Source organism: Anabrus simplex, chromosome 8 (genome assembly GCF_040414725.1).
Source record: "Anabrus simplex isolate iqAnaSimp1 chromosome 8, ASM4041472v1, whole genome shotgun sequence".
Lineage (NCBI taxonomy): Eukaryota > Metazoa > Arthropoda > Insecta > Orthoptera > Tettigoniidae > Anabrus > Anabrus simplex.
The window spans coordinates 240,510,650-240,582,738 of record NC_090272.1 but is presented as its reverse complement, the minus strand read 5'-3'; positions in this window follow the sequence as shown (position 1 = coordinate 240,582,738).

The window sequence follows — 72,089 nt, the reverse complement described above, 5'->3', positions numbered from 1 at the left end:
TTTGAAATAGTACATTTAATTTCAATTATGCATTGCAGCAGGTTCGTATGTTTACATTCATGTCCTTCCATGTGCACGTGTCTTGACTATGCCGAATAATAATAATAATAATAATAATAATAATAATAATAATAATAATAATAATAATAATAATAATAATAATAATAATAATAATAATAATAAATGTTTTCCTGCATTTCAGTGCAGACGGAACTCCATCGGAACTCACCAAATGCTCCGTCATTCGCAGTGAACATTTTGTTGGAGGAAAGCCAAGTAATATTGAAAATCATCCATCATATATACCATCTGTGCTTCATGAGAGCCATAAGAAGAAACCGAAAAGAGAATGTGATGTATCCCGGTTTTAAGAGCGAGTAAACGAATGACATGTTCAAATATACATACGTCTTCTAATCAGGAAACTCATGAATCTATTGTGTAAAATGAGTGTGAAAAACTACATAAGTCGATGCAAGCAGCGTTTGAGATTGTAGCAACGACTTTCGAATTCACTTGTGTTTTTAGTGGGAATGATGTAGGCACACAGTGCTAGTCAATCACAGTACCTCCAAATTTTTCGGAAAAGGTGGTTAAAAGTTGTGGTCCCAACACCTCCTTGGACATATGCAGAGGATTTTATGGATACCAGAGCATAAAAAATGAGGCACAGTTTAATTTGAAAAATTCAGTTTTTTACTGTCGCTCTTTGTTTCTAAAGTGTATGTAAATATAAGTAATAACAATGTTTGTTTACTCTTTTTAATGAAAATGAAATTTGACTTTTGCTGCCTCGGCAGTCATATTTGGTGTACATCGGACTACTACTGCGTGAATATTTTTTACTGCTCTGGGAGTAGTCAAGAAACGCACTACTAATTTTATTTTGTGGCCTAGCAAACTTCCCTGCATAATACTTTGCCTAGCGCTTTTAAAACATTTTATCCTGACGCACGAGTTATAATAGATTGTACAGAAATGAAATCAGAAACGTCAGCAAGAACAGATGAGAGATGTTACATGTATTCTTCGTACAAGTCATGTTACACATTTAAATTTTTATTAGCTGTGGCCCCAAACGGAACTATGGTTTTTGTTTCCCCTTGTTATGGTGGAAGAACTAATGATACTTTTATTGTTAACAATTCAGGCTTCCTAAATCTTTTGAATGAAGGGGACGTTATATTAGCCGACAAAGGATTCCCAGGTATTAAAACACAGTCACATCATTCTTTACTTGTTATGCCGCCTTTTCTTCACAATGGGAGATTTACAGAAGATGAAGTGTTACAAACTCAGAGTGTAGCAAGTGTGCGAATTCATGTTGACAGATGCATACACAGGGTGACCGTTTTCAAAATCTTGAAAAATATTCCTCAAGATCTGTTTCCGTATATCAGCGACATTGTTTACGTAGCTTGTGTGCTAGCAATAATAAAGAACGTAGAACTGTAACCCCTGCACATAATCCACTCGTATAAATCTTTCTTATCAGAACTTCGCTTAGCAACATGACGTGTTATCCACTTAATCTAACTGAATTCCTGTTTATTTGCTTACCGGATGCTGCCTGTCAATAGTTTGTCAAAAGCACAGTCAATTTCACCGGAAATCTCACTCGCGAAATTTGACATTTCACAGATTCATAGATATGAGGTAGTTACAATATTGTTCATCATTTCGTCCTGTGACAACAATATCAGGTTTGAATATATTTTTATATGTACAGCATTACAACTTCCATAGAATTACTTCATATTTATCTTGACGACACGATGCAACGATATTTTTTGCCGTAACTATGAAGCAGATCTTCCAGCGGAACGCACTCTCGGAACTCCGCCAGAGCGCTCTGTTACTAGTACCGTGCACGCTCTCTTAAGAGAATTTCGTTGTGCACATATACTGAGTCGTCGGAGGTCATTGTTAATATCTTGTATTGTTTCATCTAAGTCAAGTCTTGCAGGGTCGATAAATCTGAAGATCGTCAGCAGAGAGGTGGTATGTGTTATTTCCTGTCAGAGATGGTATGTCATTGATATAAATACAGAAAAGTAAGGGCCCTAGAATACTGCCCTGTGGGGCAAATCGGCTTGATGTTGAGAGACTTTATATTGTGTGTTTTCATGGGATACAGGAGCTTGGATTTCGTGGTCATTTTGAAGGGGAAGACACAATCAACAGAAGAAATTACCCAGTGTTGTTAGATCTTATTTCAAAACAGGAACAGTACATTCGAGATCATATCCAGTCCACGTCGGGCTTTTAATAATAATAATAATAATAATAATAATAATAATAATAATAATAATAATCATAATAATAATAATAATAATAATAATAGTCTTTGCTTTACGTCCCATTAACTACTTTCTTTTACAGTTTCCGGAGACGGTGAGGTGCCGGAATTTAGTCCCGCGGGAGTTATTTTGGGTGCCAGTAAACACGAGGCTGACATATCTGATGTCACCGCACTGAGCCAGGATTGAACCTGCCAAGTTGCGGTCAGAAGACCAGCGCCTCAACGTCCGAGCCACTCAGCCCGGAACGTTAGGCTTTAAAGGCTCATCAAGCGAAATACAGAATGAATTAATTGAGTCTGTAAGTACCGTAATTAAGGAGACGATCAAAACAGATTTAGTTTCTTGTGATTTCATTGGTATTCAGGCGGATGAGACCTTAGATGTAACAAATAGATCTCAAGTCGGTGTAATATTCCGGTTCTACTCAAAACAGGATGCCACAGAAAGATTTATAGGCTTTTATGATGTTTCGATTGATAAGACTGCATTGCGCTTATCAGAATTAACTGTCGATATTTGTGAGGAGTAATTGATAAAATCGTATGTCAAACATATGACTTGTGCTCCACAATGGCAGGAAAGCATGGGGGTGTTCAGCATTACGTCAAAAAAGTTTGCCGACGGGCAATATTTCTACACTGCTACTGTATGCCCACCAATTAAACCTTTTTCCTATTCATTGCTCCAAAACAATAAAATCAGTCAGGCTCTTCATTCATAAGCTGACAGCGTTTCGTTCGTATTTTATTAGATCCTCAGACGGAGCCCATCTTCTGGAACCCAAAGGATTCAGACTTCCACAAACATGTAATACCCGTTGTAGCTTTCATTCCAGAGCAGTCCACACATCATCTTCACAATGTAAAGAGACTCTGGGATGGGTTTAAAGAAATTGTTGAGGAATGCGAAAACAGGTTTGTACCATTAAGGGTGGTAAGGAATGGTAAAGACCCACCTTATTATAATAGAGAAATAAAGAGACTAAGAAGGAGGTGCAGACTGGAAAGAAATAGTTAGAAATGGCTGTGGAAGTAAGGAGAAATTGAAGGAACTTACTAGAAAATTGAATCTAGCAAAGAAGGCAGCTAAGGATAACATGATGGCAAGCATAATTGGCAGTCATACGAATTTTAGTGAAAAATGGAAGGGTATGTATAGGAATTTTAAGGCAGAAACAGGTTCCAAGAAGGACATTCTAGGAATAATTAATGAACAAGGGGAGTGTGTATGTGATGATCTTCAAAAGGCAGAAGTATTCAGTCAGCAGTATGTAAAGATTGTTGGTTACAAGGATGATGTCGAGATAGAGGAGGAGACTAAGGCCAAAGAAGTAATAAAATTTGCGTATGATAACAATGACATTTACAATAAGATACAAAAGTTGAAAACTAGAAAAGCGGCTGGAATTGATCAGATTTCTGGGGATATACTAAAGACAATGGGTTGGGATATAGCACCATATCTGAAGTACTTATTTGATTATTGTTTGGTCGGAGGAGCTATACCAGATGAATGGAGAGTTGCTATTGTAGCCCTGGTGTATAAAGGAAAGGGTGATAGACATAAAGCTGAAAATTACAGGCCAGTAAGTTTGATATGCATTGTATGTAAGCTTTGGGAAGGCATTCTTTCTGATTATATTAGACATGTTTGTGAAATTAATAACTGGTTCGATAGAAGGCAATTCGGTTTTAGGAAGTGTTATTCCACTGAAGCTCAACTTGTAGGATTCCAGCAAGATATAGCAGATATTTTGGATTCTGGAGGTCAAATGGACTGTATCGCGATTGACCTGTCTAAAGCATTTGATAGGGTGGATCATGGGAGACTACTGGCAAAAATGAGTGCAATTGGACTAGGCAAAAGAGTGACTGAATGGATTGCTATATTTCTAGAAAATAGATCTCAGAGAATTAGAGTAGGCAAAGCTTTATCTGACCCTGTAATAATTAAGAGGGGAATTTCTCAAGGCAGTATTATTGGACCTTTATGTTTTCTTATATATATAAATGATATGAGTAAAGGAGTGGAATCGGAGGTAAGGCTTTTTGCGGATGATGTTTTTGAGTGATAAATAAGTTACAAGATTGTGAGCAACTGCAACGTGACCTCGAAAATGTTGTGAGATGGACAGCAGGCAATGGTATGATGATAAACGGGGTTAAAAGTCAGGTTGTGAGTTTCACAAATAGGAAAAGTCCTCTCAGTTTTAATTACTGACTGACACTGACTGACAGAGCAAATGCAACACCAAGAAGGAGTGGTTCGAAAGGGATGAAAGTTGGGGAAAAAACAGAGACGGCACGGACGAATAATTGATGTTTATTTCAAACCGATATGCAGGTTACACAATGCGCACGGCATCGACTCAGTAGGATGTAGGACCACCGCGAGCGGCGATGCACGCAGAAACACGTCGAGGTACAGAGTCAATAAGAGTGCGGATGGTGTCCTGAGGGATGGTTCTCTATTCTCTGTCAACCATTTGCCACAGTTGGTCGTCCGTACGAGGCTGGGGCAGAGTTTGCAAACGGCGTCCAATGAGATCCCACACGTGTTCGATTGGTGAGAGATCCGGAGAGTACGCTGGCCACGGAAGCATCTGTACACCTCGTAGAGCCTGTTGGGAGATGCGAGCAGTGTGTGGGCGGGCATTATCCTGCTGAAACAGAGCATTGGGCAGCCCCTGAAGGTACGGGAGTGCCACCGGCCGCAGCACATGCTGCACGTAGCGGTGGGCATTTAACGTGCCTTTGAATACGCACTAGAGGTGACGTGGAATCATACGCAATAGCGCCCCAAACCATGATGTCGCGTTGTCTAGCGGTAGGGCGCTCCACAGTTACTGCCGGATTTGACCTTTCTCCACGCCGACGCCACACTCGTCTGCGGTGACTATCACTGACAGAACAGAAGCGTGACTCATCGGAGAACACGACGTTCCGCCATTCCCTCATCCAAGTCGCTCTAGCCCGGCACCATGCCAGGCGTGCACGTCTATGCTGTGGAGTCAATGGTAGTCTTCTGAGCGGATGCCGGGAGTGCAGGCCTCCTTCAACCAATCGACGGGAAATTGTTCTGGTCGATATTGGAACAGCCAGGGTGTCTTGCACATGCTGAAGAATGGCGGTTGACGTGGCGTGCGGGGCTGCCACCGCTTGGCGGCGGATGCGCCGATCCTCGCGTGCTGACGTCACTCGGGCTGCGCCTGGACCCCTCGCACGTACCACATGTCCCTGCGCCAACCATCTTCGCCACAGGCGCTGCACCGTGGACACATCCCTATGGGTATCGGCTGCGATTTGACGAAGCGACCAACCTGCCCTTCTCAGCCCGATCACCATACCCCTCGTAAAGTCGTCTGTCTGCTGGAAATGCCTCCGTTGACGGCGGCCTGGCATTCTTAGCTATACACGTGTCCTGTGGCACACTACAACACGTTCTACAATGACTGTCGGCTGAGAAATCACGGTACGAAGTGGGCCATTCGCCAACGCCGTGTCCCATTTATCATTCGCTACGTGCGCAGCACAGCGGCGCATTTCACATCATGAGCATACCTCAGTGACGTCAGTCTACCCTGCAATTGGCATAAAGTTCTGACCACTCCTTCTTGGTGTTGCATTAGCTCTGTCAGTCAGTGTATAAGGAAAGATCTTCATTGGGGTAATCACATAAATGAGATTGTAAATAAAGGGTACAGATCTGTGCACATCGTTATGAGGGTGTTTAGGGGTTGTAGTAAAGATGTAAAGGAGAGTGCATATAAGTCTCTGGTAAGACCCCAACTAGAGTATGGTTCCAGTGTATGGGACCCTCACCAGGATTACCTGATTCAAGAACTGGAAAAAATCCAAAGGAAAGCAGCTCGATTTGTTCTGGGTGATTTCCGACAAAAGAGTTGCGTTACAAAAATCTTGCAATGTTTGGGTTGGGAAGAATTGAGAGAAAGAAGAAGAGCTGCTCGACTAAGTAGTATGTTCCGAGCTGTCAGCGGAGAGATGGCGTGGAATGACATTAGTAGACGAATAAGTTTGAATGGCGTTTATAAAAGTAGGAAAGATCACAATATGAAGATAAAGTTGGAATTCAAGAGGACGAACTGGGGCAAATATTCATTTATAGGAAGGGGAGTTAGGGATTGGAATAACTTACCAAGGGAGATGTTCAATAAATTTCCAATTTTTTGAAATTATTTAGGAAAAGGCTAGGAAAACAACAGATAGGAAATCTGCCACCTGGGCGACTGCCCTAAATGCAGGTCAGTATTGATTGATTGATTGATATTATCTATGATGATTTAAGACAGGTTTGTGAAGATATTGCACAGAATAATGAGAGTTGGGACAGTGAGTCGTACAATTCTACTTTTGGGATCCTTAACGTACTCAGGAAAGTCCAATTCATTTATTGCTCTCTCTCTCTCTCTCTCTCTATAGGGATTTTTTATTTTTATTTATACAGACATCTTCTTGTTCGACTGCAACATAAAACAACATTTGATGTAATTCTGTGCGATACAGAAATTAGGAAAACCACTGCTATCCTCAAGGACATGCGATCAGAAAACACGGTACCCTCTTACGTTGAAAATGTCGTAAAAAAGATATTGAGATGACATTCCAAACGCTTGACACTTTAGTTATGCAAATCAAAATACGGTTTGACGATTTTGAAACCAATCAGTTTGATGAATTGTTGGCTCCAACTCGCTTCATAGTTTACAAAGAGAGCTTCCCTGCTTTTAATCTGAACAATCTCATGAACATGTAACCCTTTTTTAAATAAAGAAATACTGGAAAATGAATTGATAAACATTTATTCCGATATAGAAAAATATTTGTCCCCTCAACACCTTTTACATTATATTGTCCTCAATGACCTCGAACCAGTGGATGTCGAAGTGTCAACATTGATTCGCTTAGTATTAACATTTCCTGTGACCACGACTTCCTCTGAAAGGACTATGAGTACTCTGAAGAGGATAAAAACATGCTTGCATAATGCAACGAGCAATGAAAGACTCAGCAGTCTTAGAACAATTTCTATCAAGAAAGAGCCTATGAAGAAATCGATGAGTGATGAACTATTGGAAGACCGTGTGATTGACCATTTTGAAACCAAGAAAACTCGACGTTTGGACTCTATAAGAAACTTTAATATTGCCTGCCTACCCATTCATTAACTAATAGCTTCGCCACTGTTCTTTTCTGACCCCGACGGTATTACGTGACGAAGCCTTGGGAGTCTCATTTTCACGCCCTTCGTTTCCCGTGTATTTCTTTCCCCAATATCTTCATTTGTCAAAGTGTCGGGCTCCTTCAATTTTCTCTCGTTGGTTAGTGTTGATAGAGGGTTGTGCGTCCTCTTGAAACAATAACCACCACCACCTCGCTCTGGCTTCGCCTTGAACAACTTTACCATGCTGAATTCATCGACAGCTATCGTCGTTAACACCTGCAGAACTCTTACGGCACTTCGATTAGAATCCTCCGTCGTAGAACGTAAATAGAGGGGGGTGGTGGTGATTATTTTTTAAGAGAAAGTACAACCAAGCGACCATCCTCCACATAACATCAATCAGAGAGAAAAAATGGAAGGGGTTCAACACTTCGAAAAATGAAGGTTTCGGCTAAAGAAAGACAAGGGCCACGTGAAAATTAAAGACTCCCTAGGCCTCGATACCTAATACCGGTGGATCGGAAAAAAACAAGAGTTGACCAAGGGAGGTCTGATAAGATAGATGAAAGTGAGGAGCCTGAAACAACTAAATGGAAGCAATGCCAGGACTCAGATAATTGCCCCGTGGGCGCCAACCTTTGTTCCGAAGTTAAGAGCCACTGGGCCCCTTTTAGTCACCTCTTACAACAGGCAGGGGATTCCGTGGGTGTTATTCTATCACCCCCCACCACAGGGGGAGCATAAGTAGACATTTTCTTCAATTCTGTGAGGATTTAATACATAACTTGTCTTGTAGATATTAGAGTAATCTGGGCACGCAAATTCCACTCTGCATATCATTTGTACAATTATCCTTTAAATATTTAAGTAGCTTCATTTCCTCAGAGAATACCATAAAACAAGAAATCGGCAACAGAATACAAACAACTTCCCAATTCTGTAACTCCGTTCGTCAAATGAACCTCTTTGGGTTGTCATTTTTGTCTGGCAGCGTATAAAATCTCTCTTGACATTACATCTCCGCCGACGAATACCATATTCAGTACACGCGCACTTCTACGTGCTTGAGGCTTGGAGAGAGATTACCACCCCTCAAGCACAGACGTTGATGTTTCTTTCAAAAACTTGCTTGGTTAAGTAAGGAATTTTCTCCAGTGGTCCTCAGAATAATTTTCTATGTGGTCAATTCGGTTACTGACGTCCCAATTCTCCCGATTTGAGCGGGAAACTCCCGATTTTTCATTGTTCCTCCCGATCGCTGGGACCGATCTCCCGATTTTCATAGCAGTATCAGTAATTTTCGTATTATTTTAAACTCCCGCGGATTTCCTCGTTCTATCGATATATGGCTGAGTATGGCTAGTCGACAGTAGTTCTAATAATGAAACCAGATGGCAGTACGGGGCACGATGGCTAGTCATGTGCTCCTCTTTTGTCTATAATACAGTCATTCTCTTTGCAAGCGAGCCAAGCGAGTAACATTCTTTTTGGAGTAAGTTAACCTCAGAAGTAACACACCATAGTCGTTCTACCCGGGCCAAGACCTGCAGAAGTGCTCGTGTTGTGTCTTAATATTTGTTTTGGCCGAAACGTCAATAAAAATTGATGCAGTTTTTAAAAGTGCTTAGAGGGAAGAGTTTCCGCATTTGAGTGAAGCCAGAAAGGGATCAACGTTCACATTACGTACTATATTTAGGTGTGATTTTTCAGTTACGCATGGCGGGAAGTGCGATATACTCAAGCTTATGCAAACGAAAAACAAATGCGAGTGTCCAGTTTGTAGAAAGAAACCAGAAACTGAACTTTTCATGTAAAAACCAAGATGTACTGTAAATCCTGTGACGAATGCCGAGGCGTTATTTACGTCATTTAAAGTAGAACATAACCTGCCTGTAAATTGTGCTGATCACGTGGGACCTTTGTTTCGCTAAATGTTTCTTGATTCAGAAATCGCTAAACGATATGGGTGCGCTAGAACGAAAACAGCGGCTATCAACAGAAATGTGCATGGAAGAAAGGGCGAAAATTGTATTACATTTGCAGGTGAATGCATTTTCTCTTGCTACTGATGGTAGCAATAAAAGCGACTTGAAAATGTATCCCATTGTTGTAACATTTTTTAGGCCTGAACTCAATGAAATTCAGAGTTGTCTACTCTCTGAGTCTAATTTAGAAGGGGATGCTACTGGAGCTAACATTGCCAATCTTTTGCTCTGAACTTTGCGGGAATTCTGCATTCCAGTAAAAGCTCGAGTAATGGTGTGGCAGGATGTTTGAAGAGGGAAAATGTAGGCTGCTCTTGTCACCTAATTAATCTTGCTGCAGGGAAGGGTGCGGCGTGCTTGCCCATAAATGTATGAAAGTATAATTGATATATTTTATTATCTGGAAAGGAGTGCAACGAGGAAAGAAAAATTCAGAGAATTTCAGGCTTTACACAACAAAGAGATCAGGAACATTCTGAAGCCTACCCGACGGTTTTCACTAAGAAGGTGTTTAGATAGGATTTTGCTGCAGTGGGACCCTTTGGTTACTTTATTCAGGAGCGAAATTGTGAGTAAGGATTCTCAGATGGGAACTTTGAAGACTTACTAAATTCCTAAGCACAGTTTAAGTGAAGATGTGTCTTGTTTGTCTGAAAAGGTGAAATATTGTCATAACATTTCACTTCAGTCCTCAGTTAAAAGGAAAACCCAGTGATCAGTTTCAAAACAAATATCTACTGATGACACCAAGAGTGCATTGTCACGTGAAGAACGACTGTTTATGTTCCTTTCATCAAATTTACATAAATCGTTTTGCCTTTTTCTCTCAAGTTGTATGGATATCTTTGAGAATCCAAACGTAGCTCTTCAGTCAAGTATGCCACACATCCACTTATTGAGGTCAGTTTAGGAGGAACTATTGAAGAATGTGATGGCAAGGTTTGTGAAAGCACACGTTATTAAAAGCTTCTCCTCTCTCCTTGATGTAGATTATCATACTCCGGCAAATCAAAAGGATGATTGTGATCTGATGATGGAGAACTCTGCGTTTGTTTTAGTGAACACCTTGAAGTCTGAGGAAAAGTGCATATTCTTTAAGTCTGTTAGAAAGTGTTTCTCTTCATTGTGTGACTACATGGTATACAAATTTCCATTCAAAGATGAAGTTTTAATTAACGCAGAAGTTGCAAATATTTCTGCTATAAGCAAGGCATCATTTTCGAGCCTTAGATTTTTCATTAACAAGTGTCCGAACATTTTGACTAGTGAACGGAACATTTGGATAAAGATATTGATATTCTACACTCCCAGTTCTGTAACTTTCAGCTCGAAGAAACAGACCTGGCAAAAGGAAGAATTGATGTTCAATGGGCATTGGGAGGTCACATAAAATCAGCTGATGGTGTACTTAAATATGGCAGACTCTCTAAGGTGATGCTTGCTATTTTATCAATTCCACATAGCAATATTTTTTTGCTAGGGGCTTTACGTCGCACCGACACAGATAGGTCTTATGGCAACGATGGCATAGGAAAGGCCTAGGAGATGGAAGGAAGCGGCTGTGGCCTCAATTAAAGTTCAGCCCCAGCATTTGCCTGGTGTGAAAATGGGAAACCACAGAAAACCATGTTCAGGGCTCCCGACAGTGGGATTCGAACCCACTATCTCCCGGATGCAAGCTCATAGCACATAGCAATGCAGAATGTGAAAGGATTTTTAGCAGAGTCACAAAGACAAAAACACAGTTCAGATCCTTGCTGTCTGAACAAACTTTGGAGAGACTTTTAACCTTGAAATCAGTTCAGCAAGGCAAGTGCTTTGAGCAAAAATTTAGTTCCGAGTTTCTGAAGAGGGCTAAGTCAGCTACTGCTGAGTTCAACAACAATTGGTCGTAATGTGATCACCATGTTGAAGGATGAGAAGTCACATGTCCTAGAGTTCATGTATGCCCAGTATTTAGTATTCACATATAAATGATGAAAAATATAGATATGTAGGCCAAATAGAATTGTTAATGTATTGAATTATAATGAATTAGTACATGTTCTGCCATCAGTGATGTGTCGTAATACGTTGCGATTCGCTGCCAAATTTCTCCTGATTTTTCCCTTTTGAAAATTGGCATGTCTGTCGGTTATGCTTGAAAAATCCAGAGGAGTTATACACATGGCAGCAGCGGTATTATAAACGCAAGTGTCCGGTGTTTACTTTATGTTTGATTCCTAAAGAAGTCTAAGTCTCTGGGATCTGGAGTCTATATGCTTATATACTGTCTACATAACTCCGAAATACAAACTTCCTTGAGCTTGCTATTACTTTTCTGTGTGAACTCCCCAGCTAGATAAATTATTTGCTCAGTAGTCTGACTGTATAGTACGATAACAAATCAGTTTGTCTGTGAGCTTGGAACAATATTGACCTCGGCGGTGAGTTGTTGGCTGTGTTCCCCATGCCTTATACTAAGAACTGTCAACAGTCAATGCATCCAAAAGTCTGAGTACTTATTAATAATTTAGAAGTGCGTGCAGTTTTCGAGCAACGAATATAACTGTTATACAAGAGACATAAATCAATATACAAGATGTACCAAACTTAATAGCGCACACTGAAACGGTTGTAAGTACACGATACTAGATGCAAAACACGTCTTATAAACATGGATCCGCAAAAGAGCTGTTTGCGTTGTGCTTACCAGCCACCACTGACTTGATTGTGCAGTCGCTTAAGTGAGGCCTGTATCCAGTATTCGGGAGATAGTGGTTTCGAGCCCCACTGTCGCTAGCCCTGAAGATGGTTTTCCGTGGTTTCCCATTTTCATACCAGGCAAGTGCTGGGGATGTACCTTAATTAAGACCACGGCAGCTTCATTCCCACTCCTAGCCCTTTCCTGTCCCATCGTCGCCATAAGACCTATCGGTGTCTCGCTGCGACGTAAAGCCACTCGTAAAAATATTGATTGTGCATAAACGACAACCTAGTTAGGAAAAGGTACCAATAAAACGTTAAGAAAATTTCTTAGATACTTTGGTAGAACAACAGTTGTTTTTAACGAACAAGAAAACAGTCTTACTTAGAATGTTACAATGACTGTACACTGTACTTACTCGTAGTTAAAGAAAGTATCGTCCTTGTATCCAGATGCACGAAATGCAGGAAGATGACGTCGCAGAAACCGAAGGTAATTGAGTTCGTTCGGAAAATGTACGCCCCAATGATACGATCACACATTACGTCGCTGTTGTGGTGCTTACAAGAATTTCAAAAGAATCCAGGCGTTTTTGAAAGAATGGGGCGACGAGGCACAGGTCTGTATCCAGGCATACGGACGACACTTTGAAAACTTCCTTGAACATCGAATAAGTACACTGTACAGTCATTGTAGCATACTCTTGCTTCTAGTATCGTGTGCTTACAGCTGACACCTCTGTATACATAACGAGAACTCAAGCATTCAATTTTCGTATAAAACTGTAGTTTTAATACAAGTATGATTATATTTGATGTTATTTTAATATCATTTCTTTCTTAGTCCGTTTACCATCCACCTGTATCGCCTAGAACGTGAGACTTCGGGTCGGCGATACAACTGAAGTGAGGACCAGTACCCCTACCAGGCGGCCTTACCTGGACGGGGGCGTTGTGAGGGGATGGAAGGGGGAGGGAAGGAGTCGGCCATGGCCTTAAGTTAGGTACCATCCCGGCATTTGCCTGCAGAAGTGGGAAACAAAGGAAAACCACTTCGAGGATGGCGGATGGAGCCTCCCCCACCCTTCTGTACTCAGTTGAGCTTCTGAGGCTGAGTGGACCCGTTCTAGCCCTTGTTCCACTTTTCAAATTTCGTGGCAGAGCCGGGAATCGAACCAGGGCCTCTTGGGGTGGCAGTTAATCACACTAACCCAACGAGATGGATCTTTATTTTATTTATGTTATGAATGTATGTGCAATAAGTTGTTCATCGAATTCGCTCATGAACCCTAAATTATTGTACTTGTATTGTTTTGATGTTACAAAGTTGTAATATTGGTGTGAATCAATTTGTTATATACATATTTATTGAGAAATTCAGACAAAGTTTAACTATATCAAATAAAAACAAATTAAAATTGAACATGTAATATTTAACACCAAGGGATAAATAACTCTAAATAATTAAAGACTAATAACGCAATTTATAGTTTACAGCATTACATCACTAGAAATACAAAAATCAACGGGAATGTAAATACGAATTCAGTAACCATTATAATATTGGCACTTAGTGCACCCTCATGTGTCGTGAAAATTAAATTACCTTTAAAATAATTATTGCAATTACTAGACATACTCAAAAGATGATGACATAAGGCATTATGTAAATGATGAAATCCTCGAGATCATAATAAAGTTCACGATTTAAACTTAAATAATTTACGAAATGAACACTCTTATGAAAAGTAAAAGGTTCTTGTAAGAGGATAATTGGTAAAATATGTTAAATGAAGATAGAAGGAGAAGGTGCTGAACAATGCAATGTTTATTATTATCATTATTATAATTGTTACCGTGTTTTGGTGGATCAGCAGAGGTGAAAGAAGGTGCGGGCTAGAATGGGTCTAACTACAAGTCCGAAAGATGAATTTAAAATTTAAATAAAGGTTTTATTTTCAACTGATAACAAGATTTCACAATTTTCATTAGGTGAAATAACAAAGAAAAATCACTCAAAAGGGGAAGCCTTTTCTCGGTTATTGATGGTTTTTTTTTTTGGAGAGAATTGAGGCCAACGCTATAACGATTGATGTGAGAATGATTGTGAATGATGAAACAATAAATATAATTCAGATTATTTATTTTGAATTAATCAATCTTTTTGATTGGAAGTCAAATGTACTTATATACTAAATAAATAATGAATTATCTTCCCCATCAATAGATAGAAATATATAAGAAACGAAAGCACAAGTTAAGGGGTTTTTACAATTCTGGGCTACGAGCCCTCAAGTTTAACAATTTCTGAGCTCTCAGCTCACAACCACAAATTACCAAAAGGCAGAAAACCCCTAATTACATGGAGCATTTGCTCCCACCTCGTAATGTCAAGCCTCCTAGAGGCACCTTTCAAAATACCAGAAAGAGCTGACCCGCTCTCAATCTTTCAAGCCTATCAAAAGGCCATAAACGGACTTTACTACAAACTGCCCTCAAGGCACACTTACAAAGAAACAGGGGTATTTTGTACCCATTCTACCGGGCCTTAGTGGACAAATACTAGGTTAATAAAAACGGCCCAAAACGCAAAAGGAATGGAGGCGTGAATTAGCACTCCTAAATACACATTTTAAAACCTAAGTGGCGCTAGGCCGATACACAGGGGCTATTCCTACACTATATAGGTGACTTGTTTAAGAACATTTTAACACATTAGGAAAGATTAGAAAATCAGTTACGAAAACATAGTCATCTCAAGTCGAAATGAAGGGGAGCTCGAGAGGGTAAAGCACTCTCTATCCCCGATTTACATTTAAAGTTATATGAAGATTTTATAAAGACCGGAAAGATTTTACATGTTTCAATGGATTGTTTACATTTTAAAGGTTTCGGACCTGCCCCGAGGGTTAAACTGCTGAGCTAGCAAGAAATAAAGATGTTAAATGGCCATTACCTTGTTAGAGAACGGCTGCCTGAAGAAAGAGGCGCTTTCCGCCCCCTGCTACATATCCACACACTGAGCTAGATGTTGTTCGAGTGGCTAAGAACCATGAAAATCAGCAGTTTTTAAACCCTCGTGGAAGCTTCGAGACCTTTCATGAATAATAAAGACACACCCACTCAACTTTATTGGGTAGCTAAAAGTTATACATCAACATCGAAGAAGAAAGACACTATTGGTCAAAAATTAATTAAAGAAATTCGGGATTGGCTGAGTTCAAAACTGGCGGAAAGAAAGATTAATATTGCCAACCCAAAAAAATGGAAGAACAAAATTTAGTAAAGACAAACTTTCGAATACAAAATTTCTTCAAAAAGTTCCTTCCCTTCGCACCAGCGTGCATGACCATAGCTTTTAGTAGGGACATCTGTCAGAGGAGGTCCACACTTCTTGATCAACCAAAAAAAAAAAAAAAAAAAAAAAAAAAAAAAAATCGAAATACACACAGTGGCATCTTCTGAGGAACTGTTGGATTAATTCAGTTGTTAAAGTTCAGAGTTTCTCCGGTAGAAAGTAATTTAAGGCGGAAAATTCAAATGTGCGGCGTATAGGTGTACCAACCGGTACAATAATAATAATAATAATAATAATAATAATAATAAAATGCGCATTTATTGATGGGGTGACAGTTCCGCAAGTATGTGGCTCTTATCACGTCAGACGATAATCTATTTATCTTTTCTCCTCAATGTTTTATTTAGGACGAGTCACACTCCTTGACTGAATGGTCAGCGTTGAGGCCTTCCGTACAGGGATCCCGGGTTCGATTCGTTCGTTTGTTTCTCTGGGCATCCTCAGATTTTTGTTGTACTTCTTCCTGTTTGTAAATGACAAACTAAGTTTGTATATCCAAGCGAAACCAAGTAACGAACTGCCACTGATTTATGTAGCCTGTACCGGTAAAGAAAAGATGCCATTAATCGGCTCAATAGCTTAGGATCGCAAGAAGATTTAATTATAACAAACGAAGACTGTAATCGCTTGGAACAACCGATGCCCGAATCGATTCACCGGATTTCAAGCTAATATCCATAGACTACGTCTCTGCCACCCTGTTCGCTTTGAGGAATAGCGAAACACAGGCCATTAATTACAGCCAGACGTAACCCATAATCCTACGAGAAAGGGCAGCATTAGCTGCGCCTACGGGTCTCTCGCAAGCTGTAACTGTAGTCACTCCTTCTCTTCGTAGTAGTTACTTGGATCATTGTAGAGGAAATCTTGATTTTACCCTCCTCACCGTCAGATTTTCAATTTGCCGTTCCATTTAAATGTCTGCAAAATAAGACAGGTTATTTGCAACACTATTTTAACTAGAGTTCTTTTACACACTTTATCATTTATCCTCTTCGTCTAGGGGACATAGAATGTACCCATGCTAAACCCTGCCTGTCGTAAGTGCAACTGATACTCAGGGACACACAATATGTTAGCGTTGATTGACCATCACGGGTCTCCTAGCTGAGTCTGCCATTGTTTCTACATATTTTTTCATAATAGGTTTTTTCAAGATTTGACACAATGTATTTCTAACAGTTTCTCATGATTGTAGAAAATTATACTAAAAATTGTGAACAATGTATAGATGCAAATTTGTGCGAATTTTGGAGCCAGTCAGATATAAATTAATCAGGATGGAGCATGTCGAAGTGTACAAAATGTTACTTTCGAGAAAGAGTAAAGCTGGAGTAGGCAAGTGTGATGTAAATGTACAGCAGGATCTTTAAAATATCCGCACATGCCCATGCTCCAATCTTTGGAGTGTCTACTACTACCAACTACTTTTTGGTCATCTTTGGTCCAAAATCTCTGCAGGGTGTCCAATTAAACAACAGACTGAATGTCTTTTTCCCGCGGTAGTTTGTGTGGGTGACAAGGAATTTCTTCTTACGTTCAGCACGGTATTTTGCATGATAGGCGCTGCTTCTTCGTGTGCATCTACCCAGACTTGTCATTTTTGTGAAGCGAAGCCAGAAAATTTGAGCAACGAAACAGTCTCTCAAAAAATATGTAGGATTTTGGACTGTCGCCACATCATTTTTGGATTCGATTTTTGGGATGGATCCTTCATATTTCATGCAGATGAGAGATCAAAATTTGGCAAGTTAGATGAGCTGAAAATAAAATTAAAGTAGATGCACAAAATAAGCGTGTACAAAAACAATTCCGGAATGAAATCGACTTTTTGCTAGACATGCATGAACAGCAAGCAGGGAACACAAATGATAGAAACACAAATAGAACTTGTTTTCGCAATGCAGAATTCTATGCTGGAATAACCGGGCTTAATTTAAAGATGAGTTAGTTTCATGTAATATTGGAACTTTGAAATTGCGGTTTCGCGATAGATGTATACAAATTTGAAGAGTACTCAGAGCAAATTTTGGACTTATACTTACAGGAGAATTCTTGGTACTTCGCGCCTGTTAGCGTCCATAAGAGTTTCTTCTTTGGAAGGGACATCAAGGACTCAAGTGTTCTCCCTGCAGGGCAGCATTCAGAGGAGGCCAAACACAAAGATTGCAGAAAATACAGGAAGACATCTCGGAATGATACCAACACAGACTTGATGCACAGGTTTCTTATTACTTCAGATCAATAAATCACTAATCCCCGAATCCCACCTACAACTAAACATGGAGAAATGACGTTGTAGGGTTTGGATTCATTGACAGACTAGGTCTTCGCGATTGCCGGGTTTCATCAGGCCATTCGGATAAGAGTGATCATTCGAACGTTCCTCATTACCTGATGTTTCATTCCAGGCTTGTGCATATGTTACGTACACATGTTTTGTGACCCTCTTAGACTGATTCTGATGGTTCGGTCGAGTTTCGATGTTCTGCTTTCTCCTCTCTAAGCACCTTCTGAATAACTTTGGGAGTAGCTTTTTTTGTGCTGTCTAGAATCAAGAGTTTCTTATTTCTCGTCTTGATGTTAAGTGTAGGTCCTTCATTATCACGGATAGTACACCGTCATTATGTGTTTAGCGAGTTGACTTCAGTGTTGAAAATGTAAAAGTGATGTGCCTATTGTACCTTTGTACAATCGCACTTACACTCTGTGTATTTACTTATCAGTTTTATTCCTAAGAAGTTTTAAATACACCCGAGGTTCCCAAACTTCACACCGTGAAGACGCAGACGCAGCCATCATCTGATAACACATTCTTCTAATTATTTCGTACATTGACGACATAGTTTCCATATCCGACAGATTTTGTATTACAATGAAGAATATCAAAATGAAATGGACTACACAAATGTACAGAATGAACCGCAGGTATGTAATATTGCTTTTACATTTATAAAATGTCACTGTATCTTTTAGTGATGTTTCACTTGATATTGTGCTGCAATTTGGGAAAATATGCATTCAAAAGTACAGCAATACATTTTTATTAAATGGCAACACTTATTTGTTTCTACATTATTTTAGCTCTACTCTTAAGTTTGTATCTGTATGTCTAATACTTTTATTTTTCCCCGTTCAATCTTGTGAATTAAAAGGTTGCTATCGGTTTTGAGCCGGCTCTGTGGGGTAGGGGTAGTCTGCCTGCATCTTACCAGGAGGTCCTGGGTTCGATTTCCGGCTAGCTCAGGTATTTTTACCTGGATCTGAGGGCTGGTTCGAGGTCCACACAGCCATCGTGATAACAATTGAGGAGCTATTTGACGGTTAGATAGCGGCCACGGTCTAGAAAGCCAAGAATAACGGCCGAGATGATTCGTCGTGCAGACCACACGACACCTCGTAAACTGTAAGCCTTCGGGCTGGGCAGCGGTCGCTTGGTAGGCCATGGCCTTTCGGGGCTGTTGTACCATGGGGCGGGAGGGAGGGGTTATCGGTTTTGACCAGAATAACCTTAGTCAGAAAATGTAAATGGATTTTAAAACGAACTGTTCGGATATAGAGTCCAAGAATTCTGTTGCATAAGCAACCGGACGTCAATAGGTTTATCTATTTTCCTTAAAAATAAAATATTATTCTATACAATATTAGTTATTTCAGCGAATATCGCTGAAAAAGGAAATAATATAACTAGAGTTAGTTTCTAAAGGAATCGGCAAGAGGTGTGTGACTTTTTATTCAGGTAAATTTAAACATAGCTGTCCACAGTGCCAAAAAATGTAAAGAAGTACAAATACAAAGGAAATGTCAAAATAAGACAAAATCCTGAATGCTAAAATCTGCTTTGAGTGAAGAAAGAGTCCTTAAAAAGTTATTATCCACCCAGGAAGATCTATATCCATCCATAGGGCAAAAGTAGGAGGTTTGTAATTTAATGAAATCCGTCAAATGCCATCCATATATGATTCGACTGTCAATGGAGTTAGACTCGACAGAAGAAATGAATTCTGTGAAACTTAAATCGAGCTTGCAAACGAAAATCCAGAATTAGCAAGACACCTAATATACTGCAAAACAGTGTCATTCTGACTTGTTTCCTGATATGGATGAAGTGCTCCAAGAAGAAATCTAGTGTTAACAAGATAGTGCCCCTGTACGATTTGGAAGATGCGTGATTCCCTTGTAATATTTCGTGCTCGAGAGATTGGGAGAAGTGTACTTATTGAGTGGCCACCCAGATCTCTAGACCTCTCTACACCAGAACAATATTAATGGGGCTACGTGTATTCCTGAGTATTCCTCAACAGACACACTGAGGTGCACCCGGTCAGCACACGTACTGTCTCTACGACAGACAGGGCCACAACAAATTGCCGGTGAATGATGCTATGAAACTAAGAAAACCTGTTAGTAATTAAATTTTGATCAATCAATCAATCAATCAATCAATCAATCAATCAATCAATCAATCAATCAATCAATCAATCAATCAATCAATCAATCAATCAATCAATCAATCAATCAATCAATCAATCAATCAATCAATCAATCAATCAATCAATCAATCAATCAATCAATCAATCAATCAATCAATCAATCAATCAATCAATCAATCAATCGCTACTGATCTGCATTTACGACAGTTGCCCAGGTGGCAGATTCCCTATCTGTTGTTTTCCTAGACTTTTCTGAAATGATTGCAAAGAAATTCGAAATTTATTGAACATCTCCCTTGGTAAGTTAATCCAATCCCTAACTCCCCTTCCTATAAACGAATATTTGCCCCAATTTGTCCTCTTGAATTCCAACTTTATCTTCATCATGTCATATTTCCTACTTTCAAAGACACCACTCAAACTTATTCGTCTACTGATGTCCTCCCACGCGATCTCTCCACTGACAGCTCGGAACATACCACTTAGTCGAACAGCTCGTCTTCTTTCTCCCAAGTCTTCCCAGCACAAACTTTGCAACATTTTTGTAACGCTAGTCTTTGTCGGAAACCACCCAGAACAAATCGAGCTGCTTTTCTTGGGATTTTTTTTCCAGTTCTTGAATCAAGTAATCCTGGTGAGGGTCCCATACACTGGAAACATACTCTAGTTGGGGTCTTACCAGAGACTTATAAGCCCTCTCCTTTACATACTTACTACAACCGCTAAACACCCTCAAAACCATGTGCAGAGATCTGTACCCGTTATTTACAATTCCATTTATATCATTACCCGAATGAAGATTTTTCCTTATATTAATACCTAGGTACTTACAATGATTCCCGTTAGGAACTTTTACCCCATCAATGCAGTAACTGAGAGGACTTTTCCTATTTGTGAAATTCACAACCTGACTTGTAATCCTGTATATCATCACACCATTGCATACTGTCCATCTCACAGCATTATCGAGGTCATTTTGTACTTGCTTACAATCTTGTAACTTACCGTATTTATTACTCTATACAGAATAACATCATCCGCAAAAACATTATCTCTTATTCCACTTCTTTGCTCATATCATGTATATATATATATAAGGAAAAATAAGGTCCAATAATACTGCCTTGAAGAATTCTCCCTTAATTATTACAGGGTGAGATAAAGGTTCGTTTACTCTAATTCTCTGAGTTCTATTTTCTAGAAATATAGCCACCTATTCAGTCACACTTTTGTCAAGTCCAATTTCACTCATTGTTGCCAGTAGTCTCCCATGATCTACCTATCAAATTCTTTAGTCAGGTCAATCAATAATACAAACCATTTGGCCTCCTGAATCCAGGATATCTGCTATATCTTGCTGGAATCCTGCAAGTTGAGCTTCGGTTGAATAACCTTTCCTAAACACAAAGTGCCGTCTGTCGAACCAGTTATTAATTTTGCAAGTATGTCTAATTCAATCGGAAAGAATACTTTCCCAAAGCTTACATGCAATATATGTCAAACTGCTTGGCCTGTAATTTTCATCTATATGTCTATCACCCTTTCCTTTATACACAGGGGTTAGTATAGCAACTCTCCGTTCATTTGGTATAGCTCCTTCATACAAACAATAAAAATATAAGTAGGGCCTACTTCAGATATGGTGCTATATCCCAACCCATTGTCTTTAGTATATCCCCAGAAATCTTATCAATTCCAGCTGATTTTCTCAGAGAGTTAAATGGCGGTTAATATCTGAAAACAAATATATTCACTTTTTTTGCTAATGGCTTTACGCCGCACCGACACAGATATGTGACGATACAAATATTCATTCCTTCCTCCGAAACGGTTTAACATACGAAGACAAAATTCCAGTTCCAAATCCTAGGTGTGAAATAGGAAATATTTTTTAACGTTTCAACCCTAAAGTGTTAAATGCGGTTAGCTCATCCCTCCAAAACCGTTTGACGTACAAAGTTGTAATTTACGAGATGGGTGTTCTTTTATGTCCTAAGTGTAAAATATCGTAAACTTCAAAATATTTCTCCCCTAAGGGGTTTGTATGGTGGTTGACTCTCAAAAACACAATGTCCATTCTTCCGAAACCGTCTCAGGCACGAACTTTTTTTAATGAAGGGTGGTCTTCTATATCCTTGATGTTAATACATATTTTAAAAAAATTCACCCCTTAAAAAGTATTCAATCCTCCATTAAAGTTCGACGTACAAAATCAAAATTTCACAGGTTGGTCTATTTTACATCCCAGATTTTAAACAAGATACGGTTTAAAACATTCAAATTGTCCCGTATGGGGTTCAAATGAGTATTAGATCAGAAAATAAATGATGATGATGATGATGATGATGATGATGCTTGTTGTTTAAAGAGGCCTAACATTTAGGTCATCGGTCCCTAATGGTACGAAATGAGACGAAATGAAATGACAAATTAAAAGCCCAAAAACATCCACTGACCACAATTCAAAACGTGAGGACGAAGAATGAATGGATGTATGGATATGAATTTAAAACGATCAGTGGAACCGACCCACAGTGCCTTACATGCATAGAAGCTGGCGTAGAATAATAGTATTACTGACCAAGGGAGTGCTTCTATAGCACAATAATGAATCGATGATATTTGTAGTCGAAAGGAGTCCCCTCAGAATGGTACTTATAGCTAGGAAAGTAGAACCATGGCATTTGTCATTTTGCGGTACTAATCACGAGTAGCGTAGACTCGCGGTATTCCACACATTATGGTACTACTCACAGGTAATGAAATTCGCACATGTATTACAGACCTACTGTGTTTCGCACATTGCGGCGCCATTTATAGGCAACGCAAACCTATGGTGTTCATCACATAAGGGTACTAACCACAGGGACTCGTACTACCCCGCGGTGTTCCTCATATAGTGGGCACTAATCATAGGCAAGCCAGAACCATAGTTTCCCTCATCCCATGGTGTCGTTCATATATTGCTACTAATCACAAACCTATTTGGTACCCAACATAGTGGTACTACGCACAAGTAAAAGCGACCCATGGTGTTCCCCGCGTGGTGGTACTAATCATAAGTAGTTCCATGGTTCTAATTTGATCATCCCTTGGTCCCCCTTTTAGTCGATCTTACGGCAAGCAGGGGATACCGTGGGTGAATTCTTCGTCTGTGTCCCCCACCCACAGGGGATTGTGTGTTTGGTCTGTGAGAGATATATTATTTCCCTCAAGTCCGCCGATAAGCCGCTTAGGACTCCCCTATCCGCCACCTGGGAAGCGCCTCTCCCCCTGCTATGTCAGCGTAGTATGTTCGTGGCAGAAAATAAATAATCGTTCCGGAAGAAGCGTTTGACGTACGAACTAAGGGTGCATTTTACAGGCTTAGCTGACACTGGACTCCCAAAATGTAAACCTTTGAATAATAATTTTCAGTTTAAAACCGTAGCGAAGTACGGTATCTTGCTAGTAACTTATATTTCTGAAAATATTTCTAATTCGTGAAATTATACGGTGTCTCTGATCCGATATTATAGAGGCCTGCACGGTTAGTGTCTTTCTGTATGACAGTGCGGATAATTTATAAATAATGAAGTTTATTGTGTTCACATTTGCTTGTCGTTAGGCACAGTGGTATGAGAGAATGGTGATATACAAAAAGACTTAGGACCGCAAAACCGTAAATCTGCCCTAAGCCTAAGTGGCTCATGCCCGCAATTAAGTGCCGGGATATCCCAGGACAGGTTCGGCTCGCCAGGTGCAGGTCTTACTATTTGACTTCCTTAGGTGACCTGCGCGTCATGATGAGGATGGAATGACGATGAAGACAACACATACACCCAGCCCCCGTGCCATTGGAATTAACCAATGAAGGTTAAAATCTCCGACCCGGCCGAGAATCGAACCCGGGACCCTCTGTACCGAAGGCCAGTACGCTGAACGTTCAGCCAACGAGTCGGACAGGCCCTCCCCTCAAGTACCATTTCACTTAGCGTGAATACCATTATTTATAGCCTGGACTGTAGTGCGCCAATCCCCGTCTGAACATACCGGTCATCAGTCCCTCTTGTCTAATTCTTCAAGAGATCTTCACCATTTTCCTTGTCGACATCGACCGATGACCATGCGGTTTTCACACCTTAAAACAATCATGCCGAAAACCATTGCCAGTGAACACCACTGAACCATATTTCCATGTTAGCAGTGCTCGGCGTTGATATGGACTAAGCAATAGAAGTCTAAATTCATGAGTTCTATTATCATAGTCGGTACGGTAAAACTGTATAAGACATACATGATCGGAAATTGTTTTCCCTCCTTGTTATGTAGTACAGCACTTTTCGACAGGACCAATACCCATTATTTGCATGTCATCTCCTCCCCAGAGAGTAATTCGTATGTGTACCAAGTTTGCTTGAGCATACACGCATACATCCATAATCTTGGTCAGATTGGACATTTCGGTTGGGGCTAAACTATGACTTAAACGGCATCCAGATTGTCACAGTTCCTCTCGGGGGCCTTGAAAACTATGGATTCGACATATCTGCGCGCTAGGGGTGTCTTTCCCCCACAGTCGTTATTTTTTCAGATAGTAAGTCGTATGTGTACCAAGTTTGGTTTAGAACTATGCTGGAACATGTACTTTCATCCGTAATCTCGATCATTTTGGACATATTCTTTTCAGCCCCTTCTCACCGTCGTGCCAGTGGGGCTGATCTTGGACTTAAATTATATCTGGAGTGTGACTATTCACCTCAGTGACCCCAAACACTATGGAGTCTACATTAATATAGGTCGTTTTTTAAATATTTTTACACTTCACCCCCTTTCCATCCCCGGCCAAAGGAGTCCTATGGGTGTCTTACACAAAAGCATATTTTTTCCAGATAGTAAGTCATATGCGTACCAATTTTGATAAGCAACTATGCCCAAACGTACACGCATAATCTCGCTGCTGTGGAATCCTGGAGCTGACGTTGTCATGGCCATTTCTTTATCCGATTCTTAGAGCGGGGGAAGCGTAGTGCCAATAGCTCCGTAGCGGTTGGATTTAGGGTTTTAAAACACGGTTCTCGGTCCCGTAGGCCTTACTGAGTTTTGTTCTTTGCGTCAAGGGGCTTAAAATGAGCTTTGTCTCGTCCTCGAACGACAAATTGAATATTTCGCCTATATAACCCTATGTTAATGTGCCAAAGGGCCTAAATCTAGGGAATGGACAGGGATGTTAAAAATTCTTGTAGATGGGGTTACCCCGCAGCGTCCTAAGAGTTAAGTATACAAAATTTGATTCAAATTGGTGGAACGGTATCCATTTGTATAAGGTACAGACAGACAGACAGACATTCTGCTTTGTATATATTATCATATATTATATAATAATATAGATATAGATTGCTTATGTAGAAACACAGGGCGGTAGTGTATAACGTTAACGGTTAGACTACAGTGGTGGATGTAATAATAATAATAATAATAATAATAATAATAATAATAATAATAATAATAATAATAATAATAATAATAATAATAATAATACCGGGCGAGTTGGCCGTGCGCGTAGGGGCGCGCGGCTGTGAGCTTGCATCCGGGAGATAGTAGGTTCGAATCCCAGTATAGGCAGCCCTGAAGATGGTTTTCCGTGGTTTCCCATTTTCACACCAGGCAAATGCTGGGGCTGTACCTTAATTAAGGCCACGGTCGCTTCCTTCCAACTCCTAGGCCTCTCCTATCCCATCGTCGCCATAAGACCTATCTATGTCGGTGCGACGTAAAGCCCCTAGCATAATAATAATAATAATAATAATAATAATAATAATAATAATAATAATAATAATACCGGGAGGTACACCTCAACACCGCTCATTCAAAATAAGCGTCTCTATCGACCAAAAGGTGAAACTGATGCTACATGACCTTGGAACTTTAATCGGAAGATGTCACTACTGAAATATTAAGTAATTGTGTTATCGTGAAGTTTCCTAAACTCATAATTTCTCCGTGTTTTGTTTTGCTATACATAAAAAAGTTTGGACATTTTTCCACAGATGTCACTACCAAAAAACTATGATCATGCACTCTGGTGCAAGGTAAAGGAAGTTTTTATTTGTTTTTTAATGTAATTCTAGGTTTGCAACACTTCTTTTCTGTCCGCCAGTTTTGAATCTGGCCAATCATAAATTTTTGTAATGAATTTTCAACCAATCCCGCATTTCTTGTTCACTTTGAATTTGCCAATAAAAATTGAGAGGGTGTGGTCGGATTAGTTTTGAATTCTTCGAACCTTCCCTTAGGGTATATAAACTGCGGCTTTTCTGGCTCCCTTGTCAATTGATCGCCGTATTTCTAAGTGTGTGTGTTAAGACAGGAGGCGGGGCGCCTCTTTCTTCGGCCGGAAGAACATCTACAAGGTAATGGCCACGTAAATTCTTTCTTTCTTGCTGTCTCCGCAAATTTATCCGAGGGGAAGGTCCGAATCTTGAACTATGTAACAAACTTTCTAAAATGTAAATCTTCTTTCGGCTAATGTAAAATTTTCATAAAGTCTTCAGCTGTAAATCGGGGATAGAGAGTGAGTTACCCTCTCGAGCTCCCCTTCATCTTGGTTTGAGGTGACTACGTTTTCGTAACTGTTTTCTTCCTGTAACGTATTAAAGTTATTTCCATACGAGCCACCTCAGTAGTTTGGGAATAGCCCCTCTTTCAAAGGCCGAGAGCCCTGTAGGTTTTAATTATTTATTATCTGGGAGCGCGATGTACGACTCCATTCAGTTTGTGTTCGGGCTGTTTATTTAACATGTTCTTTTTCGCAAAGGCTCTGTAGGTTGGGTACTAGATACCCCTGTATAAAACTATTTCAATTTGTAAGTTGTGCCTTGAGATGCCAGAGATTGTAAGATTTTGATGTTGCCTTCAGCAGGCTGGAAGAAACTGAGAGCCTGTTAGCTCTTTTCAAAGTGTTGTAATAGTGAAGGGTGCCTCTGGAAGGCTAGACATTGTAATGTAGGGAGCAGGTGCTCTTGAATTAGGGGATTTCTGCCCTTGACTAAATTATTTCTCATTTTGAATTGTAAACTTGAGCTGGTAGTTCAGAAATGGTAAAACTAGGGGCTTGAAGCCCAAAATTGTTAAAGTTCTGGATCTTGGATTTTTCCAAGTCTCGTTTCAAGATTGGCATTGTTCCTGATTTTTCATTGTGATTTCACCTAGTGGAAATTTGTTAAAATGTGTTTTAAATATTGAAAGAAATATAACCTTTGTTAAAATTTTAATTCATTTTTTGGTATTGTAGTTAGACCCATTCAAACCCCCACCTTCTTTCACCATCTCTGCGTTCCACAGATACCTAGGAATAATAATAATAATAATAATAATAATAATAATAATAATAATAATAATAATAATAATAATAATAACAATAATGACAATAAAGCAAAACCATGGAAGATTGGTTGCTACACATAACTTGGCAGTTGTAGGTTAAGTGAATGCCTCTTCGCTTTCTGATGGACATTTGGTCCTAGTAAGGTAGACCGCAGTATTTGCTCCAAGTAAGATTTTAAAATTAGCTTTCTACATCATGAGTCGATGCTCTGTCCTTGATGTTGTATGAAAAAGTAAGGACAGTAAACAGACGCGCACAACTGGAACGATGAATGAAGCGAGATGATCATAGTTTTTCTACTGTCTGTGTAAAGAAAATGTTAAAAATACCTATACACCCTGTACGCAGTGAACTGACTTAGTCCGCAACGAGATTTATACATTTGCATACTTACGTTGTCCCAAAAATGCCTTTTTAAGTCTTATATTAAATATATTAGTTAATCCTGTTTGTTTGTTTGTTTGTTTGTTTGTTTGTTTGTTTGTCTGTGTGTCTGTGTGTGCGCGTGATAGAAAATAGTTATTTACACGAACTATTTAATCATACCTTCGATTTCGTTTAGAAGTATTTACGTTTGCGACTATTGGTGAAGGAATTAGATTTCACACTCATAGGATGTCTGTCTAGGAAGCTCTTCCTTCCGCTGGTAGTAAAACAACAACAATAAACCATGAACCTCCCTCGTGCAGTTTACGAGCAATTGCCCTGCTGAAGCCAACCTGTCCTGAATCGAGATTGCTGCTTGAATACGTGCCCATGAAACTGGCTGATTGTGATTAGAGCACGCTATCCCCACTAATTGTCAAATTGTAAAATGGAAGTTCGAAGATAAGGACATAATTAAGACTTATTCATGAGATTTCTTATTCATAATATTGAAGCGCGGTTACTATTATTAGTGACTTACTGTCGATGTTTGAACATTGATATTAAAATACCGATTTTAGACGTGTGGGAAGCTGCAAAGCTCGGATCAAAGTCGCCTTTATGAATGTATCGGAACGTCGCCAATCTGTCTATGGTCTATGGTCCAAGCCAGAAGACGAACTTAATTGTAAAGTAATTAATATTATTAAGATAATTTGAGAGCGTATCCCGCTCTTTGGCCTAATGATCTACTGTTCAGAGGACCACGTGTTTTATCTCCACCTCTGGTTAATTCCTCTGACTTGGGAACAGAATATTTGAAATACACACCACCACAGAAACTCGCACTGACGAATATCGTGTGTTTGGCGTCACGCAGGGCACACGGTCAACCCTCGGTAACAGGGGGAAGAGTGGCTTAGCTGGGTTGAAGTATTGGATTCCAAGAGAAGTTTTATTGATACTCTCTTGTAAAATACAAATAGAGGCTTCACTGACAAAGAGTCCAATATACTGTACGTGCTGCAGTATCTGACACGATTTTTATAATAATTCTTCATTCAGCGTACGTCTTGGCCTTGCCATGTGCGGTAGTTGATATTAGTCACAGAAACAGTCAATGGAGAACATCAAGTGCGGGGATAAATCAATAACAGAAAGACAGATGTCACCAATTGTACATGTAGGTACTGATCTGAAAGCCGTGTGGTAGGTAACATCCTGGTTCGTGATGAAGTGGAAAGTGCTCTGCCAATGTGTTATTTCAACTAGGATTTGAATGGTGTAAAATTTGCTTGGGTTATGTGAACGAATGGTATCTATCAAATTTCATTACAAATTTTGTCTTAAATGGAAGATAATAATTGCTTTCACGCAACTCAACAGTAAAATTAGCGGTAAATTAATACATACAATTTTTACTGGATAAATGCACGTACGCTATAGGCCTAGACATGACTCTTCCTCGGCATTCCGCGTCATCGCGCAGTCTTTTGTTTCCTTCTTGAGGATTAGGGCTAACACCGACGAATGGGAGTGTTATGTCTGTGAATTCCCAATATCTTTGTCCATCATCACTAACGAGGGCAGTTCAAACCGAAAAATGGAGGTGGAAAGTGTCGAGGATATAAAAGACTTTCGTACCGGGTGAGTCAATAAATCAATACTGATTTGCATTTAGGGCAGTCGCCCAGGTGGCAGATTCCCTCTCTCTTGTTTTCCTAGCCTTTTCTTAAATGTTTTCAAAGAAATTGGAAATTTATTGAACATCTCCCTTGGTAAGTTATTCCAATCCCTAACTCCCCTTCCTATAAACGAATATTTGCCCCAGTTTGTCCTCTTGAATTCCAACTTTACCTTCGTATTGTGATCTTTTCTACTTTATAAGACACCACTAAAACTTATTCGTCTACTGATGTCCTCCCCCGCTATCTCTCCACTGACAGCTCGGAACATACCACTTAGACGAGCAGCTCTCCTTCTTTCTCTCAATTCTTCCCAGCCCAAACTTTGCAACATTTTTGTAACGCTACTCTTTTGTCGGAAATCACCCAGAACAAATCGAGCTGCTTTCCTTTGTTTTTTTCTCAATTCTTGAATAAAGTACTCGAAGTGAGGTTCCCATACACTGGAACCATACTCTAGATGGTGTCTTACCAGAGACTTATATTCCCTCTTCTTTAAATCTTTACTACAACCCCTAAACACCCTCATAACCATGTGCAGAGATCTGTACCCTTTATTTACAATCCCATTTATGTGAATACCCCAATGAAGATTTTTGCTTATATTAACACCTAGATACTTACAATGATCCCCAAAAGGAACTTTCACCCCATCAACGCAGTAATTAAAATTGAGAGGACTTTTCCTATTTGTGAAACTCACAACCTGACTTTTAACCCCGTTTATCAACATACCGTTGCCTGCTGTCCATCTCACAACATTATCGAGGTCACGTTGCAGTTGCTCACAACCTTGTAACTTATTTATTACTCTATACTGAATAACATCATCTGCAAAAAGCCTTACCTCTGATTCCACTTCTTTACTCGTATCATTTTTATATATAAGAACATATAAAGGTCCAATAATACTGCCCTGAGGAATTCCCCTCTTAATTATTACAGGGTCAGTTAAAGGTTCGTCTACTCTAATTCTCTGAGATCTATTTTCTAGAAATATAGCAACCCATTCAGTCATTCTTTTGTCTAGCCCAATTGCACTCATTTTTGCCAGTAGTCTCCCATGATCCACCCTATCAAATGCTTTAGATAGGTCAATCGCAATATAGTCCATTTGACCTCCTGAATTCCAGATATCTGCTATATCTTGCTGGAATCCTACAAGTTGAACTTCAGTGGAATAACCTCTTCTAAAACCGAACTGCCTTCTATCGAACCAGTTATTAATTTCACAAACATGTATAATATAATCAGAAAGAATGCCTTCCCAAAGCTTACATGCAACGCATGTCAAACTTACTGGCCTGTATTTTTCAGCTTTATGTCTATCACCCTTTCCTTTGTACACAGGGGCTACTATAGCAACTCGCCTTTCATTTGGTATAGCTCCTTCAAGCAAACAATCAAATAAGTACTTCAGATATGGTACTATATCCCAACCCATTGTCTTTAGTATATACGCCGAAATCTTATCAATTCCAGCCGCTTCTCTAGTTTTGAACTTTTGTATTTTATTGTAAATGTCATTGTTATCATATGTAAATTTTAATACTTCTTTAGGATTAGTCACATCCTCTATCTGAACATTATCCTTGTAACCAAGAATCTTTGCATACTGCTGACTGAATACTTCTGGCTTTTGAAGATCCTCACATACACACTCCAGGCCACGGCCGCTTCCTTCCCACACTCAACCTTTTATCCTATCTCATCTTCTGCATAAGAACTATCTCTGTCGGTCGACGCAAAACAAATTCTGAAGAAAAAGAAAACCCTTCTTTAGCAAGGACATTGAGCGTATTTTAAGAAACCTGCAAGACGGAAGACTAAATAATATATTCCACCAAAAATAGCATGGCCCCTGGACCAATAATATCACGAAAACTACTGACCGAAGACTAAATCATGTATTTCACCAAATATAGCATGGCCTCTGGATGAACAGTAATATCACGAAAATTGAAAGACCGAAGACTATATCATGTATTTCACCTATGGACCCATAATATTATTAATTAATGAATTGTGATCAAAGGTCAAGAGATTGTAAAGGATCGGAAAATTCAATAAATAATCAAGCAGAGTAAAGAATTTCAATTGCGGAAAGAATTCATAAAGAAAAGACAAAATACGTATTAAAGCGTAGTGATGTAATAAATTCTAATAGATACATATAATGTTCACAGCATTGTACGTATGTATATGACTTATTTCGTTGCCTATGTGATACAAAAAGCCACTTTTGTCTAGCGCCTGACACTCAGGAGCCGTCATCGGTTATATCCGGTGTCACTCGGCTCGTAGTGCCGAACGCGTTGTGTCCCGCTCATCTTTCATTCTTTGAAAATCTTTGAGTGAAATAATTTAGCTAGTGTATTATTTAATTCTATCGTGTCGTCACAAGTAATTAATTAAGGTAGTGTATGAAATTTAATTCTAAAATAGAGGTGTGTGCAGTATCTTCTACCGGTACATCCTATAATTATACACAAGTCTTTCTTTCTTTTCTTGCAGTGTATGCATTCCCGAATATCCCGCGCGGAAAGATGCTCGCTCCCAATATGTAGCGTGCGGTAGTCAGATGAAGTTTGTAAAAACGTGGATTGAAGTTTTTTCTTTGAGAATTTTGGAGTGAAATTATTAAGCTAGTCAGTAGTCATGAATAACTTTGTGTACACAGTATGTTCTACATCTTTTAATTATAGAAAAAACTTGAATCGTCATTTTCAGACGAAACATTCAGGTGATGCAGTGAAATTTACATGTGATTTCTGCAGTTTCAGCACTCATAATAAGTACAATTTAAAGTGTCATCTAAGTGCGAAGCACGTAAATCCACGCACAGACAGTGTATTAGTGAAAGTAAGATGTCCAATGTGTTCAGAGTTACTGGACTCAAGAACGGATGCGGTGCAACATTATACGAACAATCATGACATTTCTATTTCACACGAGACTCTGGAATTCTCCAGCAGTGAGGACTTTTACAGCTGGAAGGCGAACACTGAGAAATACCATGTCCGTGAGTACGTCACATGGCGCTCTAAATATGTAAGTAAAATTGATGGTTCTACAAAAATGTCTTTTGTTTGTCATCGCGATGGTTATTTTAGGACTAAGGGGCAGAACATACGGCATGATAAAATTTTGGGAACAAATAAAATAAACGGCCATTGTCCATCGAAAATAGATGTTACATTCAGCTCATCAGGAAAAACAGTTGCTAATTTCTGCAAAACCCATGTCGGTCACCAACCAGAACTGGGTCGTCTGAGGCTGACCAAATTAGAGAGGGAAGATATAGCAAGTAAAATAGCCATGAAAATTCCCTTTGATAAAATTCTTGATGATGTTCGATTTTCTATAGGCTGTTCAGATATAGATCGCATACATCTTCTCACCAGGAAAGATCTGTTTAACATCGAACAACAGTATAATTTAAAATCTGAGGCAGTACGGCATCGAAATGATTGCACGAGTGTTGAAGCTTGGATCCGTGAAGTGGATACACCAGGAGATGTAGTGCGTTTCTACAAGGCACAAAGCATTCCTTCCTCGAATTCGCAGTTAAACATAGAGGACTTCGTGTTGATTCTTATGAACGAATCACAAAGGGAAATGCTTGAAAAATATGGTTCTAACTGCATTTGCCTGGATAGCACACACGGGATGAATTCATATGGATTTGAACTGACTACACTGCTAGTTATCGACGAAAAATGCCAAGGTTTCCCGTGTGCTTTCATGCTGAATAACAGGTCTGACACGACAGTCATGGAAATATTCATGTCGGACATGGCGGAATCATTCTACAATGCCTGGATGAAAGTAATGCTTCCTCCCAAGTTTCGACTATTCTGTTCCTGGCATGTTGACCGCACGTGGAGAAAAAATCTTAGTAAAATTAAAGGAAGGGAAAAACAGGCTGAAACTTACAAGATATTAAGGATTCTGCTAGAAGAGAAAGATTCGGATGCATTTTCGAGGATGTTAAATCAGGCATTAACTGATTTAAAAAATGACCCGGACACTCTGGAATTTCCCTGTATTTCGAGCTGCATTATAAACACTGTGCTTCTAGTTGGGCGTATTGCCATCGCCTCCATGCAGGTCTCAATACCAACATGCATTTGGAGCGAATGCATGGAATTATCAAGCACATTTATATGGTCGGGAAGAACCCGAAAAGGTTGGACATAAGCATCGATATCCTGATGCGGTTCATAAGAGATAAACGTTTTGAGCGTCTCATTTACTTACACAGAGGTAAAGTAACAAGTAAACTGTCTGAGATAAGACGCGGACATACGAAAGCACTGTCTCTTTCATCAGAAAATGTTATCTACGATGGTGACTTGTGGAGAGTACCATCTGCCAATAGGCATGAAATATACGAAATTAGGAAAACAGATGAAAGAGACTGCAAGTGTAATTTAACATGCAGTGAATGTAAAGTCTGCATTCATGCATATATATGTAGCTGTCACGAGTCAGCCATCAAATTCAATATGTGTAAGCATATCCATCTGATAGCAATGCAGTCTGCTGAAGAAAAAAATACAGACAATTCCAGCACAGAAAATGACCTTGTTATTCAGGAACGCCCATCTAAAGAGGAAGAAGAAAGACTCATAAATGAGATTCGCAATCCGCTGAAGAAAAATTCGGATAACGATGTACAACAAAGAAAAAGAAAACTTAGAGAAATGTTCGAACAAATTCTTGCAGAAGTTGAGGATATTGAAGGTTCTGAAATTGCTGAGAAACACCTTCAACCTATAATACCTACAATACGGGCCCGGAAATCCATGACGGCACACAACACATCGTCTACACACATGCCATCTTCTTCTAAAAGAATAAATTTCGAACCGCAAAGAAGATTATTCTCCACTAAAAAATGACCTTATCAAAGAACAGCCTCATCATTGTCAAGACCTACTGTAGACGAGCAAGAAGTAATCTGTGCAAATTTATTACTCCGCTAAACTACATACCACAGCCATGTAATAAATATATGTAGTTGTATCTTCCCTAGTTTGTTCCACAGTGATATGTTTCTCATCTTTCGGATGATATAAATAGAAATATCTTTGTTTACTGTATTTTATTAGTTAACATTTTGAGTGTGAACAATAAGTTATTTACAGAATATGTGCAATATGATAGGTGACATTGAAAACTGAACTATAAAAGTTGAAACTGTGGTCATAAGTCGTTCTACAGGATTGAGCGTGAACAATAAGTCATTTACAGAATCTGTGCAAAATATGTCAAGTGATATTAGGAACTAAACTACAACTGGGATAAAGATCGTTCGACAGGAACTATAAAATGAGTTTCAACAATCCTATTCCCGGCGCTTCTGGAGATGTAGAACGAATTTGGTAAGCCTACTTTTATGATAAATAATTTTCCAGTATATGTACAGTCCATATACAGTTGTAAGAGGAAGACGTCTCATCCTAGCAAAGAAAAGTTAAACGTTTTATCAGCTCGTTCCCCTTACAATATTATATGGGCCTCCATTATAACGATATGATATGAATATTTGTAAATAGGTATGCCTTTCATAATAATATTAGCAACTAATTTTCTCTTAATATGTTAGAAATAACAAGTACCATTAGAACCCGTTATAAAATGGGCACGCAATAGCATTGTCATTCTATTCACAATACACTCAACTCGAAGGAAGTGTTAATCCTTAGTTTTGAAACGCTCAAGCAGAGGGAGGATGTGGCTAAATATCGGGCGACGACGACCATGCACGAACTTAGCCGATGATGGCTCCTGAATGTCAGACGCTAGACAAAAGTCAAAAAGCCTAGAAGGACGGGCGATTTTCTGCCAGAATAGCGGGACCACCGCCGTCTCAATCTCTACAGTATATACTGCCTGCTCTGTGCCGCGAGAATTGCGTTTACAGCGACATTGCAGATGGCAGCACTTACTGCACCCAGAGCACATGCTGTTTAAATGAGAGTTCGTTCGTAACACCAAATATAAAATGAAAAATAATTTTTAACATTTTACTAATTGAGAAGATAATGCACATACAAATACTAACACTTCACATTTGAGCTTAGATTAAGATATAGATACGTAAAGTAACTTATATAAAATCTTACCAGTCACAGTAGATATATTAGGATCATCCAACTGCTGCATGGTGCATACAAAGTTCAGAATTTTCTCGACACGAGCAACGGAGCACTTTTTCAGTCCTTTCTTACTGTTATTTACCAGCAGTGGACGCAAACATTTCTATCACTATTTCGCTGACCCTTTGTTCATGACCAGTTTTCAGGATATGTTTTATAGCACATAATGCAGTGCGTAGGTTTGTCGTATCATTAAATTCACCACCCAATCTCACTGAACTAAATAAAGCTTCTATTGCGTCTCCAGAAAATCATCTAGTGAGAACATAAAATAACCGATTTTGTAACAGATAAGACACACATTCCACTGTATATTTCGCAGTTAGCGAGACATCTGCGGTCTCATTAGTTAGACCCTTCAGTCTTTCACGTTTTGATCCCAACCGAATTATTTTAACGTACTTAATGAAATCATCATTCAACGATTGTAAGTATTTTATCTACTGGTGAATAAAATTCACACAATCTGGATTGTTTTGCCGAAATGCATTACAGTAATCATTTCTGAACTAAAAGGGATAGATCGGAGACTTTTAAGCCTTTAACGAGGAAGTAGGCAGCAGGACTAGAGAACTTCTTTGAAAGTCGGATTACAAGAAAACACAACAATATCTGTGTCGCATACACCTTCGACATTGACTAGGCAAATGAACTTGTTGGTCTGAGAGTTTTACATTCAATTCTAAGTCTTTCCTCCACAAATTGGAAATCCCGACAAACACTATCAACATTTTTCATTTAGACTACCGGTCCAGAGTACATTGTGACGGAGCCGACACTAGAACAGGAGTCGTGCCATATTCGTAACCGTTTGGGATACTATTCCGGGATTTGTTCTGACTGCCCAGATTTTGTCTTGCGAAAATTATGGATTTGATTTATATTTCGCTGCTTCCATTACTTTATTCAGACGATCAATTTCTGGTTGTCTTCGAATTGTCTCTGTAGTCTTTTAACTTCATTATGGTTAATCAGCTGTTATCGCAGTCTCAGAATTCTTGATCCGAGCCTCTAATATCTGATTTTCTTATCACTGTTCTCATTCTTGCTCGTTGTAATATTGACCTGGATTGATACATCGTTGTTCAAGTGAATTTCGCACTCATCATCCAATGTATTTCCTGCGGTTGAAGAGCTTGTTTCATCACAGATTTCTTCCGAAGAAATATCTTGTCGCTGTCTGGCCTTTCATGGAGCTATTTTTTCTGGTTTGCAGGTAATGGGGATAATTCGAAGACCGACTAGGCACGCTCTCTGGATTCAAAATATTTTTCTTTTGGTTTTATCTATTATCTACATCTCTAAAATTCAGGCTACAAACACGGGAATAACTGGATGGAACCCTTTGATTACCCTTGGTTGATCCTTGCCTTGATATAGCGTTAAGAAAATTTTCCTAAGTTCTTTACTTGGGGGATAACAGGAATCCTCACTCTTGACGAATTTGGATTTCCTGCTTTGATATACAGAGAGGAACACAACAATTAATCATTTTTTTTTCGCTAGTTGCTTTACGTCGCACCGACACAGATAGGTCTTATGGCGACGATGGGATGGGAAAGGCCTAGGAGTTGGAAGGAAGCGGCCGTGGCCTTAATTAAGGTACAGCCCCAGCATTTGCCTGGTGTGAAAATGGGAAACCACGGAAAACCATCTTCAGGGATGCCGACAGTGGGGCTCGAACCCACGATCTCCCGGATGCAAGCTCACAGCCGCGCGCCTCTACGCGCACGGCCAACTCGCCCGGTATTAATCATTTTAAGACCGGAAACACACACATAAATGCTCGATGCAAACGCACTGGAACACAATAACGTGTTTACGGAGATAAAGCTGGGTGCGTTAGCTAGTGCCCCTAGCGGAGGTTCGTGACACTAAGAGCTCACGCTGAGAAGCATGTTAACCGCATACCATAGAGGCAAGACCATCTACAATAATATCAGACCTTAATACAAAAACAACATGGCCGATGCATCGGTTCCATGTAAACACGCCTGTGATACATAAACATACTCTTTTGATTATCGTATTGAATTGCTGAGCTGTCAATAATAACGAACAGAAACTTTACTTTGGGTAATAGACCAACACTATCTAGAAACAGCCTATGTTTAGATAAGCAATATGTGGATAATTCAAAATATACGGTACATATTTTCTATGAACTAGTATGGTAAAGGAAATAGGTAATATAGGATTGCATTCTAAAATAACAGTCCTGGGGGGAATATTTGATACGTTTCAATTCAGTCAATTAATAGCTTACCTATGATCTGAATTTAGGGCTGTCAACCAAGTGGCAGATTACGTATCAATTGTCTACTTAGTACTTAAGTGATTTCAAAGAAATTGGAAATTTATCGAATTGGTATAGGAAGCACCCTTGGTAAATTATTCCAGACCGTAATTCTTCTTCCTATAAATCAATACTTGTTGTATAAATACATTTATTTGAATGACCTTTCTATTACCATATGTTTTAAGTAGGCCTATAATAGCCTACCTCGTTCAAGAAATTTTTTAGAAACATAACCTTGTCGCGAATTTCAATTCTCTCATAACAATGATTCTGATAGGGCCTAATGGTCCACCAAACTGCTACATCTGTTTCACTTCAGAGAATCTATAGGAGAATGAACTTGAAATTCTCTGGTAGCATATTTATTTTCGTTTAAAGCACTTTAACACCCACATCGTTGGCGACGTAAATAGGCTACGTACTGTAAGGGACAGTATATCAATTGATACCTTGTCCTCTAATTTAACACGGAGAATATAATCTTCATTCACAGATGAATAAATAGCTTTATCACTTTTTATAACCTCACTCTTAAAATCCTCAAAAGGTATAGTAATTGAGAAATGTACTAGGATTGGCACCAACACAGAGTTTTGGCCATATCCGGATAAAGCAGCTCATCAATTACACGGAACACATCCTCTCTATTGACAAATTTATCCTCGAATGTTTTAATGCCCCGTAATAAATTACTTGTAACTACGAAATCGTCACGATGCATTGAGTACACTTGGTCTGAATGCGAGTGTATCTCCTGTAATATGAATTACATCCAGGCATACAATACGATCGACACGTCCTAATATATCAAAATAGTTTTAAAATCATATTTAAAAAAAATGACTACACTAACGTTTTCTAATCAATCCAAACCAACAGAAAGAACTAAACAGATGCTTCCCACATGCTCATGTTTACATTTGAACAAACCGATCGGGCCGCCATTTTAGCTAATATCGATAGCTGCATTAAGGTCTGATATATTGTAGTTGGTCTTGATAGAGGCAGCAGTATATAGGATTGAGACGGCGGTGAGCGGGACATTTGAGGTTTGTAGACTCGCCGCTAGATGTCAGGTTTATGGGCTGTTGTCAGTCTACTCGAACCGTAACTTGGTGCAAGATTCGCGGTACAAGTGTGATACATTTGCAGTTTATTAATGGTTTTAGAGGTATCTTTTGGCGTGCTATAGGCTCCGTGCGTATAGCACTGTGCTGTTGCGGGTGGATACTACGAGAAGTACTTAGAGGCATCTTATTCAACAGCTCATCATAAGCTGGAGTATGTGTGACGTTTACATGCATTTATTCAATTATTTTACAGTGCTGTCTTCAGATGATTATTCTTTAATGACACAACGTTCCGACAGAATGATGTGCTTGTTCTTGGCTGCGTTAATAGATACTGTATTACAGAGCTTTCATTCACGACTTCACGAAATGGATATGAAAAGACGATGCATCTTAGCAGCAAATCGCACGAAGTGATTCAGGATTTGCACATTTATTTAATTCACAATAACGCTTTACACAATGGAAAGGTAAACAATTACAAACAAATTATTATAGCAACGTTAAATTTCTAAGTAAGCTACAATAGGCCATCGTTTTTAAAGCACACACATCATACTGTAACACTGTATTCTAGTCACATATCCTTAATGATAGCAATAATAATAATAATAATAATAATAATAATAATAATAATAATAATAATAATAATAATAATAATAATAATAATAATAATAATAATAATAATAATAATGAAGAAGTTGGATGTCAACACCAACATCTACAAGACCATTCAGAAGGCGGTGGTCATTGCCACGACTGGAATTGTATGGAAATTGATGGGTTCAAATTCTACGTAAAACTGTAGTGTAAATTAAGGTTTATCCTGTTTTGATTTCCTAAAATCTGTACAATTGCTTGAATATCACGAAATTATGCAAAATAAATAATAATAATAATAATAATAATAATAATAATAATAATAATAATAATAATAACATACCGTACTGTAGTACAGACCACAAAGTGAAATTTTATAGTATTCTGTCACAACCTCACGAAATGTATTTAAAAGGGCAGTAGAGAAATATGGGCTAATTATAGAAATAGGCTCCATTACACAATATCAATAGCTCAGAGAAATACTGCATTTTACATACGTAAAGTTCAAGAAGTAAGTATAAATAACCACCTAAACGATACTTTATTAATGCCTCAGGCAAAATTGAATAAAATTAAAACTTACAGGACATGTTTCGACCACTTAGTGGTCCTCTTCAGCTGTATAAATAAAGAACTGGAAAGAAAAACATTGACAATAAGCACAAATAAAAGTTCTTTGGAGACGTAAAGTTCTGTCCTCGCCCCGAGGTGGTGCAACTCTTTTTCAAGCAACCCCTAATAAACATGAGCTGCATGTACTCTCATGTCAATCTTAAATTTCTGTCTGTATCGGGAATCAAGCCCGGACCCCCGACGAAAGAAACTAGTAGCACTAGCCGTTATATTACAGAGGTGGTCGCGATCATATTATAAATACAGACACAATCATTTATTGGCAACGTTAAGATATTGTGATATTTTCAATTGGTCCGACATCAAAGCTGTGCCTTTTTATCTGAAAGAGTTCCTCTAAGTTCTTCTCCTTGTTGTACTTCTCTTTCCGCGCTTTCACAGGGTTGATCAGTACGCGAGGTGACATATTCTAATAAACTGTATAAATAACAGCAGACATATGCTTACATTTCATGGAAATCTTTTTATTCTTTAACCAAGGCCTCCCTCGCAATATTAACCAACGTTAACATGATATCGTATTAGAGACAGGCCAAATATATTTTTCTGAAGACAGCATTGTTGAATGTGTACATGAAAATTAATCTCATTATCACCACAAATAATACATAAATTACTATGTTGCCTCTATCGTGAAATAGTAGAGTCCCTAGTGAACCAACGTTTTTCTCTTGTCATATTTGCAGTTATTCGCTCTGTTGCTATTTCCTGCGAACAGTTTTTCTTGTAAATTTAATACATGACCACTTTCTGGAAGTTTGGAATAATTAGGCCGATTGTTGTTGCATAAAACACTCTGAAATCCCACTGTTATTATTTAGTCGTCCATGGCAACAAGCTGTGAAGCGACAGAGATATATGCGCGGTGATCGCATTAACTTACAATGTTCGCCACTCTCAGCGCACGGACCCTACAATTGTACGAATAGCCTTATGGACGCATCCTGCCATCGGTTTTCATTCATTAATTAAAACTTTAATAACTTTTCATCTTATCCCATCTTTAAGGTAGTTTCGATCCGAGTTTTTGTTTTGTAGATTATTCATAGAATTTATAGGTTGTCTTTTCGTTTTCTCATGTACTAAAACACCAAGACTACCATTAATTGTTTGTGGCAACGATGATTACTGTGCTTTTGCTATCAACAATGTGATCATTCTTGTAAGGCAGTACATTATTTAGAGCACAATATAGGAATGTCAGTGAAGTGATAAAAATGGTGCATTGCTGTGTTCTGAGATGTACTTCAGACACTGCAAAAAAGAAGAAAATGTGACGTTCCGTTTGTTCCCCACTGATCCAAGTTTACTAGAGAAGCGGCAAACTAGGTTCTTTATGGTCACCCACAAGAGCATCGAAAGTGTGTAGCAAGTATTTTCTGGGATCTGATTTTAGTGTTAACACCTCAAATAAGAGGCTTCTTCCGTGTTTAGTGATTACCCCACTCATAATCAAAAATGTGCCAAACGCAGAAGTTATACCCCCAGACCAGTCTCATGTAAAATCAGAAATATTTCAAACAATGGCTGCATCATCCACGAAGAAACTCCTCAATCTTCTATGATAGAAGTAGGAATTCAAGTATGTACTCCACCTCCAAAAGCATCCCGAAGAGCTAAATACAATAGAAACAGACGGAACATTATTTTGTTAAAGAAGTCAGTTTATAGATATAACAAATAATTTGTAAGCCAAGACAGAAACTGGAAGAATTAAATTCTGAGAAGGTGAAACTGACAAACTTACAGATGAAATTGAAGAAATGCCACTAATGGCGATTTAAAATCACTATTTCTTGCAGAGCAGCTAGAAGCGTACGGAAAAAAAACATTACTTTTGGTAAGACTACTTTAAAAATATCTATTTTGTGGCACAGAAAAGCACCTAATGGTTACGATTTCATTAGATTAATGGGTTGTCTAAAACTTCCTCAAAGGAAGACGTTACACTTTGGAGAGACAGAATAACTTTTCTGATTAAACTACGACTGCACTATGAAGTAATGAATTTCGAACATCCCGAAGAAAAGATTAGTTCGATCATAATTGACGAGATGGCCATTAAAGCGGAAGTGTTGTACGATCGTAATATCGATCAGTTCCTTGGCTATTCCGAAGGTTAGCTCGAAGAGACTGGTATCAGCGATAAAGTTGCAAACAGGCTTCTATGTTTCTTGTTCCGAGGGCTGTCGACTGCTTTTCGCATACATGTTGCCTTTTGTTTCACGCGCCAACTAACGGGCGCCCAGCTACACACTTTGACGAAGAAAGTTGTCATCGAGGTAGAAGAAATTGGATTCCAAGTTCTTAGAATCGTGACGGACAATTGTTCAGTGAACGGTCATATGATGAAAGTGTTTAGTAATGGTAACCTTAGGAGCGAAATTCTGCACCTGTTGATGAGAAAAGGTCACTTTTTCTCAGTTTTGACTCGAGCCATATCTTAAAAAAATTGCGCTCAGAATTTCTGAAGAAGGACTTCATCCATGAGGCCAAAATAATTTCAAGTAGGCACTTAAAGAAGATGCATGAAGCACAGAAGAAAACATTCTGACTACTACACGGAGTCTCAGCAGAAAGGTTCTTTTTCCTTCCAATCTGCAGAAAATGAATGTAAGACCGTGCATATACGTGTTTTCGACACCTGTAATAGCTGCGCACAAATCTTTACCAGTAGTTTCTCCGAAAATTGTGACCGATCTTCAAAGTCTTCATAAGACAATTGAATTTCTGGATGCTGTTAGGAAATGGCATGACATTCATGACGTGTGTAACACCAAACAATCCTACATCTCTAAAAACAATGACAAAGAAGTATTTACACAAAATGACGATGAGCGATTGATCTGGCTTTCAGAATATTTTTTTGCCTTTTATGGAGGAAATGAAAAGATCCGATAAAAGGGAAGAGAGGATTAGCCAAGGGACATATGAAGCTCTGGTAATTACCACTCAGTCTACTGTGAAGTGTATCAAACATTTATTCTCTGTAGCTTTCCATTATGTTCTAAGTAGAAATCTTAGTAGTGACGACATTGGACTTCTGTTTAGCAACCTGCGCAGAAGAGGAGGTTTCAATGATACGTTGGATGCCAGATCTGGCCTTTATGCGATCGAAGGCACGCTGAAAACAGGAATGATAAATCCGTCTGTTACTTCCAACACCGAACATCAAGTTTTCAGTACCTTGTATATCATAAGGAATGCGGTAATCCAGAAAGATGTGGACTCTGCCAAGTTAACACTTCCCCTGGAGGTTTTACAGGTGCTGATGAACACATTGAAGGTATATGTTTTATATTTTCCTCAATATGTAGTACTGACAAATTATGCACTAAAGCTATTGGTTTTGTCTGAGCTATTATGTGATTAAATTTCAAATTTGACCCATTGTGTGCAATTTCGTTATTTTTAGATGTCCCGTCAGCATGCAGCTGTCTCCATTAGCAATGGTTGCCGGCTATTTAGTAAGAATTGCTGAGGAAATCACAAAATGTGACTTTTGTTTGGAAGAACTCTCTTCAAAAGCAACAGACAGTCCACTGATGTACAAGATCGAGGAGGACTACGTCACTCGTCCAGGAAATTAGTTATATTTTTGAGAATTGTTTTGAAATTCACACAGAAATGCATGAAGTATTTAGGACACCCAAAGCTTATTAAAAAGCTCAAATGCTTGATTGTGCCTAAATTTATTGAAGTCTTTAAGTGTCATAGCTACGAGCATGAAAACTGTGTGATGTTATTGTGGCGAAAATTTTGAAACCTATATTAGATAATCAGGCATCAAAAGTTACTAATAAAACTGACATCTGCACGAACTTTATAAGGAAGTCTCTGAACAGGAAGGTCTTGGAAATGTAAACGCTGGAAATGGGTCGGTTCTTCAAAATATTATAGTCTGACAGGTGTAATAGAGTCACCTCATCGCCGATATCTCCAAGAAATGGAAATACGCTGCACACACATAACCTTCATCTTCTCAGCTACTCACGTCCCCTGTGCATCGCCTACTCATGCTGCCGTAATATTTAAAACCTTCCAGAAAGTGCTAGGCCTTCTTCCCCTTATTTATACCCTTCTGCACTATCGTATATAATCGCGGCTTCGCTCACATCCAACTGAGATGGACTTCAAGCCTATGAAGAGGGTGGAACGAGGAGTATTCTTATTCTTTCTTACGGAGCTGTGTATGTAAGTTTTCTTCTTCCTGCTTCGGTATCATGCAATTGGACGTGAGGTATGACTGATATATTTAATTATATCTTAAAATCTAGCAAATGAGAACTTTAATTTACTTCATGGCTGTGGGGAGAATGCCATTTCCAAGCAAAACTCTATCTTTCTTCACCGGCCTACGCATGATGAGTAAGGCTTCTAGCATTGTGAGGTGTGTGTGTTGAGGCCGCCGAGCCTGTCGTTGAACAGTTCATGTTCTTTCAATTTTGAAATGTATATTTTGTACGTGTGTAACCAACGAACTTCATTTTTGAAGTGTTCTATGGATATTTAAGCTAGTAACGTTTAAAATCATGTAAAGTGTTGTGGCTATTTTCAGGTTAGTTTTCTACCTTGCCTTTAGGCAACTATCTATCTCTGTTGGCCCCTCTCCTTTCCCTTGTTTTTTTCTCTCTTATTTGTCTTTTCGATATAAAGTATGCGCGATGGTTGGGAAACATCAATATTTGTAAAGATCAGTAGATTGCTTGTAAAATTTGTAAATTGGGGTATTGTTCCTTTTAAATAGAGTTTGTCGTCAAAGCTATCGGTGCTCTTTTCTCTTGCCTTGGCAATCATGCTTCCGAGCCTAGCCCGAATTCCTAAGCTCAACACGTATTTATTGTGCTCCTCATTTGATTCCAACATACTGCACCCGTCCACCTCCCGAGTCCCAGACTAGCATTTATCTCAGGGGTGTCGGTTCATTATTTAAGTCATCAAATATAAATATAGCGGCATAAATGAACACGGGAATGAACGGAGCAATTTAAAATTAAAATGGGGAAAGCTCGAGTGTAAACTTGAATTTAAGGACTCCATGATAGGACTAGGAAGTGACTGTTAACTTTAAAAAGGGTCTCATCTAACTACAATAAAAATATTATGAGAATGGTTTCCTTTGAAATAATTGCCAGAAGGAGCAGTTTATTACGCCATCCGACGTACGAAACTTTGATACATTTGGCAATGATATTTAACCTTCCACACATGTTACATAAACAAATCACTTGCTATACCGCAAGTGGTATCAATATGTTGCTGGGTTGCTTCTGAAAGAAATTACAAGTGGAGTATAACTTATGGGTCGATTCCATTTGAATCGAACCGTTGTTCAAGGATATAGCTTCCTTCTATCGGGAGCCCGAGCATAACCCATGTTACGGTCGGCTTCCCGATTTAACTAAGATGATGTACCCCGGCTATATACATTTTTCCGAGACCGGTACTCGGACTGGGTAATGTTTCTCGTGAATTACGAAAAATGGATTACACGGACAGTTCCTATCTTACGATGTCCAGCTGATGCCATACCACTGAATTAGCATTTATATTTTATTTACACATGATCTGAGATGTTACAAAGTAGCCTCAGTATACTACTGCCACAGATGAGATAACGAGAAGCGGTGGGAAATACCGTGCCAATGACCTCCCCTCGCATCGCCCGCGAAGTAAACAAACACACAAGGTATTACTGTTATTATTATTATATCCCTCTTGTGGTTATTATTATTATTAATGAACAGGTGACTCAATATATTATTATTATTATTCACGTCACTCAAGAGTTTATTATTATTATTAATGAGCTGGTCACTTCCGCCAAAATATATTAAGATATCGGTCGCAATTACAAATATTTCACTGATCAACCAACGGCATCATTACTGTTATTATTATGACAATTATTATTAAGCTGACCGCGATGATTTAACATCGTCCTTACATTATTATTATTATATCGGCTGCATATTCTCATTTAGATTCCCGTTTAACATCTTTATCAACGCTCATTTACTTAAGGCGGTCCAATCATTTATCTGCAATATTTATTATTATTATTATTATTATTATTATCACGACATCATGATTGTCATCGCTCGTCATTACAATGATTACACTATACGATCATTTATGTGGACTCTGAATTCTCATTATCCTTAGATCCGTAGTATCTCGACGAATAGCTGTGCAGTCTATTTATTTCGTACATGCTGTCACGGGTCCGAATTCTACCTGCTACGTAACTCAGTATTTCTCTGTGACACTGCCCGTACATTTTACACTCATTTCAATATCCTAAGTGTCTCTCGTACGGAATTTATTTTCCTTTCTATCTCAATATTCCTTGATTCATTTATTTCTCACAGAATTATCCACTGACTTATTTATTCACTTCTGACATCGTACGACCTTTTATTATCTGACTGCAGATTCTTTAACATTTTTCTATCTCATTTTGATCTACGCCTTAGTTCGTTCTCCACAAATAATCGTAACATCTTGAAATTATATTTACCAAAATGTGACAATCATGGTTTAGTAATATTTGTCCTACGTGTTCCGGCTACTGAATTGCAAATTTAAGACACGACATTTATTCGTAAAGAAAAATATTGGACCGTAATTTAAACCACGCGTTCATTAACATGTATGGATTATTAGCACCGATCTTAATTTTCAATATTATTAATTTATCAAGTTAAATTACCACACACTTTAATTCCGAATTAAAAACGACCTCCCGTCATTAAATGATTCCCGACAAACTCAACACCTGATCACTTAAATTTTATTATTACGCACGACTCACAAAATTTCCGATATCACATGAATTATTATTATATCCAATTTATAAAAAAATTCTTCTTCAAAAAAGTAGTTTTATTATATTTATTATTATTATTAATTAAAAAAAATTAATTTTCGCCTGTTACACGGTAGTCCACTCTTAATATGTTTAACGCATAACCCCTTTTACAATTTCGATTTATTTTGGCACTAATCAATCCAGATATGATTTACTTGGAAATTTTATTATTATTATCGCTTCTCCCAAATTTAACAACTTCACTTTGAAAATATGAACATACTAATCAACAACAAACACAACTGGTATGACGAGGCTGGACTTTCCTTCAATGTCATTACATAGCTCGTTAAAATGACAAACAGAAAAACACATATCGGGTCTATTTAACTATCATAACCGAAATCAAATGTAAAGAAAATTATTCTTGAATACAAAGAAAATATGAATGCATACATGACTTAACGTACTACCCTATATCTACAAAATTTTCATCTACAACAAACTGAATACATAAAAAGACCCGATTATTTACATTGTTATTATTTACTACTGTCCGTGCTACAAATTTAGGATGGGGTCGTTAAGCTACTCATCTTGTTACAGAAGGTAACCAAGTCTAATCAAATTATTCCCATTTTCCCCATCACGATAACATTTCCCAAACATTATTTACATTATGTACTCATCTTAGTTTCTCGGTATTCCATTACAGCTTTGCAGATGAGAGGCTCCTTTCGGCCCCTCTCTGCATTTTACTCCTCCATTCTTGATGGCGTAGTTCCACAAAAGATTTCCTGGCACATTACCATTTTACACTAATACCTTAATTATTACGATACTTCACCATTGACAACGTTAACACTGAACACTTTAACTTTTATACAACACATTAATATCCTAGACCCAAAAATTTAATATTTTACACTATTTTAATCTTCGTCCAATTACCGCACAATGGACCTGGACACGTACGACGAGGTGTCAAATTTTACGCCCGTCGCGATTTATGTCGTCCGACGCGATACGCCCGTTTCATACGGCACTCTTGAAGTGTTCATGATAGCGGTTCGATATTGCAAAGTACAGGCTATTATTCCCTTAAAGTACTGTTCGTCACACAGTCTGTTATTTACGTACTTATTGTGGTACCATTTATATTACTCTCTTACAGTGAAATTAATTTACTTCACTGATATTTATAACTGACAAACACTGTCCTACGTTAACTATTTCCAGTTCATGTTGCTTGAGCGCGATCACATTTTATAAACACTGGCGGATGCTCGCGCCATTAAATGTTGAGTTACTGTACGCCCGTAGAATTTGAAGTTAGCTGCGACCGATGGTTCAGCTCCAGAGATTCATTTCAAGTGTGTTGGCGAGTATCCCTTGTCCCGTATATATGGATGAAGCTTTCCCTCGCGGATTCATTGACGTCATACCCCTGAGGGAGGGGGTGGATTTTTAATATAGGCCCTTGCACTCCGAATTGGACGTTAAAATTTACATCAAATTAATCCACTCCGCTAGCATATTTGCTGGATTAAATATGAACTCCTGGTGATCACAGATTTAGGAGATACGGGTGGATTTAGCTCCTCACATTTCGCGCCTTTGGAAGCGTCCCTTACAACGTGGTCTTCGTCCAGCCAATGACATTCAAGCTGTCTGGTTTCCAAGAAATCCAGCCTTCAATTTATTTAATTTGCCAATAATTATTGATTATTTTTCCATGCGTGACATCTAATAAATTCATTACATCGATCCGTGTACTCACAATAATTTATTACTGATTACTTTTGAAGTTACGAGAATATCTCATCCATCATTCCTTAAATGGTATCCCTGAGTCTTCCATCAAATTTTAGCGATTGGCCGGCAAGCGGTCACGTGATTTAAATTTCCACCTGCCCGAACCTAGGCTAGCGAATGTCCTCGCAACCGCTGTAGTTTTCCATGACGTCACGGAATCTCCGTCCTGCCAAAAATATCCCAGCGCATTACTCATGTTGCGAGCTTCCTTTGTGTCACCTATCCCTTTCTCTTTCTGACCAAGACTTATTTGTGGACTTGTATTTCCCTGTTCGCCAACTAATGAGATCCCCTGCTCTGAAGTAGCTAAATGTTGTTGTGTCGAGCTAATCCGTCGGGCTCCAGTCTGTCGTCCTTCCTCGCTCATATTTCGACATTACACAGATGAAATATTTGCAACTACACTTCTGTATTTCAATAAATGTACCATATATTATTTTATCAATCAAATCATGACTGACTATGGGCCTAAGTCACTCGGGTTCAATACATTTCAAATCTTGGTATTCCTAGTTATTGTTTCCGCTGCTTTCTTTTTTAATTTCTATTTGACTTGTCATCGGAGTGTACCTTATTATTATTATTATTATTATTATTATTATTATTATTATTATTATTATTATTATTATTATTATTACCACGGCCCCCAACTCCCCCTCATTACAAAATGGTAACAGACCATTACACGGGTATGTAATATGTTAATTATTGTGTGATTTAAAACATTCATTTTTGTGAAATTTTACCCCTTCTTTACAGTATTTTCACGAGTTTATGTGGTGAATATCAACATAATTGTGTTTTCCACCAATTAGGAGCATTGTGTTGGTCAGGCCATGAACCTGACATCTAGCGGCGTATTCTAAAACACACCGTGACCCCATCAGCTGGCCAGCATATCCAGGCCTCGTAGGCAACGCTTATTTCAGTTTCAATAATGGTACTACAGGACCTGCACTGCTCCGCGGAATTCGTTATAAACAGGTCAGGTAACTCGTCTTGATATGTCATATTGTTTTTTCTGCCCATTTCAATGGTTTAATTAACATGTATTAAGAAGCGCGTTATGGTATGCCACAGTTCGTAGTCAGAATTCCTCCATCCATCATCATGCCATCTGTTTGATAAAAATCTATCCATATATTCACTTTTCTATCCTGCAGTTCTTGATGTGAAGCTTGATACTGTGTCGTAGAAGGCAATAGCATTTTCAATCGCAGTGACTCGTATTCTGTATAGAACCGCTGCCTTGTGAGCTCATAAGTCAGTCTCGAAGGAGCGATTTTTGCCATTCAGCGAACGTTTTTAAGATACATGACTTTCACTCTTTCTAGTGTAGCTAGATTAGCCTTCGATAGATGTTCCCAGATAATGTCTACGTCGTATGTCATGATGGGGTCTGTTTGTACGTAGACATATTTCTCTTAGCAGCATGTAAGTTATCAGAAACGCTTTGCCATCTGTTGAATATATTTGGAAGCTGGGAAAGGTTAGAGAATCAAAGAGTATCTAGCAGGGAATAATATTCTCCCGTGATCAGAGGAAGTGTATACTTCCCGGCTTAACAGTAATCAAACATGGCTGCATGCAATGGCATTACTAAGGATGAAAATCAAGTAATTATTAATGAAAGTGTTGGTCGCTTACCAATTTGCTATGTACAGATTGTATTGCGGGTTTAGGGTAAGCCTTGAACTGCAATTAATGGAGTGATCATTTAATGAATTGATTTTAAGATTACTCAAAGTTGGCTGAACTTAGAGACCTATCACTGCCTCGTGGTTCACCGGCAAGTAATTCCGGAGAGAATAAAGCGAACATTAAATTAATCGGCCCAGTAGGACGCACGGACGGTTTTGCCAGAGCTGTTTTTAAGAAAAACTCTTCTAATATATATTTATTAATACACCGCCAATTTGCCTCTTGATTTACCATAAAACAAACATCACGTTCAATTTAAGATATAAATAATAAAGAAATTGAATAGATGTACGATTCGTCCACATAACACTTGCTCGTAAATCACTTTATAGTTATGAATATTATCAAATATACAGTACACAAGAGTTATTTGACACTTAGTGCTCATTCAATAAACAGCAAGAAAGGAGAACTATCAACGTACTTACACAATAGAAGATTGAAGGCAAACTGCAATCACTTACCTGTAAGAAAGAAAAGACAATTAATATAATAATAATAATAATCATCATCATCATAATCATCATCATCATCATCATTATCATCATATATTGGGGTACCACATGTACAAGTTGTACTGAAAGAGAACTACTTTGGCTAACAAAACTGTACCTCATGATATATCAAATATTATTATGGACAATTACGTTTGTGACATTTCCGGTAGGACACGTATAACGTGACTGCTACCTGGGAGGACAAGAATTCTAAATACAGAGTCCTGGCTGGGTGGAAGCCAAACTCATATCAACATCATAGCAGTGGTTTTATCGGCTGCGGTGAGAAATTCCTGTAAAACTTGGGGAAAGCCTGAAAATACGTCAGCTTCAACTCTCAAAATATATCATGATGCGAAGGAAGAAGTCTTTAGCTCATGTTCCAATGTTCCCTGAACAATGAAATGAGGACAGCTTTCTGGTCCAACCGTTACAATTATTATTATTATTATTATTACCGGTAGTAAGAGTTTAATGTCCCTTTCTCTTCGCAGGTATTAGGATACACCCGAATAACAACGAGTTCTTTAACGCGGCCATAAATTCCAATTATATTTTGAGCAAATGAAAAAGCTATAAACAGTTCTGTAAGAAAAATTGGTCTTTAGTAATACAGATTTGAGATTGCTAAGCCGTTTCCGAGAATATTTCATGAAAGGAGGCGCGTATCTATTCAACCCATGCCAAGTCGTCAAAATATAGTGCCTATCAAATGAGGTCAATTAACCAGTTAATTTGGAACGAGATAATTTTAAATGTTCATGAACAATGTCACTAGCAATTTAGTAAGTACTTGGTTACAGTAAAAACGGTTTTAAATACATTTCCACAAAGTCGGGAAAAGTACGCAAATTTTCTGGGTGGCAAGAAAAATGCCTGAGAGAGGGGACGGAAAACTATAAATAAAGGGATGCGCCATCTTGAAATCACCCTACATTGAACCATTGGAGCTCGCGAGAGAAGGTTATATCGTTCAGCAAATCGATCGGCGAGTAATAGACTAAGAAGCAGAAATTTAGATTTTGGCCGATGTGCCTGGGGATTGTCTCCAACTGGAGATGGTTGTTCATCGCAGTATTAATCAGATGTAAATGCGGTCGTCAAAATACCGAGGTAGTAGTAGTGAAATTCTAATAATATTATGTCGCAAAAGAGATAGTATTTCGTGTGCGGGCGATAGGCCAAACATTCGATTTTGGTCTGCGAAAATACCGAGTGAAGGGTGTTTTTTTCTTTTGTGCCTTTATTTCCAGGAAAGAAATATGAATAAAACAAAATGTGAAGCAGAAGTGTTAAAATGGCTAAATAAACATCGGGAGGTTACTGGTGAGCTAACATGGAAGCTGACGTGCAGTTAAGGTAGGTGGAATGCCATTATCAACGCCCATGTATCCCTTTTATGATATCACACTTATATGTACTTGTAATGGGTATTTATGACGCAGTTTGGTCACCCATTTGTTTCGTGCATGTCAGAAAATATGACGAAAGGTTATTTTTTTATGCTTGGATAAATTTTATAATTTATTACGAGTGTCGTGTAATGTGTTGTCAATAGTCAATAATGAGGGTTACGAAGCGATATAACGTCCAAAGTAGATCGTCATTTCCGTGAATTTATTGCCTGTATTTTGCGGTGTCAAGTTTAGATTTCTTTTACCTGACGTAAAATTTTTCTGTTTGAATTATGACCGAGGTGGTGCAAGATATCCGTGGTTACCCAGTTTCAATCGGTTGTAGGCGCGCTGTCGTGTTGAGCAATGCAGATCGGTGAATATATGTCACGAAGGTACTGCTATTCTATGTCCGTTTAAACAGTGCGTGATTGACAATAAATAACAGTAAAGTTTGTCAGTTATTTTTTGTGAAAATCCAGTTTTAAATGTATGAGGTCATGGTATGCGAAGCTGTTCATTATTAGAGTATCGTGCATAATTATGCGTTGTGGATTCTAAGGATTATTATTCCATTCTTTTGTTATTGAGATTTGTCGTATGAGTTGAGGTAGGATTTTGTGAAGAAGGTGAGTGGAAGCCTGAAATTATGCCGGGTGATTCTGCTTGATCCCGAGGAAGATATTTGTATAAAGTTTAAGATGAAAATCATGAGAAAATCCACGTAAGTGTAAGTTTGTGACGTGTATAATTATTGAATGACGTCTTAAGTAAATCTCTGTGCATATCTGTTTGGGCCAGGAATGTCGTATTTGTAATTTTATTTGCGAAGTCGATGATTTCATTCTTTTAAGACCAGTTAAGCGTGAGTATGTAGGACAGGCATTTTCATTCAAAGCTATGACAGCGGAGGGTAGCTTCAATCAATCAATCAATACTGATCTGCATTTAGGGCAGTCGCCCAGGTGGCAGATTCCCTATCTGTTGTTTACCTAGCCTTTTCCTAAATGATTTAAAAGAAATTGGAAATTTATTAAACGTCTCCCTTGGTAAGTTATTCCAATCCCTAACCCCCTTCCTATAAATGAAAATTGTGTCCGCTGCACCAGCTGATCGAGAGTTCGCCGCTCGGAGAGTTACGGCATCTGTGCTTCCTGCTATGTGTTGAAAATTAGATTGTATTCTTTAGAATCGAGTCCGTAAATTTGCAACAACTAGTTATCCATGCGTAACGTGTACGTTATTAGATAGCATTCGATAATATTAACTTGTTTAACCGAGATCTGAATATATATTTGAAACCACAAAGTTAGACTATAATGAGTGAAGTCAACCAATTTCAGGGTGTCCAAAATAGCGTATTGGTAGTAGTTATTGATTTATTTTTGAGGGGTTCACAAAGCCTCATTTAAATGTCATGATGGGTTATGACATAGTATTTGGCTTACATTTTACGGCGAGTTACATATGCAGATTTTTCATACTTGATAATTAGGGTTATTCAAATGTTAATAATTGCTAGTGTTAGATTAACCTTATAGTGTGATGTCATGAAACAAGATCTAATACTGGATATAAATGATGTAAATTTTCTTCCAGCTGGACGATACCAAACGACGATAAACATTATAAAGGAGTTATAAAATAACTACGTCAGAATTTGAGTAGGGACTTGTTAAAGAAACCATTCGTCCGCGGAGACAGAATTTGTTGTTAATTAGGATTTATAAAATCATTTCAATTTATTAAATTATTAAACTCAGTGGAAACCGAATTTGTGAAATAACATAAAGCCAAGTAAATAACTTGAAGGTGTATTCTGGAAATCTTAGTTTATTTTGCTGGGAAAGTTCAATTATTAACGTAATGCTTAAGGGGACATGTCCGAAAGTAATGGATTTTTACTGCCACAAAGTATTGTGAGCATTGTTGTTGTTGTTGTTGCATTATTTGACTTTGATTGATTGAGCATTAAATGTGTTGGGATTAGTAAAATGGAGTCCGACTCGTTGGCTGAATGGTCAGCGTACTGGCCTTCGGTTCAGAGGGTCCCGGGTTCGATTCCCGGCCGGGTCGGGGATTTTAACCTTAATTGGTTAAATCCAATGGCCCGGGGGCTGGGCGTTTGTGCTGTCCCCAACATCCCTGCAACTCACACACCGCACATAACACTATGCTCCACCACAATAACACGCAGTTACCTACATATGGCAGATGCCGCCCACCCCCATCGGAGGGTCTGCCTTACAAGGGCTGCACTCGGCTAGAAATAGCCACACGAAATAAAAAAATAAAGTAAAATGGAAACCTTGGTCATCAACCGATGTAAGTCAATTGTGTTTAGCCTTCAGATTAGAAACTTGGAGGGTCATGTGGTCATCAACCTCAGTGACTTAGAGTAAGGCCATATCATATATATCATATATATCTTTATTTTCTTTCAGATCTACAGTACTGATACCTTATTGATCTATTAAAGGAGAAAAATAATAATGCCCAACCTAGGCAGCTTAAGCTGATATACACATATAATAATTCTCGTAAAATAATAGAACTAACATGATCGGTATCTGCTGCCAATTGGCGCATGGACATCCCCCTCACGGAGAACCGATAGCCATGATACTACAGCAATAAATGAAAACAAGGGAAAAGGCAAAATAATATAAATAATAATAATAAAATGGCAATGAGGCATGGATAAACACTGTCGCTTGGCCCAAGATCAACCCTTGTTGGTGGACTGTTGGGAGTAAGGTCATATGCCACTATAGCATCATTTTCCTTGCGGTCATCATCCACAATGGCTTTAAAGTAAATTAGAAGGTTAGATGTCGGTCCATGACATAGTCGCAGGTCACATCGATTCGATTAAGGGTCCATGCCGTACAACCACTGTGTGGCACACACCGATTGGACTGCCTTAATTATACTCAGAGTCCAGAGTTCGTGTTGCGAGGGATGGACCATCACGAATCATTACGATGGTACATGAAATCTCACATGGAAGCCGAATTTAAGGAGTTCCAGACTTTCTTTTCTTCATTCTTAACTTGTGACAATGGTTTCTAGTAAGGATGCCCATCAGGCAGTTAAGTCAAAGTCTCACCGCTCCTCTGCGTTGTAATTATTGTTGCATTGATTGGACAAGATGAGCTCAAATTATATGATGATTTCTAAAATTTTCTCGTTAATTCTTTAATAAAACACAAAATTTTCTTTTGTTGATCTTTCATTCAAGTAGCTCGAGTAGATATACTGAAACCCGTCTTTATCTCAGCAAGTGACGAAGAACCCGTAACGACCCAAGAGACAGATCTCATGCTAATTGCTGATAGGTAAGGAAGGTAGGTATCCTTTATGGACCACCAAGGGTTCAATATATAACCATTAATTCCACCTCTAATGTGTGAATATAATTTACCCTTAATATGCAAGTGATATTCTATCAAAGGAACAATCGTGATAACATTGGGACAACATTTTCGATTGTAGTTCAGATCGAGCAAATTCTGCAACTATATATTGAGTGATGAGAGTTTTGGGGATCATAATGATTACTCCTCAATGATCTTTTTATTGAAGAGAGTTTAAATATTCTTAAAAATCATCATATGTAATGAAAATCGAATAAGTACATTACTTTACACTAAGGTTTTAGCAGAGATAGTAAAGATAATGGTTTACTTTCTCTAAAATGTTAAAGCGTAAAAGCAGATATTTCACAAGAGGAGGCTGTGTATCATCCTACGTCTCTGATATCTAGCCGACTTGCTTTACGGAAGTGGTTGTTGAGTTGTTCCTGTTGCTGATACTAAGCTATTTGACTGCGGTCATGACTGGTGAATTGTACTGAGGCGTGGAAGCGAAAAGTAGTGACCATGACCGGGAGTTGAAGTGGGGCAGAACGGCAAACCACATCTACGGTCACTGAAGGTGGGTTTTAAGACCACCTTATTGCCAGTTGTGAAAATAAAGATTGGAGCACCTCGTCCTAGGATCTTAAAAATTCTTGACAGATCCCGGTCAATTACACAAAGATGCTGCACTATCCCTGAATCTACGCAATGGGCAGTTCCAGTTGAATTTCTGTTAATCTCTTATTAAATATGAAAACCTTTGAGAAACTAATATTGAATTACAATGGAAATGGAATTGACATTTAGTATGCTAATTACGTGTGTGTTCACTGTAAGTTGCATACGGTTAATTTTTGAAATGGTAAGTATATTTTTTAATGAAATATTTTAAATAATTTAGAATATTTTGCTTTGCTATAATGTAGACAGTCCTTGAGCCAGCTGGAACATGTGGTTTCAGTTTTGATGTCAACATTATAAGTGTGTGTTCTTTTTATTTCCTTTGAGCAAATCTCTTCGTTCAATTTTTATTTCATTTATGTTTTTGTCTGGATCTCGCCAGCCCCGTGGTGTGGAGGTAGGACTCCTGCCTATTACTCGGAGCCTAGATTTGATTCCCGGTCAGTACAGGGATTTTAATTCTGGACTAAGGACCACTCAGTCTGGTGAGGCCAACTGCGGAGCTGCCTGACACGGTCAAGAAAGGCAAGAAATATGACTAAGGATGTCATCAGGTTGACCACGTGACACTTCAGTATCTGCAGGCCAAGTGGCTGGGCAGCAGTCGCCTCGGCCGGCCAAGGAATGGTTTTAGACGTAGAATGTGTAGTTAGGCCCGTGAGCGTCGAAATACATCGAAGTTTTAATATAGACATATTTTCTAGACAACGACACGAAGGACCTATGTGACCAGCAGAAGCACCTCATCTTAACTCAGCTATCTGTAGCACGTCGTGAGAGCTATGAGTTGGTCAAATCAAATAGTGAACACTTCACAGAATTTTGGTGCAAAGATTTCAGAAAAAATACATTTTTGCAAAATTTCTCTGCTGCAGGGAAAATTCCCCTCCTAGTAGCTTCTTACGGCATGCAGGGGGTGCACTCCACCCACAGGGAGGTAAAGGAGTTCAGGTAAGTCGGAAGAAATATGTGGCATCGAGATCTACGTCCAACAATATGGCAGGTGATCCACACTGTAGAGTGCGTTTGGCCTGTACTTAACATCTCTTCAACACGTACTAAATGTAACACGAAATAATGGGTTGAGAGTCGATTTCGAAAAATCTATTCACATTCCACCTGCACGAACAAAACTGTAACTGACTGTATGTCAAAACATGTAATCGTGGTCTCAAAACAATCCGGCTACAAACTTTTCCTTGCTTTTTCTTTCTCTGGAGGGGCCAACCCCCGCGATATTTTACCACTTCAAACAACAACAGTACCGGTACCAAACGAGATAAATGCGAAATCGAATATATCCCTGAAAGCTAGCCCAGAAAAAGAGTACAAATTTTAATGTCTGAAGTACGTCTGGAAGTAACTGGCGTCTTACAAGTCACAAAAGGTGGGTGTAACCCTTGCTTTATCTCTGAAGAAGTCAAGGCGTTTACTACCGTCGTTACGTGCAATTATAAACGTTGAGAAAACTTGTCAGAAGACAAAGAGTCAAGTATGTTAACTGCTCTCCAATTTCCATTGCAGACACCAAGTTCGACATAAGTTTCTAAGACCGTACAAGTGAATAGCATGCACCTTTCAGAATAGTCTCTCACTGAGTTTCTCGTCTTCATCGATACTGAACTTCACTAACCGAAATTAACAATATCAGAAACCAATTCACAGCATCAGTTATGTATTCTAGTTCATTGGTTGCGAGGGAAGTTCACACAGAACGTAGCTCTTAGAGAGTTCTCGATACTTCATGAAGAACTTACAGGGACGCAGAAATGACATTTATTGCATTCGCGTAACGAATCTGGTGTAACTGACTACAAACTTCATGTCAACAAAATGTTGAGATGCTCATCGATATAAATTCGAATCTTCATATACACGTTTTAAATAATAATAATAATAATAATAATAATAATAATAATAATAATAATAATAATAATAATAATAATAATAATAATAATAATAATAATAATAATAATAATAATAATAATAATAATAATAATAATATTTGTACCGGAGATACACGCGCCCCGTGCATTTAAATTAAGCGCCTTTTTTCGAACGCCATCTATAGCATAAACTCTGAAACTCATTACGGAATAAGTTTGAACATTAATCGACATCTGTCTCTACTATCTACTTATGTGAGCCCTCTAGGGCGAGGATGAACAATTAATTTTAGAAGTAATTTTGTGTGTGAAGTTTCTTAAACTGAATTGTTTATTGACTGTTTTTTGTGTTCTAAGGTTATCAGCACTTTTATCTCTTCCCGCCAGCTTAAAATTGTAGCCGGTAGGAAGTAGTCTCAGGAATTAACTTGAGTGGAAGGTTTCAAATTTCTTTCTTCATGTAATCCGGCCGTATACACTCTACATCTCATTTAACTTAAGGAATGCACAGTGTGATTTTGTAAACTTTCAATTTATCTTTTGTTTGTAATTATTTAAGCTTTCTCTCCATCTAGGCACCTCCGTAGCCTGTGTAACTACGGGCCATAATCCCACATAGGGCTTTAATGATATTCTGGTGAATTCCAAACGAGTTCAAGTGTTCGCCACCTTCGGCCACTAACTTTCACCAAGCCAGGTAGAATGGGCACTGATTGCCCCTGTTAAAGTTCACTATTTTCCTATATAATTTCGATTGTTGAGCAAATAAGAGAGTGTCTACTGTTGGTTTTTGTTAAATATGGGTTATGCCTTTAATAGGCATGGACATTGTAAATGTTGGAGAATAGTCTCCTAGAGGAGTTATTGAATGAAGCAGTGATTGCTCTTGTCACACTTGCAAATTGGGAGCTTTTAGCTCAATCTGTAAAATTGTTGTCTTTTGATTATCCTAGACATTTTTAATATTATTACTCAAGCTCTCGAGCTAAACTTTTGTACCTAATATTTGGTTATTGTCTATCCATGTTTAAAATTTCAAAATAAACAAAAATCTAAGAAAGAAATACAACCGTAAATGTTAAAGTTTTAAATTCCTATTTAATCTTTTCTCTATCCACTCATCCACGCCCGCTCCATCCACCACGGTATTTCCTCAACAATAATAATTGTTACCGTGTTTTGGTAGGCTGCAGAGGTGTAAGACGGATCGAGCGTGAATGGTGGATAAATGAAATATAGAAGCACAATTTAAAACACTAAAATTTGAAATTTTATTTCTTTCCTTTCTTCTGAATTTCAACTTTGGTATACAACAAAAAATCTGGAGCTCGTCGGCTCAAATAACAAGAAAGATCAAAGTTCAGGTACACAATAAGTTGATGAATGAGCTTGTAGCTCCAAGTTACATTGTTCAAAAGACTACCATTGCTCCAATTAATTCTCTAGGAGACTGCGCTCCGAAACTTATTACAATTTAGCCTCTCCAATGCACAATTTTCTAACCCAAATTTTACTTTAGGTAATTACAAAATAGTTTTACTGTCTTACCCGCTCGACAGTCTGATTCACATGGCCTTAGAGGTCAAGATATCGGCCATAAACAAAATACCAGGAGGCGAAAACTTACACTCCTTTGAAAATACACTTGAATCACTTAAAGTCATCTCTGGGCGTATGGCCCTACGTTATAGAGGCTAAGCCTATACTACAGAGGGTGACTAGATGGGGAATAATATTCAATTCCAAAGGACGAGGTACATTTTAATGTTTTACAAAATCGTAGTCACCCCAATACCAAGTTAAATGGGAATTAAAAGAGTGTGAACGCTCTCTCTTCCCTAAGTTTCATATTGCCTAGCAGGAACTTGAATAAAGGCTTTAGACTTGCTTGAAAATTTAGATTTAGAAGATGATACAAACTTCACAAATTTACATTAAGAATGAATTTTAAAACCTTCCCGGCAAGTAAGCTTTCTGAAATTGCCATATAATTAAAATATGTCTGCCATTACCTTGAGCTGGTGGGCCTTCCGAGAGCGGGCAAGGCCTGTCCCCTGCCTCCAATACGTACGCCCTCTAAACCTCTTCACTGGAGCGATGAAAAAGACAACATGGTTCGAAAGCTCCCAGCTTTTATAGCAGAGGAGAAGGTTCCAGAACACTCTAGGCCGAAGACCTGCATACACTGTCAGTTTTGATTGGTTAATTGAATTAATATCCAAAATTTTTGATTGCCTACTAATTTCATGAAGAAGGAAGAGATAGAAGTGCTAGCAACCTTAGAACACAAAGAAAACAATCTACCAACACTTCAGTTTAGAAAACCTCTAAACCCAAAATTCTTTTGAAAATTAATTGTCCATCCTCCCACTAGAGGGATACTTAAGTCGATGGTAGAGACATCTGAAGATTAAAGTTCAAACTTCTTCCAATACACAGTTCAAGGTTCTCATTACAGATGGCCTTCTGAAAGGCGTTCAGTTTAAATGTACGGAGCGGGTGTACCGCCGGTATTATAATAATAATAATAATAATAATAATAATAATACGGGTGTACCGCCGGTATAATAATAATAATAATAATAATAATAATAATAATAATAATAATAATAATAATAATACTGTATTCATATATATTCAACTAGCAAGGTACCCGTGCTTCGCTACGGTATTATACTGAAATTTGTAATTGAATGCTTATTGTTTTAGATATATAATTCGCCGAAATTCGCGGTCTGACACGTTTTCAGCGAGAATCCACCAATATTCCCGATCTGACTCGTTTTCTATTAGATTACGCCACGTTTCCTCCCATTTTTCAATCTTCCTTTCCAGCAATCGATTTCGTACTTCCCGGGCTAGGCTCAGGTATTCTTCCCGGTCAGTTGGGTCCGTAAATCTTTGCCAGACCGTATTTTATTTTAATCATTTTTAATCTGGATAAAATCCTTCAGGAGATCCGGCGTGGTGTCATATTGGGTGCCTTGGCGGCACTGAACCCGCGGCCGGACTGCATTCTAAGTCATTACCCGTCCAGGAGCCGTTTCCAGCGCGGTCCGCACATTTGACGACGGTCCGGAACATTATTATTATTATTATTATTATTATTATTATTATTATTATTATTAATAATGTTATTCTTCTTCTTCTTCTTCTTCTTCTTCTTATTATTATTATTATTATTATTATTGTGTGTTGCTGGGGTGAATGATGACAGGGAAAACCGGAGTATCCGGAGAAAAACCTGTCCCGCCTCCGTTTTGTCCAGCACGAATGTCACATGGAGTGACCGGGATTTGAACCACGGAACCCCAGCTGTGAGAGGCCAGCGCGCTGCCGCCTGAGCAACGGAGGATCCTTATAAGTACATTAAGAACAGTAAAATCAATTGGTCTCACCTCCTTTTACATCCCACCGCCGTTAGTTTTTACTGCAAACCCCCCCCCCCCCAAAATTAAAAGAACGCGTGTTTCTTTATGTTTAAGGGAGATTCCAAACACCAATGTTCACGTCTATTACCTTCAGTTTTGAGATATAAGTATCCCCATAAATATAATTTACTTTTGTCACTTCATTTCAAACTACTCCCCCCCCCCCCCCCTTAGTGAATTTTCCCGCAAAAAATACTTGTTTCTTTAATAGTGAAGGATCTTCTAAATACCAATTATCACGACTCTAACTTCTTCACTTTTTGATTTATGTGTCCTCATGAAAGGAATTCAACTCCTTTACACTCCCGCCCCCCAAGATGGTTTCCCCCCCAAAACGCGTTTTTCTTCGTTTTTAAAGGAGATCCAAATACGAATTTTCACGTCTGTAACAACTTTAGTTTTTATTAGATGTATATATTCTCATACAATTAAAGTCAATTAATTTTTCAATTCTTTCACCCCCTCCCCCCGCTTCATTGGATTTTCCGAGAATACGTGTTTCTTTACTTTTAAAGCAGATTGCAAATATCAAATTTCACGTCTGTAACATCTTCATTTTTAAGATATCAGTAGCCTAATTAAAAGAATTCAACACCATGTTCAGTCACTTTCACCCGCCCTCCACCCAAGTGGTATTTCCGAAAATTAAAAATACACGTTTCTTTAGGTTTAATAGAGATAAAAATACCATTTTTCACTTCTGTAACATGTTAAGTTTTTTTAGATATACTGTAAAAATTCTCATTTTAAAATTTCACCCTTTTTGGGTTCCCCTTAAATGGAGTTTCCAAAAACAAATCACCTATGTTTCTTTACATTTACAGGAGATTCCAAACACCCACTTTTTACGTCTGTAACATTTTACGTTTCCAAGATAATCTTTCAAAAATTTACCCCAATTTGTCACTTCTGTTTAACCGCCATTAATAGGATTTTCCAAAAACTAAAAAAATACGTGTTTCTTTATTTTTAAAGGAGATCCCATATACAAATTTTCAGTTCTGTAATATCTTCCATTTCTGAGATATATGTATCCTCATTAAAGGCATTCAACCCATTTTTCACCCTTTTACACCCCTCCTATTGGGATTTACAGGAAACAAAAAAATACGTGTTCTTTTATTTTTAGAGGAGATTCTAACTACCAATTTTTACATCTGTAAATTTTAAAGTTTTAAGATGTAGACACATTCATTTTAAAAAATTCACCCCCCTTTTCACCCCTCAATATTTGGATTTTCCAAAAACGAAAAAATACGTGTTTCTTTACATTTAAAGTAGATCCCAAATACCAATTTTCAGGTCTGTAATATCTTCAGGTTCTGAAATATAAGTAGCCTCATTAAAGGCATTCAACCCATTATTCGCCCTTTTACACCCTTCCTATTGGGATTTTCCGAAAACAAAAGAATACGTGTTTCTTTATTTTTAAAGGAGATTCTAAATACCAATTTTTACGTCTATAAACTATAAAGTTTTGAGATATAGATACACTCATTTTAAAAAATCACCCCCTTTTCACCCCCCCCATTAACTGGATTTTCCAAAAACAAAAAAATACGTGTTTCTTTATTTTGAAAGGAGATCCCAAACACCAATTTTCAGGTCTGTAATATCCTCAGTTTCTGAAATATAAGTAGCCTCATCAAAGGCATACAACCCCTTTTTCACCCCTTTTCACCCCTCCTATTGCGATTTTCCGAAAACAAAAAAATAATTGTTTCTTTATGTTTAATGAAGATTCTAAATACCAATTTTTACATCTGCAAACTTTAAAAGTTTGGAGATATAGATTCACTCATTTTAAAAATTCACCCCCTTTTCACCCTCCCATTAATTGGATTTTCCAAAAACCAAAAAATACGTGTTTCTTTATTTTTAAAAGAGATCAAAAGTACCAATTTTCAGGTCTGTAATATCTTCAGTTTCTGAGATATAAGTACTGGTATCCTGATTAAGGGCATTCAACCCATTTTCCTCATTTTCACCCCTTTTCACCCCTCCTATTGGGATTTTCTGAAAACAAAAAAATACGTGTTTCCTTATTTTTAATGAAGATTCTAAATACCAATTTTTACATCTGTAAACTTTTAAACTTTCGAGATATAGACACACTCATTTTAAAATTTCACCCCTCTTTTCACCCCCTTAGCGAAGGAATATCCAAAAGTCCTCTCTTAGCGAGCACCTACATCTTAATATGAATATATCCCCAAAATTTCACTTCTTTACGTCCAGTAGTTTTGGCTCTGCGATGATGAATCAGTCAGTCAGTCAGTCAGTCAGTCAGGACAAGTTATTTTATATATATAGACTAGCAAGATACCCGTGCTTCGCTACGGTATTATACTGAAATATATAATTGAATGCTTATTGTTTTAGATATATAATCCTCCGAAATTCGCGATCTGACTCGTTTTCTGCGAGAATCCACCAAAATTCCCGATCTGACTCGTTTTCTATAATTTTACGGCACGTTTCCTCCCATTTTTCAATCTTCCTTTTCAGCAATCGATTTCGTACTTCCCGGGTTAGGCTCAGGTATTCCTCCCGGTCAGTTGGGTCCGTAAATCTGTGCCATCTTTTCCTATAATCATTTTTAATATGGATAAAATCCTTCAGGAGATCCAGCGTGGTGTCATATTGGGTGCCTTGGCGGTACTGAACCCGCGGCCAGGCTGCATTCTTAGTCATTACCCGTCCAGGAGCCGTTTCCAGCGCGGTCCGCACATTTGACGACGGTCCGGAACATTATTATTATTATTATTATTATTATTATTATTATTATTATTATCATTATTATTATTATTATTATTATTATTATTATTATTATTATGTGTTGCTGGAATGGCTGATGACAGGGAAAACCGGAGTATCCGGAGAAAAACCTGTCCCGTCTCCGTTTTGTCCAGCACGAATGACACATGGAGCGAACGGGATTTGAACCACGGAACCCAGCTGTGAGAGGCCGGGACGCTTGCGTCTGGGCAACGGAGGATCCTTATAAGTACATTAATAACAGTAAAATCAATTGGTCTCACCTCCTTCTACACTCCACCGCCGTTAAGTTTATTTACCGCCACCTCCCCCCCCCCCCCCGACGAAAAATTAAAAGAAGGCTTGTTTCTTTATGTTTAAGGGAGATTCCAAACACCAATGTTCACGTCTATTACCTTCAGCTTTGAGATATAAGTATCCCCATAAAAATAATTTACTTTTTGCACTTCATTTCACACTACTTCCCCCCTCACCTAGTGAATTTTCCCGCAAAAAATACTTGTTTCTTTAATAGTAAAGGATCTTCTAAATACCAATTATCACGACTCAAAATTCTTCAGTTTTTGATTTATGTGTCCTCATTAAAGGAATTCAACTCCTTGACACTCCCGCCCTCCAAGATGGTTCCCCGCCCCCCCCCCCGCCAAACGCGTTTTTCTTTGTTTTTAAAGGAGATCCAAATACGAATTATCACGTCTGTAACAACTTTAGTTTTTATTAGATGTATGTATTCTCATACAATTAAGTGAATTAATATTTCAATTCTTTCACCCCCCCCCCCCATATTGGATTATCCGACAATACGTGTTTCTTTACTTTTAAAGCAGATTCCAAATATCAAATTTCACGTCTGTAATATCTTCATATTTGAGATATCAATAGCCTAACTAAAAGAATTCAACACCATTTTCAGTCACTTTTACCCCCCCCCCCGCTCCACCCAAGTGGTATTTCCGAAAACTAAAAATACACGTTTATTTATGTGTAATAGAGATAAAAAATACCATTTTTCACTTCTGTAACATGTTAAGTTTTTTGAAATATACTGTAAAAATTCTCATTTTAAAATTTCACCCCTTTTGAGTTCCCCTTAAGTGGAGTTTCCCAAAACAAATCACCTATGTTTCTTTACATTTACAGGAGATTCCAAACACCCTCTTTTTACGTCTGTAACATTTTACGTTTCCAAGATATTCTGTAGATATAGTCTTTCAAAAAATTCACCCCATTTTGTCACTCCTGTTTAACCGCCATTAATTGGATTTTCCAAAAACTAAAAAATACGTGTTTCTTTATTTTTAAAGGAGATCCCATATACAAATTTTCAGTTCTGTAATATCTTTCGTTTCTGAGATATATGTATCCTTATTAAAGGCATTCAACCCATTTTTCACCCTTTTAAACCCCTCCTATTGGGATTTAAGGAAACAGAAAAAGACGTGTTCCTTTATTTTTAGAGGAGAATCTAAGTACCAATTTTACATCTGTAAATTTTAAAGTTTTAAGATGTAGACACACTCATTTTAAAAATTCACCCCCCCTTAACACCCCCCAATATTTGGATTTTCCAAAAACGAAAAAATACGTGTTTCTTTACTTTTAAAGTAGATCCCAAATACAAATTTTCAGGTCTGTAATATCTTCAGGTTCTGAAATATAAGCAGCCTCATTAAAGGCATTCAACCCATTACTCACCCTTTTACACCCTTCCTATTGGGATTTTCCGAAAACAAAAGAATACGTGTTTCTTTATTTTTAAAGGAGATTCTAAATACCAATTTTTACGTCTATAAACTATAAAGTTTTGAGATATAGATACACTCATTTTAAAAAATCACCCCCTTTTCACCCCGCATTAATTGGATTTTCCAAAAACAAAAAATACGTGTATCTTTATTTTTAAAAGAGATCCCAAACACCAATTTTCAGATCTGTAATATCTTCAGTTTCTGAGATATAAGTAGCCTCATTAAATGATTCAACCGCTTTTCACCCCTTTTCACTCCTCCTATTGCGATTTTCCGAAAACAAAAAAATACGTGTTTCTTTATTTTTAATGAAGATTCTAAATACCAATTTTTCATCTGCAAACTTTAAAAGTTTGGAGATATAGATTCACTCATTTTAAAAATTCACCCCCTTTTCACCCTCCGATTAATTGGATTTTCCAAAAACAAAAAATACGTGTTTCTTTATTTTTAAAGGACATTCTAAATACCAATGTTTACATCTATAAACTTTAAAAGTTTTGAGGTATAGATACACTCATATTAAAAAATCATCCCCCTTTTACCCCCACCATTAATTGGATTTTCTAAAAACAAAAAATGCGCGTTTCTTTATTTTTAAAGGAGATCCCAAATACCAATTTTCAGGTCTGTAATATCTTCAGTTTCTAAGATATAAGTATTCTCTTTAAAGGCATTCTACCCCTTTTTCACCCCTTTTCTCCCTTCTTATTGGGATTTTCCGAAAACAAAAAAATACGTGTTCCTTTATTATTAATGAAGATTCCAAATACCAATTTTTACATCTCTAAACTTTAAAACTTTTGAGATATAGATGCACTCATTTTAAAAATTCACCCCCTTTTCACCCTCGCATTAATTGGATTTTCCAAAAACAAAAAAAATATGTGTTTCTTTATTTTTGAAAGAGATCAAAAGTACCAATTTTGAGGTCTGTAATATCTTCAGTTTCTGAGATATAGGTACCGGTATCCTGATTAAAGGCATTCAACCCATTTGTCACCCTTTTTCACCCCTCCTATTGGGATTTTCTGAAAACAAAAAAATACGTATTTCCTTATTTTTAAAGAGGATTCTAAATACCAATTTTTACATCTGTAAACTTTTAAAGTTTTGAGATATATACACACTCATTTTAAAATTTCACCCCCCTTTTTCACCCCCTTAGCGACGGAATATCCAAAAACCCTCTCTTAGCGAGCACCTACATCTTAATATGAATATATCCCCAAAATTTCATTTCTTTATGTCCAGTAGTTTTGGCTCGGCGATGATGAATCAGTCAGTCAGTCAGTCAGTCAGTCAGTCAGTCAGGACAAGCTACTTTATATATATAGATAGTGAGAATTTTGAGTCAAGTTCAGAGCGGAATTTTCTGAGCCATTCCTCATATAATCAGGATTTTGAAAGGGAGATAGCCTGTCACCATTGCTGTCCAATTGTGTCTTAAAATATTTAACGAGAGAATGAAGCAAGGATAACCACAAGGACATCAGAATAAGAAGATCCAAAGACAACACAATTTTAAACTGCCTCAGATTTGCCGATGACCTTACTCTCCTGTCTAACAATGTCCAGGAAGCCCAGCAACAAGTTAACTCAGTACAAGAAATAGCGCAAAAACTGGCCATAGGATATCCTTCGGAAAGAGAAATCTTGTTAACTGACCCACCACTTGTAAATAAAATCACAACAGATGAACAGGAAATCAAAATTGTTGACAAATTTAAATATTTAGTAGAAATAATAACATACAATCTCAACGAAAAGCAGACATGGTATAATAGAATAAATAAAAACTGACCAGAGCACAATATATCGCAAAGCACACATACAATAAAACAGGCCCCTCAATGGCAACAAAATTAAAACACTACAAAACAGTTACGCAACCAAAAATCACATTGGCAAGTGAAACAATTTTAAAACAACCAACAGTGTGAAAATATACAGAATACTCAAGATTGAAAGAAGCATAATCAGGACGTGCATAAACAAACTTACCAAGAAAGTGGATGCTGGAGACTACAAGGAAATGGAAGCTGTAATGAGCACAATCAGGAAAAAACAAATCTCATTCTCTGGAGATCTATTCAGGATCACCAGAAGAATTATTTAAAAATTATGGAGTGGTAAGAGCAACATTACATGGATTACAGAAATCTACGAGGGAACTACAAATTACAATAAAAGGTTTAAAAAGACAGACAAAATGAAGAAACTCACAAACGAACAAACCAAGAACAACTAACGGGCAATAGGCCGAGTGATTTCAAACGAAGAAAGAAAGTTAAGATCCAGGAGAATGAAAAAGGCAGCTGTGAGCTTGCATTCGGGAGGAGCCGGCTATCGGCAGCCCTGAAGAGGGTTTCTCATTTTCACACCAGGCAAATGTTCGTTCTGAATCTTAATCATTGCCATGAGACCTGTCTGTCAAGACGTACTGGGCTGACAGGAATGTGTGGTCGAATGAAGGCCATACATTGAACGTCCCTTCACTTACACGGCAACAGGTTCTTCGCATGCCAGTTGACGTGCAACCAAGATCATACAAGACGAGTAGTCAGCTTATAAGACAGAGTTCAAGCTGTTGACGAAGGTACAGTAACTCATGCCCGTAACCAATGCAACAACAGCTCTGACGCAACTGCAGCAGTGATGGACTCATGGACAACAACGCTTTATTAGCATCTGTGCGAGTCGCAGTGTGTAGGTGGTGCTGAATGTGACACTCATAAATTCAGCCGTGCTGCAATAGCACTTTCTGATCCAGTGACACTCACTCACTCCTCATCTTGCGTACTACGACTCATTTTGGTGTTGCCATTGGTTTTTGTTGTAACCACATAACCTTTGGTGGATCCAAGCAGCCTCTGGACTGATGACCTTGCAGAGACACAGCTTTGGAGAGATTTTAACCATTTCTATGTAATTCGAAAACTGTCACTGAGTCTTAAAATGGCCGATAATAAGCTCTTAATAGTTCAAAATTACAAGTTGGGGCCTTTTTTATTCCATTCCCGAACCTAGAATAGTGGAGAAGCTTGATAGCACAAAATGTGACGGGGGTGGGTTTCAGATCACAGGCCACTCTACTTTCTACAATTCTGAAACCCTGTATTGTCTATGTATAGCAGGGCCATCCAAACAGCGCTCCCCGAGCGCTAGCGCTCTGGCCGCGCTCCAAGCCAGTGCTCCGAGCGCTTTGGGGAAGGTAGTGGTGGGAGAAGCTTGGCTGGCTGAGCGAGCGGTCTGCCCGCCGCGCCGAAGAGAGCAGTCGATCCATCAGTCGTAGTCTAGTCCAATGCGCTTTGTTGACAGCGTGTAACTAAATAACTAAATCAGCTTCGCATTTGTCATGACTGAACATCATACAAAAAGGAGTGGTGAAGCAGCAGCCTTTAAAGCAGAATGGGAAATTTCATTTTTCTGTACAGCTTATAAAGGGCATGCCATATTTTTAGTGTGCCACCAAGTTTTAATGTGTTAAAAAAGCACAATTTGGAACGGCACTACAGTGCCAACCACAGGGATGATTACGGTGATTTGACAGACGCCAGTCGCCAATTGAAGTTGGAAGAAGTGAAAGAAAATTTCAAGAAGCACTGTTCTGTAAATAGTATTGTTTTAATTTTGAAATGTTTGTTTACAAACGGGAATGAAGAAATGATTGAATTATCTGAAGAACACAAAAATTGTGACTTGCTGTATTTCTGTCTGACAGGAGATTGAGGTTGGTGGACCCATTTTACGAGCAAGCTACAAATGTTCACCGCGAATTGCCAAAGCTGGGAAACCCTTCACGGAAGATAATATAATCAAGGAGTGCCTAATGGATGCGGCGGCATGTATTTGTCCTATGGAGCTAGTTGAGAAATTTGACAAAATCTCTCTTTCTCCTCAAACTGTGGCTCGCAGAATAGACGATATGGCCGTTGATATGGAACAGCAATTAATGGAGAAGGCAGCAAATTTTGTTTCCTTTTCCATCGCCCTCAACGAATCAACCGACATTGCGGACAAAGCTCAGCTCGTTATTTTCATTCGAGGGGTGGATGACGATCTTCGGGTCACCGAGGATTTCCTAGACTTGATAGCTCTCGAAGACACCTCTACCGGTTTCGATATTTTCCAAGCAGTAGAGGGTGTTTTTGAGTCAATGGGATTAAAATGGGAGCGGTTGACGAGTGTAACGACGGATGGAGCTCCTGCTTTGCGTGGTCTACGCACGGGGTTCCTCAGCTATGTAAAATTAAACATGGCTGAGAGCGGTAGTACCCTAATGGCGGCGATCCAGTGCTTTATACACCAGGAGGCAATCTGTGCAAAAGTCGCCAAGCTTAAAGACATAATGGGAACAGATGTGCGAATGGTAAATTTTCTTCGCTCCCATGAACTCACGCACCGTCAATTCAAAGAGTACCGGGCGAGTTGGCCGTGCGGTTAGGGGCGCGCAGCTGTGAGCTCGCAATCGCGAGACAATGGGTTCGAATCCCACTGTCCGCAGCCCTGAAGGTGTTTGTGTGGTTTCCCATTTTCACACCAGGCAAATGCTGGGGTTGTACCTTAATTAATAACTTAATTAAGGCCACGGCCGCTTCCTTCCCATTCCTGGGCCTTTCTTGTCCCATCGCCGCCATAAAACCTATCTGTGTCGGTGCGACGTAAAGCAAGTAGCAAAAGAAAAAAATCAGAGTTCTTGGATGACATCGAAGCGGAGTATCCGGATATCCCGTATCATGCAGAAGTAAGATGGCTGAGCAACGCGAAGTGCTTCATCGAGTTTTTTGCTTGCGGAATGCAATAGATACCTTTTATGACATGAAAGGGTGGCCCGAAGTTCTTTTGCGTGATCCTAAGTGGGTGGCGGACTTGGTCCCTTTAAGTGACTTTACTGCCCATCTGAATAATTTGAACAATTCGCTTCAGGGCGAAAAGCACAATATCTCCGATTTGATGGAAAAAATTCAAGCGTTCGAAAGAAAATTGATTTTGTGGGAAAACCAGTTGCGTTCAAGGAACACAGGACATTTTCAATTGCTTGAAACAGTGAAATATGGTGTCGACTTTGATGAGTATTTGCAGGTAATTCGCCAATTACAAGAAGAGTCTGAAAAGAGATTTTCAAAATACAGAAATCTAAGCGGTGTTAGATGTATTTGTTCGACCATTTTCTCTTAGTGCAGACAGTGCTCCACAGCTATTTCAATTAGAGTTGCTTAAACTGCAGTGCAATGTTCGTCTTAAAGACCGCTTTCTAATGTCACGAAGTTTAGAAGAATTTTGCAGCGGCTTTCCGCAAGAAGAATACCCCCCTTTTGTATAAACATGCAATGTCAATGTTCGGCTCAACGTGCATTTGTGAGTGTTTCTTTTCTGTTCTTAAGTTTACCAAAAGTAAACATCGTGCAACGATAAGCATAGAAACTTGCGCAATTGTTTAAGAATAGCTGTGTTCAGAAATATTGTAGGCCTACTCAATTTGGAGATGATTGTTTGCTCCAAAAGTAAAAGCTCATGAAAACGACTGACCAAAAGTCACTCAATGTCTGTACTATCTGTTCATATCGGTAAAACGTTGTTGAATTTTCCTCTCAGATATGTTCAAATTTCAGTTTTGAATAAATCACATTACTGTATTCTTTACTTAACACTTGATTTCGTTTCCTGCATATTTCATACATCGGAGTACCTTACGATTTGTAGATGTGGTATATTTTTACGGCAAAACAGCTCTATCAATATGATGTCAACAAACCCACAAAAGCCGTCAGACGCACGACTGTACGTACGTATCTGGTCAGCGCAGTCCGAACATCGTCTGTCTCAGGTCTCCTCGCTGCCGCTCTGTAGTGGT